General features: G+C 42.1%; 1 protein-coding gene across 4 annotated transcripts; it reads left to right on the forward strand.

Moving 5' to 3' along the window:
• The first annotated feature begins 3513 nt into the window (after positions 1–3513).
• Positions 3514–48152, forward strand: RAD23B (RAD23 nucleotide excision repair protein B). 4 transcript variants are annotated; one of them, XM_086315824.1, is made up of 11 exons: positions 3514–3939; positions 12710–12938; positions 21066–21147; positions 24218–24297; positions 27144–27412; positions 31592–31647; positions 35728–35855; positions 39019–39151; positions 40728–40855; positions 41552–41722; positions 46331–48152. In XM_086315824.1, the coding sequence occupies exons 4-11, from the start codon at positions 24286–24288 to the stop codon at positions 46442–46444; spliced, it is 1011 nt and encodes a 336-aa protein (XP_086171950.1). In that variant the 5' UTR covers positions 3514–3939; positions 12710–12938; positions 21066–21147; positions 24218–24285; the 3' UTR covers positions 46445–48152. The 4 variants fall into 4 exon arrangements, with proteins under 4 accessions (XP_086171950.1, XP_086171949.1, XP_086171948.1 ...); XM_086315823.1 differs by having other exon boundaries at positions 12710–12798; XM_086315822.1 differs by lacking the exon at positions 12710–12938.
• Positions 48153–72089: the final 23937 nt, after the last annotated feature.

A 72089-nucleotide genomic window follows, 5' to 3' on the forward strand; every position in this document is an offset into this window, starting at 1 on the left:
TTTAGGCTTTGAAAGAGCTCAGCTGGAATTCCATCACTTCCACTAGCTTTGTTCATAGTGATGCTTCCTAAGGCCCACTTGACTTCACATTCCAGGATGTCTGGCTCTAGGTCAGTGATCACACCATCGTGATTATCTTGATCGTGAAGATCTTTTTTGTACAGTTCTTCTGTGTATTCTTGCCACCTCCTATTAATATCCTCTGCTTCTATTAGGTCCATAGCATTTCTGTCCTTTCCTGAGCCCATCTTTGCATGAAATGTTCAAGGTCAGGTAAATTTGCAAGGTCAGGTGAGGAGTTTGAATTTTATTCTCAAGTATAATTAGGTATTAAGAATAGATGTGACATGATTTTCATCTGAAAAAGACCACTCTGACTGCTGAGGAGGTTGAAAAAGAGTAGAAGCGGAGAGACCACTTTGGAGGCAGGTGAAAGATGTTGAAAAGACCCTGATGCTGGGAAAGGTTGAGAGCAGGAGGAGAAGAGGATGGCAGAGGATGAGGTGGTTGGATGGCATGAGTTTGAGCAAGCTCCAGGAGTTGGTGCTGGACAGGGAAGCCTGGCACGCTGCAGTCCCTGGGGTCACAAAGAGTAGGTCATGACTCTTGGAAAGATGAGCTGAAATGAAAGATATTGATGGACTAGCCTAGGGTTTTAGAAGTCGAAATGGTGAGAAATGGCTGACTTGGGGATATAACTTAGAGAATAAAGTTGATAGGACTTGATAATGGATTAGATGTGGTGGCTGGTGCGGGGAAGAAGAGAGGGAAGAGACTTATCAGGCATGATGACTAGATTTTTGGTCTGAGCATGTGGGTAGATGGCGGTGCCATGAACTATGATGGGGGGAAACTGGGAGAACAGGATTCAGGGGGAAGGGAGGCCCAGAGGGGGTCAATGGTTCTGTTTGGCCATGTTAAGTATCAGAGGCTAATTATATTTCAAGTCAAGATATTGTGTTGGGACTTCCCTGGTGGTCCAGTGGTTAAGAATCTGCCTTCCAAATGAGGGGGCGAGTTGGATCTCTGATCTGGGAAACTTAGATCCCACATGCTACAGGGCAACTAAGCCTATGCACTGCAACGAAAGATCCCATGTGCCGCAGCTAAGACCCAGCACAGCTAAATACATAAATATTTTTAAAAAAGATACTGTGCAGGCAATCAGCTAACGATAGCTAAGGGGGAAAGTCCAGGAGAGAGGTATTTCAAAACAAAGAGTAAGATGAGATCACCTGGTGACTAACAATAGATATAGGGAAATACAGAGGGTGGAGGGTTAGATGCTGAATTACAATACAGGGAGACATGTGGTCTGAAATGGACAACAGGAGGTTAGTGGAGAGGGAGGTTGGTCAAGCAAAGTTCCATGGAAGAATTAGATCTGAGCTCCTAGAATCCACAGAAAACCAAGCAGTGACATTTTATCAGTGAGGATGCTGGTACAGTGGGGGTAATTTGCAATTAGTCACACAGCTAGTGACCTAACTGTAATTTTGCATTTGAATTACTTTAAGTTAAATGTGCAGCCGAACCCAAGGCTCCCGCATTGCGGGCGGTTTCTTTACCAGCTGAGCCAGAAGGGAAGCCCAAGAATACTGGAGTGGGTAGCCTATCCCTTCTCCAGGGGATCTTCCCGACCCAGGAATCGAACCCTGGCCTCCCGCATTCCGGGCGGATTCTTTACCGCCTGAGCTATCAGCTGCTAAGTCACTTCAGTAGTGTCCGACTCTGTTCAACCCCATGGATGGCAGCTCACCAGGCTCCGCCGTCCCTGGGATTCTCCAGGCAAGAACACTGGAGTGGGTTGCCATTTCCTTCTCCAATGCATGAAAGTGGAAAGTGAAAGTGAAGTCGCTCAGTCAGGTCTGACTCTTCGCGACCCCATGGACTGCAGCCTGCCAGGCTCCTCCATCCATGGGATTTTCCAGGCAAGAGTACTGGAGTGGGGTGCCATTGAGCTATCAGGGAAGCCCCTAAATGTGCAGCAGGATACGTAATTAAGAGAGAGGAATGCCAGGCACCTAGGAGCATGGACTTTGGAGTCATTCTGCTTAGATTCAGATTCTGGACCTGCCACTTAGCAGGTGGGTGACTCCAGGTACCTAACTCATCATTTCTATACTTCAGTTTTCTTATCTGAATTGGGCGTACTACAAACAGCTATGTACTTATGGGCTACTAACTCTGTGCGTTCCTGGTACAAAGATTTTACATACATTATTCAACACTCCCCTCCAATAATCAATGAAGTTGAGTGCTATTATTATCCCCATTTTACTGATGAGAAACCGAGCGCATTCATGAATTCCAAAAATATTTACTGTGCCTGCATTACACGCCAGGCTTGTTTCTTCGTGCTAGGGGTGCATCACGCAACACAACAAAATCTTTGCCTTTGTGCAGCTTGCCTGTGATTTACTGAAGGGAGAAAGATGATAAACCCAATACATATGTATTAATGGGACGACAGAGGATGAGACGGTTGGATGGCATCACCGACCCGATAGACTTTAGTTTGAGTAAGCTCCGGGAGTTGGTGATGGACAGGGAAGCCCGGCGTGCTGCAGTCCATGGGGTCGCAGAGAGTCGGACACGACTGAGCGACTGAACTGAAGTGCTATAGAAGACACAGCAGGGTAACGGAACTCGGGAAGTTGCCGTTTTAAGTCGGGTATCCAGAGTCGATCTCCCTGAGAAGGCGACATCTGAGCAAAGATTGGAAGTGAGAAGTCGAGCCACCCAGGTATCGAGGAAAAGAGGACTCAGAGCGGAAACAGAAAGGGTGAAGGTAGACTCTCAGGTTGAGAGCATTTGCTGAACATCCACCAACAACGTCTAGTGCAAGCCGAGAGAATAAGATGTAAGAGGTAGGGGCTGTGTATCCAGCTCTAGGAACTTTGACTTTTACTCATGAGATGAGGTGCCATTGGACAGATCTGCCTGGGGAAGTGATATAACTTGATCTTATATTTAGGCGCAAGGTCCATTAACGTGGTCTGGCGCTGAAGTCAGTGATCTCAGGGTAAATGAATCCCAGCATAAGGGTTCAGCCACATAGAAAGCGCCCTGCAAGCGCTGGCCCACTACGCTGGTTGCCCGCGACCCTTTCACTTAAACCTCGCCCCGACCTTCCACCCTCTAGTTCCCTAGTTCCAAGGCTCGCCAGCCACTCTGTCGTGTCTCCACGTAGCGCTTCCCAGGCTACGGATTGCGCAACTCAGGCAACCGGGCGGAGTCTGCACGTAGGCGGAGCGACAGCGGGCGGGAGAAGGCCCCAGAAACAGACGAGACGAGGAAGCCCTCAGCGCCCCCACAACAAGACGCCCACTGACTGCGCCTGCGCACGCGCCATCCAGGCGGCCGGCATTCCAGAGCGGCAATCCACCCCGCCCCAATTCCGGGGCGGAGTTCTTGGCTGCGCCTGCGCACAGCCTCGCCGCACCCTACGCCTGCGCGCTCCGCCAGCCCGGCCCCATCCCCCAGGTTTTTAGGGTGGTGGGGGGAGGGTGCGTCTCGGCGAGTCACGATGATGGCGGCCACCAGCCTGTGGTGAGCTAGCGGATTCTCTGCTGCTTTCGCAGAGCCCCTCGCGCTTCCGACAGACCCACTGGCTGGTAACCGGGCGCGTGAGGAAGCACGGTGGCCCGAGCTCGCGAGGAAGGCCGCAGTCGCGGAGGCAGCGGCGCGGCCGGGGGCCAGGGCTGGGGGAGAGGCCGCTCTGCAGGGCGAATGTGACAAGCCCCCACCCCCACCACCTTCCTCCCGAGTGCGCGAGGAGCGCGGGCGACCCCGGGGCCCCGCCAGGCCACAGACCCCGCCCAGCGGCCAGCACCCGGAGCAGGCCCGGCAGCGGAGCTGCGCGACGGCACCATGCTGGTCACCCTGAAGACCCTCCAGCAGCAGACCTTCAAGATCGACATCGACCCCGACGAGACGGTGAGTGCGGCGGGGCGCGCTGGGCCCGGCCCGGAGCGGGGGCGGTCCGCGCGAGGGGCCGGGAAGGCCTGGGCTGGGGATGGCGCGGCGGGACCGCGTGCGGGGCCTCGACCTCAGCTTCGAGCGGAGCTTGAGCAGGTAGAGCCGCGGTGCACCCGAGAGGGCATGGCGAGCGGAGGGTCTAGGGACCCGGGCGCTTATGAGGCCTGCGGGCTCCGGGCGCGGGTAGGGCCAGGGACCTGGCAGCGTGCGGCCCAACGAACCTTCAGAGTGGGCTGTGAGTTTTGTGGCAGGAGTGAGGGGAAGCAGTGGTCGGACACCGAAGCCCGGGTGGCATATGGCGTGAAGCACACGTTAGCGGGGCACCGGAGGCCTCGGCCTGGGCGCTCTCGGTGGAGGGGCCAGAGGGGGAGGGGAGGTCAGGGTGGCCTGGGCGATCGAGCTGGGCTCCCGGGTGTGGGTGCACAGGTTAGGGAGGGAGAGGTAGGCGTCGCCACTATACCTGCGTGGACCTGGTTAGGCGCTGAGGTCTTGGAGGTGGTAACTGGAGATAATGAGCCTTAAATAAAATGGTATCAGGTTCCGTCAGCCGCAGAGTGAGTGTGAGGGGTGGTGAAAATGCATTTTTTGCCCTCTTCGCCGCAGAATTGGTGACCCTTTTATTTGCATAAATGTTGAATCGTTTTTCTGCAGTTCTCCCGCCACCCAGCCCACACCCATACGTAGATTGCACTTCGAGGCCTTTTTGGTGGTGAAGGTTGTTGCATTAGAGCCCTTCCAATAAATCCAGGCGCAAACTTAACTCCAGATTAGCAAGTTCCCTGTGTTAGAAGCCTTGAACTTGTAGGATCGGAAGTCTGCACCCAACCTCCAAATAACAGCCTTTCAGAGGAGAAATAAAATAAAAACTCTGAATCTCTTCTGTAAACTCTTGGACGACTCGAACTTCACGTGTTAAATTCTCATGTCATCTTCTGTATTTGTGACTGCAAAAAGCCACTGTGTTGAAATCAGTACAACTTTATGCCAAGATCTAAAAATTGCCATTCAGTGTAAACTTCTTGTGTTCTGGAAGTGTGAGTCTGTACACCTTTGAGGTTGTCACAGTGTTGTGTTTACAGCAGCAACTTTCTGCCCGTCTGTATTTTTCAAAATAATTGATTCAATTTTGGTGGATGTCGGGGACCTTCAGTTCAGTCGCTTAGTCGTTTCCGACTCTGCGACCCTATGGACCGCAGCATGCCAGGCCTCCCTGCATCACCAACTCCCGGAGCTTACTTACTCATGTCCGTTGAGTCGGTGATGCCATCCAACCATCTCATCCTCTGTCGTCCCCTTCTCCTCCTGCCTTCACTCTTTCCCAGGATCAGGGTCTTTTCCAGTGAGTCATTTTGCATCAGGTGGCCAAGTATTGGAGTTTCAGCTTCAGCATCAGTCCATCCACTGATATTCAGGACTGATTTCCTTTAGGATGGACTGGTTGGATCTCTTTGCAGCCCAAGGGACTCTATGAAGAATCTTCTCCAATACCACACTTTAAAAGCATCGATTCTTCGGCGCTCAGCTTTCTTTATAGTCCAACTCTCACACCCATCCAGGTCTACTTGGTGTTGGTTAATTAAATAAACCTGAGCTCCCATTTGCAGCTCTAACATAATTTGCTATGTACCTGTTTTACAAAGATGTGAAGATTAAATAGTATTTAATTGGTGGTCAGTAAATGGAATTGATTATTAATCAATGGGTACCTTTGAGGGAGGAAGTTTTCTACATCTTGAATTATTTAAAAATGTAGTTCCCAAGCTTTTTGAAATTGTGGCACAAAATGATTTTAGCTCAAGGCACTTAATTATATGTGTAAATATGCTACATGATAAATTCTTAAAAGGTGCAAGAGATACCAAGTTTCAATGAGAAATTCAGTGTCCTCAAAATTGACAACACCTGTGGATCGCTGTTACTAACATCAAATTCTTCCTGAATATTCCTTTACTGCTTATTGTGTACTTATAAGTTAAAGGATGGAGGTGAAAATGCAGCTGTTTAATTAGTTTTCAGCCAAATTTTTCCATAAAATAGCTGTTGACTTTAGTTTTTTGTAATGTTGGTGCTGCAGGAACTTTACCAACTGGTATTCACAATTAGTTCCAGAATTATTGAAACCTAAAGGTTTGGGAGGGCGGCAGTGTTTTATATTTCTGGTTTATTGAAGATATGCAGTGACTTTCTACAGCTCCACTGAAACATTTATGTTCTACTAGATTTGTATTGCTCTTTAGGCATTTTATGCATTCATTATCTTAGAGCCAATATTGTGTTTGTATAGATAATTAGCTAAGTTGCTATTTTCCAGTTTATTTATATGAATTATAAACATATACTTCTGAAGGTAGATTTTCAGAAAGCTTAGTTACAGAGTTGCTTCTTCAGTTTTTTGTTGCTGTTTGTCCAAGTATAATTGTGCTGCTGTTTATATAAATGTAAAACCTAACATTGTTAGTCTGGGACAAGAAATGAAAACATTTAATCGGGATATTCTGGAACATTTACTTTAAAATGACTTGTGGGTTTTTACTTTAATGGACTTAAATTTCAGAAATGGGGAAAACATTAGAGCTATTTTAATTGCATCTTTATAGTGATTTTTAAATTAACATTTATTTTTAATACCGTATTTGAGAGCATTCCAGTAAGAAAAGACGCAATGAAAATTATATAATTATCGGCAGACTGTAAGTATCCTGTTTGTGAAAACTAGATAGCCAAGGATATTAAGAAAATAAATTTAAAATAAAGGGGAAAAAGTAGGATTTTAGTGAGACTTTTAGGGAGATTCACATAAAATGAACAGATTTTGGTGTCTGAAACCTATGTGTTGGCCACTCAGAGGTTTGATTTTTTACCTAGAAGTAACCAAGGAACCTTAAATTACTTAAGTAACTTGAAATGGCTGGTGTAGAAACTCTTGTGAGCTTGAGAGGAGTAGGAGCAAAAATGAGTGAAAGAGGACTGAGAGATAAGAGGAATCATGGGAGTGATTCGTTTGCTGAACAAGTAAATGTTCAGTGAGCTTTGACTGGCAGAACCAGAGGAATGCAAGGACACGGGAGACATGGTCTGGGGCTTTTGGGGAGACATATTTACATAGTCTTAGCTCAGTCGGTGGCTATAGCATAGGAGACGGACACAGTAGAAAAAGCAAGATTTGTTTTTAAGGTGCTCTTATTTGCTTTAGTTTTTGAATGTTGAAAGTCCTCCCCTGCCTTTTTGTTTAAAACCAGTGAAACCTTAACATTGCCATTTTGTGCCATTTATTTGACCGTTACCCTTGCACTGCCCTTAGTGTTAACCATTACAAAAATCTTTTTATTATTAGAATAATAATTCATCTCCTCTTATAAAATAACTGGGGGAAAAACAACAGTGAGTTTGAGGTGAGACATTAAGTGCACAAGCTGAAATACTACATAAGTCACAACAAAGCTATGTGTATACATTGGAAGTTTTTGATAAGACAGTTGCTAAAGTACAGTAGTTTTAATTAGTATAGACAGTGTATTTGATCTGTACAGTAATCTGCAAAGAATTATCTCACTTGGTGATACATTTGTGCTGCAAAATACTGCTTGAGTACTAGTTCTGTATATAGGATTTACTAGCCATCATTTTTTAGCACATTGTTCCCATCGTGACTAATTGTATTATAATAGAGTTGTGCTGGAGATAGTGCCTTATTATGGAAGTTTCCTAGATTATTAAAACCTTTAAGTAGTTAACGTATTAAAATACTGTATCACAGAGGTAAAACTAAGGTTTCTTGGCATTTTGGTAAAACAAAATACTGGAAGTACCTGGGAAATCTGGCATGGCTTGCATCTGTACTTAGCACACAGGAAGCATTTAAGGGAGCTTTCCAGGTGGCTCAGTGGTAGAGAATCCATCTGCCAATGCAGCTGAGCTGGGTTCAGTCTCTGGGTCAGGAAGATCCCCTGGAGAAGGAAATGGCAACCCCTTTCAGTATCCTTGCCTGAGAAGTCCCATGGACAGAGGAGCCTACAGTCCATTGGGTTGCAAAGAGTCGGATATGACTTAGAGACTAAACAACAGCAACAAGAGTTTGGTAAAGATCTTTTGAATGAACTAAATACATTTTTTGGTGAATTGCCAAGTCAGTGATCCCTCAATCTTTGCATGTTAATTTATTTAGTATTGGTTGAATACTTACTAAAAATGTCAGGTTCTGCTCTCATGGTGTGTACGTTATAGTGGGATAAATCAGTTGAAAAACAAGTTTTCAAAACCAGATAATGGTAAGAGTTATGTAGAGAATTGAAATAGGGTGAGGTAATGTGATAGTGCATGACTAGGTGGCTACTTTTAAATGGACTGGTCACAGAAGACCTTTCTAAATAAGGTGACATTTAAACTGAGATCTGAATAATAAGCACTCAGAGATGGGGAGAGTGTTTTCTTTAGGGAAGGACTTTCAAGGGTGTGCATTGGGAATCAAAAAAGGCCTGTTTTGTTGTTCTAGTAGGTGAGGGGAAAGAGAGGTGAGGGATTAGAGTTAGGCAAGAGGCCAGGGCCTGTAGGGCTTTGTAATAAGCTGGAGATTTTCATTGTAAAATAGGAAGCCTTTGGGGGCTTTTAAGCAGAGCAGAAAAAATATTTCTTTTATGATTTGGAAAGGTTACTTTGCTGTCTGGAGAACAGACAGTATGAAGAGCAGTGAGGCTTGCACAACAGTTTCAGGAGTCGAAGTTTTGACTAGGGAAGTAACAGTAGAGATATAAAGAGAATTGGAGGGATTTGAGATATGGTTGGAAGGGAAGAGCTGATGATGGGTTGTAGTGGGGGAAGTTGAGAAATAAAAGATTAAGTAAAGGTTTTAGTTGTATAACTTGTATGAACACCATGTTCTTTGCTAAGACATGGAGGGTTGAGAGAGGAGCAGGTTTAGGGATTGGGGTGGGAACTCAAAGACTTACATTTAAGACGCCTACTAAACATTTAGGTGGAAATGACAAGGAGATTTGCTATGAATTTCAATTCCAGAGGGAAATTTGGGCTGGGGTTAGAGACATGACAAGCCACATGTATGTTTGACCTCAGTCCATGGGAATGGATGAGATCATCTTGCCTCAACCTTTTTCAGTGCCCGTTCTGGACAAAATTGAGCCCAAGAGCCTAAATTACCCGTTAGAGCTACTAGAGTTGAGGAGCCTTGGTGAGAATGGAATGAAATGGGGCTTAGGGCTGAAACCTGGGGTGCTGTTCCATGTGAAGACTGACTAGTGAAAAGGTCAGGCAGTCAAGGTGCGACCTTTGAAGGAGGAAGAATCCAAGAGAAGAAAAAAGTTTAAAAGATGAGGAAAGGGTCAAGTGTATCTGCTACTTGCAAAAATGTAAGATGAAAACAAGGAACATGACTTGGGTTTGGCAACTTGGAGGTCATAAGTGACCCGGGTGAGTAGTCTCCTTGAAGCGGTGGGGCCAGAAGTTAGATTTGAGTGAATTGAGGAATGCATGGGAGACACATGAAAACAATCGCAATAATTCTGAGTGTCACAGCCTGTGGTAGGCATTGTTTAAAAAAAAACAAAACCAGAATTGTGAAAAATATGTAATAATGTGTGTTTTAAAAAGAATTGGAGACCAGCATGATTAGTAACTTATCTGGGGTCACAGTCAATGGCCTTGGTAGTTTCACTGTCTTTGAATGATGGTCTTGTCCACAGTCTGATCTCCATTCATTAATTGCACATCTGGTGACCTTTGCTTCTACTTAACTCATTTATTCAGACCCAGGAGTGGTAACTAGCTCTTATCATGGCAAGTAACTGGAGCTCTTCCTCTTGTCCACAGTAATCTGTTTTTGGTACCTCACTTTAACGTTCCTCTGTTTCCAGTTCTTAGGAGACTTACAATCCATTTTATCCATACTGCTTTTCTCTGGCCCTCTCCTCGTGTTACTGCTTCCACTTTTGCCCAGCTAAAATAGAGCCAGTGGTTATAATCACTCCCTCGCAAGGGTCAGGTGTGGCATGTCTCTTGAGCCAGGCCGCCTAACTTTCAGTCCTGCCTGTAGCACTTGCCACTTGATGTGACCTTTGGCAAGTTACCCAGTTTTGTGCCTGTTTCCTCATCAGTAAAGTTAAGAATACAGCCACAGAAATACTGCCGTCTCAGGATCGTTTTGAAGGTTATGTGAGTTTGAGAAAATACACAGTATGTTTGGTGACAGTGCTTAACAACATGGTCCCACTCTCACTCTACCTGACAGCCTCTCTTGATTGTGGAGATAGCTTTGTATTGTGGATAGTGCTATCTAAGGCCAGTTCCTTCACTTTCCCACGACATCCTAAACTCTCATTTATAAAGGACGTCACTCCATTGGGTCTCCTGTTCTTCATCATTGATTTTTCCATTTCTAGAGTTATCTAAACACTGCCCTTGTTTTAATAAAACCCTCCCTTGTCTCCACATTTGTCTACAGTCCCGTTTCCCCCTCTTCCTTACAGCAGAACTTAAGGGTAGCTCTTTTTTTTTTTTAACATCTTGCTCTTTCAGATACATCATACTGTTCCCAAGCTAGAGGGAGCCTTTCCCCACTTTGTAGTTGCCTTGTGTCTTTGAGTGTGGCATACTTAAATCTGTTTTCTCATGGGTAAAATGGGAGTAATAGTGATTTACCTTCCTCATAGAGTTGGTGTGAAAATCAGATGAGATCATGGATCTGAAAATTTGGGTAAATTGTGAAATCAGAAATCTATGCAATTTTTAGAAAAACAAATCCTGTTTTTTTTTTATCAGTTTTCCATTCATTGTGATCTGTGTTTTCACTGTCCTTTTTGAACATGGTTTGTGTGAGATATCTTTATTTTCTCCGCTTGATGTAGTCAGCAACTTCAGTGTTGAGAGAAGTATTCTGTCATTTTAGTCCTGGAAATTGAGATTATTTGATAGATAGTATATAAAATTTCTTTTGCTTTTGGAAAGAAATGTTACAAATTTAAACTTGGTATAGAACAGTGAATCCTGCTGAAGGACATCACACGTCTGTTCCCTATAAGTTTGGATAAATACATTCCTTGTATTTGGCTCTCTGACAGCTAATTTTATAGGGGGATGAACTTTATAAACCCTTTAACATATATACCTATTCCAGCAGAGGAAGTAGACCAGCTACAAATGACTAATATGTATGCATAGGTCTTCGATGCTTGAGCAGGTGGATAACAGTTGTTGTCTCTCCCTCTGTCCTGTCCTCTGCATGTCTGGTTGTATTAGGTGGGTGGCTTTATTTGTCGTGTATTAGATCCGTTCTCTGCCTGTATAGGGACTTTAAAATTTACAAGTAACTTGGGAATTTCTGCTTTACTGTCTTCAAAGTCTGTGTCCGTTTTGATCTTGATGAGACCATACTGTTAGGAATGTATTTATAATATTGTAGAATAGATTAAACTGGCATAAATAGATAGGCTTTTTTTATTTAAAAAAAAAAGACAAAAAGAAAAGAAATTAGTAGCTGCTGTTGGTTACCAGGGGCTTCCCTGGTGGCTCTGACAGTAAAAAGTCCGCCTGCAACGCTGGAGACGCAGACGGGGAAGATTCCCCTGGAGAAGGGAATGGCTGCCCGCTGCAGGATTCTTGCTGGAGAATTCCACGGACAGAGGAGCCTGGAGGGCTATAATCCAACAGCTCTCGGTTGTAGAGTTGAACACAACTGAGCGACTAACACTTTGAGTACTTTGGCTTTAGGAGCCTAATTATCATAGTTTCTGTTGGGGGAGAATGGATTATGAATTTCAAATTATACTTAAAATAGTAACTTTTAGATCGTAACCCTAATTTGAAAATTATTTTTTCAGTTAAAAAAAAAAAAGATTGTACCACATTTTTTCTTTCCTTTGGTCCAGTGGGAAGAAGTTTCCTGCTGCATTAATGTCAGTTGACATCTTCATAATCAGTTCTGTTTTTAGAATTACCTGAAACCCGCTTTGTGGGAAGGATTCAGGAAATACTCTCGGGTGCCTGCACTAGTCTCCCAAATGGAAGGATACCGCCCAGGGAACCAAAAAGGAAAAGTTTTGCCCATAAACTGTATGGAATCCTTTTGTAAACAGATTTTGCTTTAGGTCTCTGTTTCCTTTTGCTAATGGGGGCTTCACTGGTGGCTCAGATGGTAAAGAATCTGCCTGCAATGTGGGAGACCCAGGTTCGATCCCCAGATTGGGAAGATACCCTGGAGAAGGGAATGGCAACCCATTCCAGTACTCTTTTCTGAGAATTCCATGGACAGAGGAGCCTGGCAGGCTACAGTTCATGGGGTTGCAAAGAGTCAGACTTGACTAAGTGACTAACACATACATAATGGTTAATGGCTAAAACTTACTTGCTGTTACTAATTTTTTAATTTGCTAGGCTATGTAGTGTTTGAACTATCCAGAATTTTCAGCTTTAATGAGATCTCATAAATTGCAGTGTATTCTTGTATAATATTAGTAATGGTTGGAAGAGGGTACCATGAGGTGTTTTTTCTTTTAAACTACTTACATTTCCCCTCATTACTAAAAACAATCGAGACTTGTTATAGTAAGTAAAGTGTATAAAGAGCAAAAGGCTTTAGGCCCCTGGTCTAAGTAACCACTGTTGAATTCTGTATATGCTGCTTGTCTTTTTTTTTTTTTTTTTTCAGAAAAATGTGTGCATATAATACATAAAAACAACAACACTATGTATTTAAAAATCCATTGCTTTTGTCCTTAAGGTGAAGGTGAAGACGCTCAGTCGTGTCTGACTCTCTGCGACCCTGTGGACTGTAGCCTACAAGGCTTCTCCGTCCATGGGATTCTCAAGGCAAGAATACTGGAGTGGTTTACCATTAACTTCTCCAGGGGATCTTCCTTACCCAGGGATCGAACCCGGGTCTCCCGCATTGGAGGCAGATGCTTTAACCTCTGAGCCACCAGAGGAGCCCTTTGTCCTTAAAGATAATTGTAAATATTTCTTCCAGTCATTTTAATGTACATGCATTCTGTTAATTTCTTTATATAGTCACTGTTCTTATTGAATTGTTTAACAATACAGCTGTATGCATGAGCAATAATGTATTTTACCATTTCACTGTTGATGGATATTTAGGGTTGTTTGCAGTATTACAATAAGTAGTGTACTACGCACATTTCATTCATGTATCTTTGAAGTATTTCTGTGAACATCCCTTTAGTATTGATTCTTAGAGGTGGAATTTTTGGGTCAAAGGATGGCAGATTGCCTCAAAAATGCCTGCATCAGTGTTCACAAATCTCAACAGTATTTGTTGTTTTCAAATACTAAGTCTGTCTGAATAACCAGCCAGGATTCAAATAGAGATCTAACACAGAGTAAATGAGTTAAATATTGTGAGGCTCTTTGTACACTGCCTGACACATGGTAAGTACGTAGCACCCATGAACTAAGTGATGTGTAGGAAGACTGACTTGTAAAACATTATACTACTATGGAGATAAGATTTAAAAGACATTACTTTTATATCTGAAACATGCAACTTTAATTCGTGGAAATAACTACTTTTAATGGTGGTTGGCCTGAACTAAGATAGTGTCATGGGATACAATATAGTGTTCACATTTTTCAATGTGATAAGTTAGATGATAAGTTGGAACCACTGGATTTAATGTGAGGAATATTGGAGAAGTGAGAGACAACTACCTCAGAACAGAATGGGATGAAAAGGATAACTGATCTGCTTTTGTGTTGGCCTTTTTCAATAAATTATTATGATTGTCTCCTTTTGGGTAAAAAAAGCAATGTTAGCTATGTCTAGTAGGTGTTGAGTATGTTTTTCTTTTAAAATGCACAATTTCATAAAAGAGAAGTATGTGGCTAGGAAAAAAAACTAGATTTATTGAGTCTTAACCATATTCTGTCTCTAATCAGTGATAAACTAACATCCTTTAGGGGGAAATAAGCAGCAAAATGAATATCCCTGCTTCAGCCAGGAGAAACTTGTTGTTTACTCTGATCGTAGTGCTTAGTATTAGGCCCATCTTTTGAGATGACTTATTGGAAGCATTGACACGGGGCTCAGCACAGTTCAGTTCAGTTGCTCAGTCATGTCTTACTCTTTATGACCCCATGGACTGCAGCATGCCAGGCTTTCCTGTCCTTCACTGACTCCCAGAGCTTGCTCAAACTCGTGTCCATCGAGTTGGTGATGCCATCCAACCATCTCTTCCTCTGTCATCCCCTTCTCCTGCCTTCTCTTTCCCAGCATCAGGGTCTTTCCCAATGAGTCAGTTCTTTGCATCAGGTGGCCAAAGTATTGGAGCTTCAATTTCAGCATCAGCCCTTTCAGTGAATCTTTAGGACTGCTTTCTTTTAGGATGGACTGCTTTGCTTTGCTTTCTTTGCACTCCAAGGGACTTTCAAGAGTCTTTTCCAACACCACAGTTCAAAAGCATCAATTCTTCAGCACTCAGCTTTCTTTATGGTCCAACTTTCACATTCATGCATGACTGTTAGAAAAACCATAGCATTGACTAAATGGACCTTTGTTGGCAAAGTAATGTCTCTGCTTTTTAATATTCTATCTAGGTTGATCATAGCTTTTCTTTCAAGGAGCAAGTGTCTATTAATTTCATGGCTGCAGTCACCATCTGCAGTGATTTTGGAGCCCAAGACAACTACAGTCTCTTCAACTCTTCCCATTGTCTCCCCATCTATTTGCCATGAAGTGATGGGACCGGATGCCATGATCTTAGTTTTTTGAATGTTAGCTTTTAAGCCAGGTTTTTCACTCTTCCTCTTTCACTTTCATCAAGAGGCTCTTTATTTCCTCTTCACTTTCTGCCTTAAGAGTGGTGTCGCCTGCATATCTGATATTATTGATATTTCTCCTGGCAGTCTTGATTCCAGCTTGTACTTCAACCAACCCAACATTTCACACAGTGTACTCTGCATATCAGTTAAATAAGCAGAGTGACAATATACAGCCTTGCCATACTTCTTTTCCTATTTGGAACCAGTCTGTTGTTCCATGTCCAGTTCTAACTGTTGCCTCTTGACCTGCACACAGATTTCTCAGGAGGCAGGTAAGGTGGTCTGGTATTCCCATCTCTTGAAGAATTTTCCACATTTTGTTGTGATCCACACAGTCAAAGGCTTTAGTGTAGTCAGTGAAGCAACAGTAGATGTTTTTCTGGAATTCTCTTGCTTTTTCTATGATCTGATGGATGTTGGATCCATTAATTTGATCTCTGGTTCCTCTGCCTTTTCTAAAACCAGCTTGAACATCTGGAAGTTCACGGTTCCCGTACTGTTGAAGCTTGGCTTGGAGAATTTTGAACATTACTTAACTAGTGTGTGAGATGAGTGCAATTGTGTGGTAGTTTGAGCATTCTTTGGCATTGCCTTTCTTTGGGATTGGAATGAAAACTGACCTTTTCCAGTCCTGTGGCCACTGCTGAGTTTTCCAAATTTGCTGACATATTGAGTGCAGCACTTTCACAGCATCATCTTTTAGGATTTGAAGTAGCTCAGTTGGAATTCTATCACCTCCACTGGCTTTGTTCATAATGATGCTTCCTAAGGCCCACTTGACTTCACATTCCAGGATATCTGGCTCTAGGTGAGTGATCACACCATCATGATTATCTGGGTCATGATGATTTTTTTGTATAGTTCTGTGTATTCTTGCCACCTCTTAATATCTTCTGCTTCTGTTAGGTCCATACCATTTCTGTCCTTTATTGAGCCCATCTTTGCATGAAATGTTCCCTTGGTAGCTCTGATTTTCTTGACGAGTTCTCAAGTCTCTCCCATTCTGTTCTCTATTTCTTTTCATTGATCACTGCGGAAGGTTTTCTTATCTCTCCTTGCTATTCTTTAGAACTCTGCATTCAGATGGATATATCTTTCCTTTTCTCCTTTGCCTTTTGCTTCTCTTCTTTTGTCAGCTATTTGTAAGGCCTCCTCAGACATTTTGCCTTTTTGAATTTCTTTTTCTTGGGGATGGTTTTAATCACAAGCCTCCTGTACAATGTTGTGATTCTCCATCCACAGTTCTTCAGGCACCGTATCAGATCTAATCCCTTGTATCTGTCACTTCCACTGTATAATCATAAGGAAATTGATTTAGGTCATACCTGAACGGTCTAGTGGTTTTCCCTATTGTCTTCAATCTAAGTCTGAATTTTGCAATAAGGAGTTCATGATCTGAGCCACAGTCAGCTCCTGATCTTGTTTTTTGCTGACTGTATAGAGCTTCTCCATCTTCAATTGCAAGGAATATAATCCATCTGGTTTCGACATTGACCATCTGGTGATGTCCATGTGTAGAATCGTCTCTTGTGTTGTTGGAAGAGGGTGTTTGCTATGACCAGTGCATTCCCTGGGCAAAACTCTGTTAGCCTTTGCCCTGCTTCATTTTGTACTCCAAGGCCAAACTTGCCTGTTATTCTGGGTATCTCTTGACTTCCTACTTTGCATTCCAGTCCCCTATGATGAAAAGGACACCTTTTTTTGGTGTTAGTTTTGGAAGGTCTTATAGGTCTTCATAGAACCGTTTCACTTCCTCTTCTTCAGCATTAGGGGTTGGGTCATAGACTTGGATTACTGTGATACTGAATAGTTTGCCTTGGAAATGAACAGAGATCACTCTGTCGTTTTTGAGGTTGCACTCAAGTACTGCATTTTGGACTCTTTTGTTGACTATGTTAGAGAAGTTGTAACTACATTGGCTGCTGGACATAACCTTTCCCAGAGAAGCCATGTGCAAGAGTTGCTACCTTTTCCTCCTTCACGACATCTGAAAAGAAGGCTTTTCTGTATAAGCTGTTTCAAAATGGTGCTCAGCTTGATTGGGTTGTAGAAGACTTAAAGTAGTCTAGAAACCATCCTTCAGCAAATACATTCTGGTTGAAATGCCTATAGTATATCCGGTGAAGGTTTCTAGTAGAGAGAACTGGGCTAGAGATACAGGTGACATCCGATTGGTCCTTAAAACTAGAAGTAGATGAGGTAGATTATCCTGGAAGAGTGTGTAAAAGAAAATTCAGTCAAAAGCATAGCCTTGAGTAACACTTAAAGGTCTGGGCAAGGGAGGGGATTTCAGAATGGAGGGAACCGAGGTAGGAGGAAACCTGGAGGAGTTCAGTGTTACGGAATCCAAGGTAAGACAGTGTGAAAGGGAGAAATGGCTCAGTGCTGTCAGCTGTGACAGAGGTCAAGGAATACTGTAGAGAAGGATTAAGACGTGTTGGCTGCTGCTGCTGCTAAATTCAGGGATACTGGGGAGGGCCACCTTACTGTCATTGTAGGAGTAGCGCTGCTGCAGAAGATAAGCAGCAAAATGAGAACAAAGTCTGTGCTTCAGTTTATCCACATTGTATTGCACTCTTGAGTAAGAAGTATGCAGTTGTGAGTAAGTAAAAGCAATATGTAGTTAACTTTTTTGAAAATTGCTTGAGTCTAAGGGGAGGAGAGTGTAACTAGCAGGGGACAGATTGGGGGAGGGGGTTGTTTTTAAGATGATAGAGAATTAGGTCTGTGTAAATGTGAATGGAAATGAACTGGCCTTGAGGGAGAGGTTGAAAATAAAAGTGGATGAGGGGATAGGAAACAGAATGAATCTAGCAAGGTACTGGAGAATACTGGAGGGACAACAGGAATTAGATTTGAAGAGAGGGATACCTTTCATTTAGTAGAGAAGAAAATGGAGATTAGTGAATGGATGGGAAAAAACCCCATGTGTCAGTTTGGAAACAGCCAGTTGAGAGTGTGAGCTCCTGGGGTGTTGTCTTGAATGTGTCTTGAATGAAGTAGGATTCAAGTGGTCATCTGCGGGGAGGGTGCAAGTGTTGGGAATCAGATTTAGAGGAGAGTACAGATTTGAAACAACAACAGACTGTGAATGTGGATAGGTAGTTGGTTAGGTGTTAAAGGTGAGATTTGTTAGCTAAGTAACGTAGAAGTGTATGACACCACAGAGTGGTTGAAGTCAATTTTGAGTACTGAAAACTTCAGCTGTGTTGGCCCACATGTGGAAATGTGCCCGCCAGGAGCAGTAGGAAGACAAGTGTGTGATGTTAGGAAGTGACAGAAGCAGTGGCATTATTGTCTAAGCTGAGCAGAGCTGGAATGAAAGGAGAGGCTCAAGGGACCAGAGTCGTAATGAAGTGCAAGACCAGGTGTGGTGAGCAGTTACTGAGAGAGTTGATGGGAAGAGATTAGCACTTTTATTATAATTTTGAAGAGCATTTTGGGGATGATGAGATTCAACCTGTGTTCTAAATGGCTGTGAGTAGATTACTTAAATGGAGTGGAAGTGAAGATCATTGGGTTGAGGTAAAGGAATAATGCCAGAAGCTTGGATGGGTCAGTGAACCTGGTTCCAAAGTCTAGCTCTGTTTTCTTTGATGTATGACCCAAAGTGGTATTGCCAGGTTGAATCTACACACGCAATCCCACACACCCTCTGCCAAAATACTGAGACATTTTGGCAGATTGTCCACAAAACACTATATCATTTGATACTCTCATTCTGAAAGTTTATCCCTCTCCACACTTAACACCAAAAATTATTCAAGACAATCTTTTCCAGTGTGACCGTTATTGGATTAATGATAATCTGACATTAAAATTTGTGCTTCTGGTAATTAATGAGGTTCAGCTTTTCTTTTTATTGGGTGTATAGTTGTGAATTGCCTGCCTTGTCATTTGTGCATTTTTCTATTGCTACGGGAACCATTTTCTACTATTTCTTTTAATTTGTTTTATGCGCATTTTCCTTTTGGTATGTGTCTTGTTATTTCTGTTTGAATTACATGCTTCAGTTCAGTTCAGTCGCTCAGCCGTGTCTGACTCTTTGCGACCCCATGAACTGCAGCACACCAGGCCTCCTTGTCCATCACCAACTCCTGGAGTCTACCCAAACCCATGTCCATTGAGTCAGTGATGCCATCCAGCCATCTTATCCTCTGTCATCCCCTTCTCCTCCTGCCCTCAATCTTTCCCAGCATCCGGGTCTTTTCACATGAGTCAGCTCTTCATATCAGGTGGCCAAAGTATTGGAGTTTCACCTTCAACATCAGTCCTTCCAATGAACACCCAGGACTGATCTCCTTTAGGATGGACTGGTTGGATCTCTTTGCAGTCCAAGGGACTCTCAAGAGTCTTCTCCAACACCACAGTTCAAAAGCATCAATTCTTCGGCACTCAGCTTTCTTCACAGTCCAACTCTCACATCCATACATGACCACTGGAAAAACCATAGCCTTGACTAAACGGACCTTTGTTGGCAAAGTAATGTCTCTGCTCTTTGATATGCTGTCTAGGTTGGTCATAAGTTTCCTTCCAAGCAGTAAGCGTCTTTTAATTTCATGGCTGCAGTCACCATCTGCAGTGATTACATGCTTAGTTTGTTAATTTTCATTCAATAATAAATGTTTAGTGCTAGTCTGTGATTACTTTTTAAATCACATCATATAGGTATTAATGTATATAGAGTTCTCATTGTTATTGCTTAATATTCTTAATCACAGTTTTGATTTCTTTGAAGCAGTGTTATTTAGTAATAAAATGATTGGAAGGGTGTTTTGTTGTTGTTTGCCCTACTTTCCCTCTTGTACTCATATATATTTAGTGGTTGAGATTCTTGTGACTGGTTTCCACTTTGGGAAATAACAGAATAGCAGTGATGCTACTGACCCACTTCAGGAAGATAAGTATAGCAAGGGTGATTTATGTGACATTTGCAAAATACTCTGCTCTAAAGCTTGGAGTCAGAAGATCTGGGTCTGGATTTCAGCTGCTGCTGCTGCTAAGTCGCTTCAGTCGTGTCCAACTCTGTGCGACCCCATAGACGGCAGCCCACCAGGCTCCCCCGTCCCTGGGATTCTCTAGGCAAGAACACTGGAGTGGGTTGCCATTTCCTTCTCCGATGCATGAAAGTGAAAAGTGAAAGTGAAGTCTCTCAGTCGTGTCCGACTCTTAGCGACACCATGGACTGCAGCCCACCAGGCTCCTCCGTTCATGGGAGTTTCCAGGCAAGAGTACTGGAGTGGGGTGCCATTTCCTTTTCCAGTGCATGAAAGTGAGAAGTGAAAGTGAAGTCATGTCTGACTCTTCGCGACCCCATGGACTGCAGCCTACCAGGCTCCTCCGTCCACTGCTTATATTACAGTAACAGTGTGATTTGGGGAGGAGCCCTCCCTTTTGTATCCATGACAGTTTTCCACATAAAGCTCAGAACTATCAACTTGTACAATTTTCAGAAGTATTCTGGGAATTGAAAGAAATGAGATTTTCCCCCTTGATTCTTGGGCATTAAGAGAAATTTAGTTTTATGGTGTCTCTCTTTTTTAACTTCTATGCCACCCTACTTAGGAAATAGTTTACATTTGTTTTCTGAGTACTTTATGATGAACCTGTTGTCATGTAATTTTAGAGATAGAAAACCATAAAGATCATCCGTTCCAGTCCCTCTTTATAGATGAGACTGGTGAGCAACTTGTTCAAGATCAGTTAAGTAATATAGTGGCTCTCAACCTTGGCCAAACTTTGAAGTCATATGTGAAGCTTTTACAAAATAATGATGTCCAGACCCACACTCACAAATTATGTTTTAATTGGTCTTTATAGAGTTCCCACAGGTGATTATAATGAAACATTAGCCACTTTTAAGGTAAATAATTTGCTTTTTGACATTCACATTTAACTTATTTTTTATCATTGTAGACAAGACCACCTTATTTCTTAAACCTTTTAGATTAGAGAGCTTTTCTTTACTTTCCTACTCTGTGGGTAATAAACCCATAAACTTTATAATGAGAATCATAGTTTCTGCTTTTGAAACATTTATTTTGAATAGATTTTTAAAGTCAACTAAGAAAGTCTTTTAAGGAAAAAAACCTGTGTAACAGATGGTAAAACAGTTTATACTTAACCATATCTAATAGTATGGGTTATCAATAGAATTTTTTAAAATAGTATTATGAAGACATGATCTTTTAAGTTTTTGGAATCAATAATATGTATAAAATTTTTATGTTGCATCACTTGTTCAGATTCTGGATTTTCCTCTGTTTATATTTTTTTCAAATATTTTAAAATTTTTCCCATAGGTGAGAGCACTGAAAGAGAAGATTGAATCCGAAAAGGGTAAAGATGCCTTTCCTGTAGCAGGTCAAAAGTTAATTTATGCAGGTATGAATTAAGTACTGAAATTAACATGCCATTTTCATGTGTACTGTGATATCTTTTAGTTTTAGAAATTGCCGTCTTAAGAATTGTAGCATATACAAATTGATTCTGTCAGAAACATTGTAGAGATAAAAGCAGAGAATGAACAGTCATTTGAATGTTCTTTTATAATATTCAGTCCTCTTATTTTTCACATTTGCTTTATGTATTTCTCCATCCAGTAATGTTAGTTTTGCTTGTTAGTTTTTTCTTCTGTAAGCATTGTGTAACTGGCTGTATTTGTTTTTCTTTATTTTTTGAATTAAAAAATGTTATTGGATTACTTTGTGTGACATTGTTTAAGTGTAAAGTGTACAAAGTGTTAACTCTGATACATATTGTAATATGATTGCTGTTGTACTGATATTTACCACATTACAGAATTAACAATATTATTGTCTGTATTCATTATACTGTGCATTAGATCTCTATGGCTTATTTAATACTCATTACACATTTGTACTCTTAAACACAATAACTCTTATCTCCCCCATGCCCCAAACGCTTGGTAACTACCAAGGTAAAATAACTTTTTTTTTTTACAGTTCAGAGTTTTAAATTCCACATACATTTCCACATATAAGTGATATCATACTGTGCTTGACTTATCTTGCTTGGCATAATGTTCACAAGGTCCATTCATGTTGTTGCAGATAGGAAGTTACTGTCTTTCTCATGGTTGAATAATATTGTATATACCCAAAGAAGTGAAAAACGGGATTTTGACAAGACATATACACTCCCATGACTATAGCAGCACTATTCGCAATGGCTAAGATACGGAAACAATCCAAAATGGCCATCAAGGGATGAATGAATAAAAAAGACATAACTCATACACACAATGGGTCATACAGTGGATCTGTTTTTAATTTTTTAAGGAACCTCCATATTCTCCATAGTGGTTGGACCAATTTACATTCCCACCAACAGTGTATAAAGATTCTTTTTTCACCATAACCTCACCAGCCCCTCTTGTCTCCTTCATCAAGCTATTCCAACAGATGTAAGGTAGTTTCTTGCTTTGGTTTACATTTCCCTGATGCTTAGTGATGTTGAGCATCTTTTCATCTGTCTCTTGACCATTTCCACATCCTCTTTGGAGAAATGTTGATTTATATTTAATCTGCCAGTTTTTAAACAGATTGCTTTTTTTGTTATTAAGTTCTTTATATATTTTGGATATTAGCCACATAACTGACATGGTTTTTGAAATTTTTCTCCCATTCTGTAGAATTCTTTTCATTTTGTTAATTGTTTATTTTGCTATGCAGAAGCTTTTGAGTTTGATGTAGTCCATTTGTCGAATTTTGTGGGTGTGTGCTTTCTTCGTGATTTCCCAAAAATTGTTGGTAAAGCCACAATTTCTGGCTTTCTTCCCTGTGTTATGGTAACAGTCCTTATGTTTAAGTTTTGATCTATTTCAAGTTAATCATTATGAGTGGCACAAGATAGGGGTCCAGTTTTATTGTTCTGCATGTGTTTTCTTTAGTTTTCCCATCAAACTGAGCACCTTTTGTAATCTGTTGAAATGTCGTTTTATTTTTCGTCTATGGGGTCTTGGTTTTGTGCGTGGGCTTCCTCTGGTTGTCGGGAGCAGGGGCTGCTCCTCAGGGTGTGTGGGCGTCTCGCCACAGTGGCTTCTATCATTGTGGAGCACGGACTTCAGGCTCAGGGGCCTCAGCAGTTGCGGCGCTTGGGCTCAGTAGTCGCGGCTCGCAGGCTTAGGTGCTCCGTGGTATGTCGGGTCATCTGGGACCAGGGATCGACCCAGTGTCCCTTGCACTGAAAAGTGGATTCTTAACCACTGGACCACCAGAGAAGCCATAAGTTTATCTGTTTTTAAATAAAATACCAAAATTGACTGAAGAATATAGAAAACCTATGTCAAAAGACACTACAATAAATGACAGGGGGAAAAAAAGATTATTATTCAGATTATATGAAGAGCTCTTGACAAATCAGTAGGGAAAAGGATGACCCAATTAAAAAGCAACAAAGGATATGAATAGGAAGTTGCAAATTAACTAGCCTCACTGGTAACCAGGAAGATGTATGTTAAAAATAGACTTAATAGGTGAATTTTGTGGAGAAAATTCTTATCTGTGTTCTTTAGAAGAAATACTGAGCACTTTGAGTGAGGATATCAGTAAGATGGATCTTGACTTACCCTGGATTCTTGTCTGTTTTTGGATAGAGATTTTGTAGTACTTTCTTAACTGAGGTAGTTTAGAGGAAAATACCAGCCCTGTGATGAGGACTCAGAAGCCTGAAGAGGCATGGGTAGTTGGTGGCAGATATAAAACTAGAATTTCTGGTTCCTACTCTTGGCTGTTTTTTTCATTCCTATGCAGACAGAGACACTATTCCCTTTTGTCTTAATGCTTGCTGCTTTTAAGTCAATAACTTTAAAAATGAAAAACTAATTTCAAGGAAAAGGAAGCCTGAAGGAATCTTGACCTTACGTCTGTCATTCTGCATGACTGAAGTCATACAGTCCATGTGGCTTACTCAGTTCTGTATCTTGACATTTCTGTGTCCCAAGTCATTATGAGTACTTAATTTTTATGGCAGTGAAACATTTCTGTGTTTCAAGTATCCAGTATTTGTGGGAGTAAGAAGTACTTTTCTCCCTCCATCAAGAAGGTTTATAGGTTATTCCCAGTCCGGGTTGGGGGTAGATCTTTGAGCGTCTCAAAATTGAATTTTATTTGTTTTCATGATCTCCTGTTTCTCAGGACCTAGTTAATATCTCCTTACCTAGCAAGTCTTTTTTTTTGAATTACAAATAATTTTTAAGAAGTGCTTGGGATTCAGATATCTACAGACAATGTATGTGCTTGCTGTCTTTTAGTCAGATGCTCATGTCTTCTTAACTAATCTTGTATCCATTTATGTATATCTTGGCTGATTGGTTAATGTTTCTCTTTGGGGAAAGTTTTAATTGATAAAATTAATGTTTATGATTGTTTTAACCTCAGTGTAAGACAGTTTATGGTGCCTTTAATAATATGTTTTTTTCTTAATGTACTAGGCAAAATCCTCAATGATGATACCGCTCTAAAAGAATATAAAATTGATGAGAAAAACTTCGTGGTAGTTATGGTGACAAAAGTAAGTTTCAGCCTCCTTGTATATATCTTTATCCATGTGAGTTTAAAAAAAAAGATCCCAAGTCTTTCTTTACACTTACTTTTTAAGTGAAAACAGTATATATACATCCATAGTGGCATGCACTTAATAGTTATTAAGTGTGTTAACAGTTTGCTTTGAGTCAACCATAATGTTAATAGTTTTATGTACTTGTAGTTTGAGCATAATTTTAAATATGTTGAAACAGTTGATACATGTGAAATGTCCTGTTAAACATTATTAGGTATTGTTGGATTAGTAAAATCACAAAATATGTAGTTAGAGAATGTGATTCTTCAAATGTTTCGTATTTTATAGTTTTTATTAAGAATGCCTTAAAAGGACTTGGCTAAATGATGTACTAGACCTAACAAATGCCTGAAGGCCAAAAAGGCATATAGACTAAAAATTTCAGTGATATTTTTTAGTCAATGAGATAGATTTTTAGAAACTAGAAAAAGGGAAAGACAGATAAATAAATATGCAGTAGAGTGTTAAGACAGTAGAGGAGTGGTGGTACTTATGACGCTCATTTTTAAGATTGAATTATGATCTAAATTCTGAGCTCCTAATAATCTAGGGATAATGCTACTTGCAAGCACCCAAACTAAATTTAAATAGGTAATTGCAAACCAGTTTGTCAAAGACTTTTTAAGTCTCAAAGGAATATATGCAGTAGAAAATAAAGAGTTGAACAAACGGATTTTAATTACTGCGTACTTTTGTAGTAAGAAACAAAAAACAGCTCAACATTTCATATGTATTGGGGTTAATTTTTTAAATACTTTGTTATATATATTTAAGCACTTAATTATTAAAATATTAAACATTAAATACAGATTAACAGAATCATATGAGGAAACTTTGTCTCAACTAGTTTTTTCAAAAACTGATAAAATGCACAACATAAAATGTACAAATTTAATCATTTTTAAGTGTATGGCTCCTTGGCATTAACTACATTCACATTGTTATGTAGCCATCACCACCATCCATTTCTAAAACTTTTTTCATTTTCCCAAACTGAAACTCTGTACCTGTTAAAGAGTAAATAGCCATGCCGTGCCCCAGCCCAACACCACTGTTACCTTTTCTGTCTGTGTATTTGACTACACCTTATACCTCATATAAGTGGAGTCATACAGTATTTTTCCTTTTGTGATTCCTTTTGTGACTTGTTTATTAATATTTTCCTTCATAAAATGTCTTCAAGGTTTGGCCGTATTATAGCATGTGCCAGAATTTGTCCTTTTTAAGGCTGAATAATATTCCCTTATTTAATTTTATCATACATAGTATGTCTGGTAGCCACAGACATTTGGGTATGTATTTGTTATGGTTTTATTTCCTTTAGTATTATGGTAACCTTGACTGTTAAGAGCATAACTAAGTAAGCAGGCTGGGTCTCAGAATAGGTGCATGCGTTTGAAAAACAGCTACTTGGAGCCAAGCAGATTCTTATTTTACATAGGCCAGCTTTTAGAAGGGGAAGAAGACTGCTACAGTTAAACATTTTGGAAGCAGTGAGAAATTCCCTTATTACAAAGAAGAGAGAAAAAACTATTAATATCAAAAGTTAAGCAGAGGACCTTTGAAAAGCAGATGGGTTTGGTACTATTTAGAGTGAGGTTTGAAAAGCTGTTTGTGGCAACAGAGACCTTGAGGACATGGTACATTATAGTATTATATTAATCACTATACATATATAATATATATATATAACATATATATGTATAATCAGTATTATATTGATCTTAAGGGAAATAGTAAATGGACATAATGCATTTAAATTACATTCTTATCTAGTTGGAGTTACAGAACATTAATAATTTGCAGGAAATTACGTTGGCAATAAAAATTGCAGAGCCAAATTCAAGACTCTTACTATAGGTAAAGGAGGGGGGCTACGTCCCATCCCCCTACCTGCCCAAGACGTTTTTCCCAATACACTCTATACCAGCTCAGTTAGAATAAGACACAAGTCCACTCTTTTACAGTTTGTTGATTTATACCTGGGGCACTTATGTTGAATTTTAATCTCATCTTCCAGCAAATCAGTTACCTTTTTACCTTAGGAAAGTTATGAACTAAGTAGGTCGTGAGCATTGATAGGCCTTCGGAGAAAGATAAAACTCATATAGTGTGATTTTTACACATATGTAACTGCTTTTTGCTTGGTGGGAATGCTTATGGCTCTGATTTTAGTTCAGAAAGTGCTGAGCGTGCAGTTATAACGTTACTTGGCCTCTGTTTAACTATATATACATCTCAGAAGTAATGTTAGTCTCTTTGTACTTAAACCCATTGGCTTCTGGTCAACATTGGGATTTTCTTCCCTCTTCTAAAATACAGCAGATTATTTGGCATGTTCATTAATCATACTTCTGTTTATACTTTAATTTCAAGGGAGTTATTTTCATAATGCTTTCAAATGAGGATAAATACTTGAAAGTTGTAACCAAGAAACTTCAGTTATGAAGTTTGGGGGGTGAATTATGTGTTTCTTTTATTTATTTTTTTGGATACACACATTCTTTATGTTTTAAAATATTTGCTTTTTTGATTCTTTTTCATAATGATGCTAAGACTGAAATCATTGGCTAGAACTAATTGAGATTGATAGTTGATATATATATGCTCTTAGCAGCTTTGAATGTGTAACGTAAATAATGATTCAGATTGCTGCTGTTTATCGCTCGTTATGTCACCTTACAAAATTGCTTTCAATCTAAAAATTTCTATTGTTATGTTTGTTTATAGCATCCAGAGGTCAGGTAATAATGTAGTATTTTATCATAATGCATGATTTTGCTTTGTAATGTGTTTAGCCTAAAGCAGTGACAACACCAGCACCAGCTACAACTCAGCAGTCAAATTCTGCCGCCACCACCACAGTCAGTTCCTCCACAGCGCCAGCTGTGACTCAGGCCCCAGCCCCTGCCCCCGCTTCGGCTCCCACTCCCACACCTGTGTCTGTCACTCCAGCACCGACGACAGCATCTTCTGAGCCTGCGCCTGCTAGTGCAGCGAAGCAGGAGAAGCCTGCGGAGCGGCCAGTGGAAACCCCAGTGGCCACCACCCCAACGTCAACCGACAGGTACGAACGGGGCTCCAGGAAATTGCATAGGAGGGTGTTCATAACAGGTACTTCGTGTGTGTATTTATTTTGATTATTGTGTGGATCAAACAAACTTTCTATCTAAACTTTGAACCCTGACTAAAATAGTATGCTTTTTATGTCTGTTTAAATTTCCATAATCTGGATTTTTTTTTCTTTCTCTCCCAGGGAGAAAGGAAAAAAAACTTTTGTATAGAAAAGTTAGGAAATACAAATGATGCAAAAGAATAAGAATCATAAAATAACCTGACAGTATATTATAGCTTGACATACAAACAACTTGACATTGTCCCCCATCATTATTTGTTGTATATTATTTTACTATGGTCACATCTGTCATCTACATCTTTCCATATCAGTAAGTTTTTCCAGTTGCTACATAGTATTGTGTTCAGGTCTGACATTTGTTTGGTCTTAACCTTAGAAAAGAAATTAACATCTTTGGATTTTTCCTCATCTGTAAAGTGTGGATGGCAGTAAAAACTACATATTACAGTGCAAATTCCACTCCTTAATATCTACTGTAGAGAAACCAAACTTGTGCACAGGGCTGTATTGCTTGTGATTGAGGACAGATTGGAACTAAGTTAAATTCCATTAGTAAGAGCATGACTTGACTTGTTATTTGTTCATATTAGAGAACTGTGCTTATTCATATTGAGCGATAGTTGCTTAGTCATGTCCAACTCTTTGCGACCCCATGGATTATAGCAGCCAGGCTCCTCTCTCCATGGAATTCTCCGTAGTGTGGCAGTAAATAGGCAGCATCAACATTACTGGGAGTTACTTTGAAATTAATTGTTAGGCTCCACCCCAGACCTCTGTAAATCAGAATTCTTGACTTGAGGGTCCTAGAAGTCTGTTTTTTAACAAGCTCTGCTAGTGAATTCTAGTAGAGTCCCCTAGGGAGATAGTGAAAGAGAAGCCTGGCCTGCTGCAGTCCATGGGGTCTCAAAGAGTCAGACACGCCTTGAACGACTAAACAGTAAAACTGGTGAACTCTTAGGCTTCCTAAAGTTTAAGAAACTCTAATATCCAGTACTGTAGCCCAGGTAAAGTATGCAGTATATATGCATATTAAATAAATGTGGTTTCAAGGCTTTGTTAATCGAGTGAAAAGAAGCAGATTGCAGAACCGTAGAGTCAGTAACCATAAACCAAACAAAAACCACATGACAATATTCATATTTTCTGTGGGTTAGCATGTTAATGTGTAGAGAAACAGTAGCAGAGGGACCTCACGCTAACTGATAAGATGGTTTCCTCTGGGGAGGGGGAGGAGTGTGGAGTTAGAATCAAGATTTGAGTGGTGGTTAAACGATATCTCCGTGTTATCTGTAAGGTTTAAAAAGAAAAAAAGTGTGCAAAAATAGCACAAATTGTTCTATAAAAGAACATTAATGAAGGGTCTAATTAATTCTGCCAGGTAATAAAATGTATTATGCACGGTCAGTCAGTCAGTCAATTCAGTCGCTCATTCGTGTCCGACTCTTTGCAACCCCATGAATCGCAGCACGCCAGGCCTCCCTGTCCAACACCAACTCCTGGAGTTCACTCAGACTCATGTCCATCGAGTCAGTGATGCCATCCAGCCATCTCATCCTCTGTCGTTCCCTTCTCCTCTTGCCCCCAATCCCTCCCAGCATCAGAGTCTTTTCCAATGACGCAACTCTTCCCATGAGGTGGCCAAAGTACTGGAGTTTCAGCTTCAGCATCATTCCTTCCAAAGAAATCCCAGGGCTGATCTCCTTCAGAATGGACTGGTTGGATCTCCTTGCAGTCCAAGGGACTCTCAAGAGTCTTCTCCAACACCACAGTTCAAAAGCATCAATTCTACAGTGTCAGACTTTATTTTTGGGGGCTCCAAAATCACTGCAGATGGTGACTTCAGCCATGAAATTAAAAGACGCTTACTCCTTGGAAAAAAAGTTATGACCAACCTAGATAGCATGTTGAAAAGCAGAGATGTTACTTTGCCAACAAAGGTCCATCTAGTCAAGACTATGATTTTTCCAGTGGTCACGTATGGATATGAGAGTTGAACTGTGAAGAAAGCCGAGCGCCAAAGAATTATGCATGGTAGTGATTGCAAATTTAGAATGGCTCTTATTAGAATGGCTACTTGATGAAATAGTAGTCTAGAAACAGACCAATATACATCCAGGGACTTAATATAAGATAAAAATAATTTCAGACCACTCTGGGAAATGCTGTTGGGGTAAATGTCTAGTTACCTGGAGGTCATCTTATAAAAATAAGTTTTATGGACTTCCCTTGTGGTTTAGTTGTTATGGCTCTGCAAGCAGCATGGGTTTGATTAACTGGTAGAGGAATAAGATCTCATATGCTGCACAGTGTGGCCCAAAGAAAAAAGAGTAAATAAATTTTAAACAGAGAAAGATTTAATGTAGAAGTGAAATCGTAAACTAGAGGAAAACATGGGAAAAACAATCTTAACACAAGTCGTGAAAGAAATGATTAATAAATTTGAGTACAGAAAGAATTTAAAGATTGGAAACCAAACAGGTTCTTATTAGTTTGATTTGATCAATTAAATGGAAAGTCATGCCTCTCTGGGAAAAATTGAGGCAGTTGTAGTTCTTCTGACATGCAGTTATTCCAAAACACAACAGTAAGACACAAGTCAGTATATAGAAACTAGTGGTGGTGGTTGTCTCTGGGTAGGGTCCAGGGCAGGAGAGTTTCTTTCCATATATATGTGTGTGTGTATAGTGTTGAACTATAGTTCAAAAACTTCATTTTGAAGTTTTACCTTCTAAACATTAGTTAATGGAGGTACATTAAAAATTATACCAAGTGCTGCTGCTGCTGCTAAGTCGCTTCAGTCGTGTCCGACTCTGTGTGACCCCATAGACGGCAGCCCACCAGGCTCCTCCGTCCCTGGGATTTTCCAGGCAAGAACACTGGAGTGGGTTGCCATTTCCTTCTCCAGTGCATGAAAGTGAAAAGTGAAAGTGAAGTCGCTCAGTCGTGTCCGACTCTAGTGACTCCATGGACTGCAGCCCACCAGGCTCCTCCGTCCATGGGATTTTCCAGGCAAAAGTACTGGAGTGGGGTACCAAATGCTAGTTTTATGCTTACCAGTTATGTTGAGTGTTAGGATGCCAGGCACTTTGGCAGAAGTAACCCTGCCCACAGCACCTGGGGATACAAGGAAACTCTAAGTAATTTATGAATTCAAAGTGGGGTATTTCCGTTGTCTTGCTGTGCTGTAGGGTTTTCTCAGAACTGAAGTCTACTGAGTTTTGTTTGTAAAATTGGGACACAGGTATATGTGTATATTGTCTCTGTGTATGTTGTAATTTAAATTGCTAACTGCTGTCTTGACCAGTTTTGTGAACCTCATTTTTCTTTGGCCTTCTCTTCCTGGTCTTTCATCATCGTATTCGTGTCTACTTTGTTTTCTAGACTCATCTTCTTCACTTGCCTAACAAAAACTTAATTTTTTTGTTTTTTTTAAATATATTTGGGAGATCAGGAGATGCCTCCTCTGCTTTTTTTTTTTTTTTTTTTAAATATTATTTGGCTGCAGCAATTCTTAGTTGTGGCATGTAGGATCTTGTTCCCTAGCAGGTATCAAACCCAGGCCCCTTACATTGGGAGCATGGAGTCTTGGCCACTGGGCCACCAAGGAAGTCCCATGAAAACTTAGTCCTTTTAAACTGGTTTAAAACTTGGTTATAGCTCGGGTCTGTCCTGCCTCTGCATTTTTTTTTATGCTATGTTCCTTGCTTGAATACTTTCTTGCAGTTTCTGTTTTCGGAACTTAACTATAAGATCTAAGTGAAATTCTACTATATAAAGACTTCCCAGGCCTTTCCAGCCAAATACAGTTTCTACATATGCTGTTTATCATGTACAGCTTTTGGTATTTCTTTGACTGTGGTTTGACTTACAGATTATTTGTAAGTTCTTTAAATGATGGATTTTCAGAACAGAATGAGTATTAAAATTCTTCCCAATCCATAAATGTTATGGATAAAGCTTTGGGTTTTAATCTGGAAGCCTTTTTAAACACTGTAGCCAGATTTATACATTTAATTAAAACCAAGAGTCTGTACAAATTGGACAGCTACTAAGCTTTAAGGTAAATTTTACATACTTTCTGATACATGATTTTCTAAAAACATTTTACAGTACATCAGGTGATTCTTCTCGGTCAAACCTTTTTGAAGATGCAACAAGTGCACTTGGTAAGTATCTATATGGTGAATTACTTTATAAGAGGGAAGAGGCTTCATTTCTTTAGATCATTTCCATGGTTGCTTATAATCAGGTGGTTAAATGATTTAGATAATTCGGTGTTACTGAAGACTTTGTAAATTAATGTTCTATATATTGAATCATTTAAATTGTGCTGTTAAGAGTTAAGCATACTTCTTTCCTTAAAGCAGATATATTTTCCACTTTCCAAATATGGGTTTTAAAATGAAGTTTAATCTGTGTATACATTTATTAGGAAGTGTCTTTGAAATGAGTATAAGATGTTACTAAATCTGTCTCACATTTCATCTTTATTCATTCACCTCCAGCCTTTACTCCAGGTTGTAGCCCTGTAGGTCCCCATCTGCATCTTGTTGCTTGTATTGTACTTACAGTGAAAATGCCGTTTTATCCTGACTTTTTACCTGTTGAGTAATGTCTTTCCATCTTCCCTTCACATGTACATCTGTCAGAACCAGTTTGGGTGTTTTGTCCGTTTCCCATTGTAACTGTCCCTGGGTTACAGTTGTAACTGGGTTACGCTGTGACTGCCCCAGGACAGTGCCTGCTGTAGGTGCTTGTTGTCGGTGGTTAGCTGGCAGCCCTGCTCCTGCCCTTTGGTACTCTTCTATACCACGGGAAATGGTGGGGAGGTGGAAGACTGGAGCAGGTGGGGGTGCAGCTTCCATAGAGTACGGGCTTCTGGATGCCCTGTGTAGCTGCTGCAGCAGCAAGGTTCCAGCAGCAGTAGTATCACGCAAGATACGGGTTGGCCCTCTGACCTAATTGAGCTTGAACTCTATGATGCCCTGATTGCCATGTAAAAAGCACAAGGTGCAAAATAGTTGTTTAATCAACCTAAGATCACCTGGGTGTACCAAACCCACATTCATACCTGTGAGGACTTTTTTCTGGGATTACCCTGCTACCATATGAGTATGAGTCAAGTGTCTAGTAAGCAGGAAAACAGAAATCACTCTTATTTCAAACAGTAAAAGCTTAATCTTAGGAAATTGTTACACAGGTTCTGGAACAGCTCAAGATTACCCAGGGATGTGTAAAATGCTCTGTAGCCTCAGAGCTGGAACCAGCCTACACTCCCCTGATGCTGTTGGAGGCTCTGGCTGTCGCTGTTAGGCTTCAGTTGGAATGCATTGATGCTGCCTGGCAGGAGCCCAGGAATGCACAGCTGTAGTTCCTCCTGCTGTGGTCTCTGGTGGTGATGTCTTACCTTTTACATCTGCATCTCTTAGAACTGCTATTATGGTCTCAGGATCCCTTAGCCCTTTAATCTTTAATTTATCCAGTCTTTATGTCGATACCCTGCTTCTTTAAATGTTTCTTCTTTGGCTTCTGTGACGCCTCTCTTTTCTTGAACTGTATCTCTGATTGTTCCTTCCTCAGGCTTCCTGGTTAATTCTTTGTATCTTACCTGGCCCTTAAATGTATGGGTTTTTTCTAGGGTTCTGCTCTAGGTCATTGTTCAAAGTTCAGATCATGGGAATAGTAAATAACCACCCATACACAGTTGACCCGTGAATAACACAGGGGTTAGGGCCATCAACTCTGTGTAGTCAGAAATACATCTATAACTTTACGGTCAGGCCTCTGTCCATGGTTCTGCATCTGCAGATTCAACCAGCCATGGATCATATAGAAGTATGCTAGGAATGCAGTTATCCAATTATTTGTGGACCTACACAGTTAAACCTACATTGTCAACTGTACTTTTAAGGATTCTCAATGTTAAAATTCCAGTACATATATCCCTCTGACTTCTGAGACTCATTCTTTAAGCTGCCAGCTGGAAAACCTAAAACCTCCATAAACTCCTTAGATTCAAAATTGACAAATTTTTTATTCCTCCATCTGATTCTTCTCTTTTGTTCCTTTCTTGCTTCCATCGTCATCCATGCTCTACCAAAGTATTAGCATCAACCTTGACCTCTTCCTCTCTTGACCAGTGAGACTAGGAGTCCTACCGATCTCCTTCCTAAAGTCTCTGGAATCTTTGTTTCTACTACCACTTAATTGCCTCAGCTGACGTCCCTCCCTTCCTGATGCTCTAGTATTACTCTGTTAACTGGTCTATTCCTTGCCACAGTGGAGTTTCTAAAAGGCAGGTCTAATGAGGTCATTGTTCCTTTCACAACACCTCGTATCCTAGATGATAAGTTCAGAATTCATTCTTAATCACATTTTCTTCACTATTTCTTCTGTCTCCTTAGCTCTGTCTGATGCTGTCCATTGTCCCTAATTTTCCTAGGAGTCATTTCCCTTGTACCTTTAGGATCTAAAATGTACCAAGCCTGCATGTAGACACTTCTATTTGAGTTTTTATAACTTGACTAATTAGGAGGCATGGCATTAAGGATTAGGTGTGGGAGCTCTAGGGTCTAGACAGCTTGTGTTTGTGTCTCTGCACCGTGGCTTAATAGCCATTGATCAAATTGTTAATCTTTCTAATAAGCCTCAACCTCATAGAATTCTTGTGAGAATTGAGTGAGAAAAACACTGTTAAAATAGTATAGTTCTGATACTCCACAGCACATAATTTTATTATTGATAATGTTTTCTTTATCTGAGAACTAGATTACAGAAAGTATACTGACACTTGAGTGCTTTGTGCTAGAATTGTATCAGTGGGTAATTAAAAATTTGAAATAGCTTAAGTACTTAATGGAATAGGAAGGGAAAAGTCATTAAACAAGATACCAAATGTTGAATTTGCTCAGTGATACTTAGTTTTTTAAGCTATACTTTCATAGCTGTTAGAACTTGATTGAAAATTTTGCTATCAACAAAGTAAAAAGACAACTTATGGAATGGCAAGAAAATACTTGCAGCCATATATATGTATATGATAGGTTAACATCCTTGATATATAAAGAACTCATACAACTCAATAGTTTAAAAAAAAATGGGCAAAGGAATTGAATAGATACTTCTCCAAAGAAGATATACAAAAGTCCAACAGAAATATAAAAAGATGCTCATCATCACTAGGAAAACTTCTTAGGACAAATTGTTATTAGGAAAACTTGCTTTAAATCAGAGTGTTGTCTGATATTTCCATGAAGAGTGAGTTGGGGTTGGAGAGATCTCTGGGAAATGATTTACAGAGATAATTTACCATTTTATATGGTATGAGACATTCTGACTTTCTCGCTTCCAACTCGTTTTCCCCTCTGCTTTGATAATAAAAGGTGTCAAAGGAAAACAACTTATTACAGCACAATTGATTGCTTGAAATGTCCCCACTTCTTGCTTTCAAAAATCATTTCATCCATCTCCTCTTGCAGGTTGCCAGCCTCGACTTCTAATTCTGTTATACGTTTGTGCTGCCTTTGTGCTTGGTGTTTCTATTCTGTGTTTAACGTACTGTATTACTTTCCCATTGCTGCTCTGTATCACAGCTTAGTGGCATAACACAACATATTTATTATCTTACTGTAGTGCTGGAGGCTAGAAGTCTGACGTGGAGCTCACTGGACTAAAATAAAGGGACTAAATCATTGGGCTAAAATCAGAGCTGCATTCCTTTCTGGAGACTCTAGGGGAGAATTTGTTCGGTGTCCTTTCCAACTTCTAAGAAACTGACCACATACCTTGGCCATAGCGCCTTCCTCTGTCATCAGAGAAGCACATAGCATCTCTGCCCCTGCTTTTTTCTCTAACTTGCCCCCACTTATTTCTCTGACCCTCCATCTGCTTCCCTCCTGCTTTTAAGCACCCTTACCATTACATTGGATTACCCATCCAGGTAATCCAGGATAATTTCCCTATCTTAAAGTCAGCTGATTAGCAACCTCAATTCCCTTTTGCTTTGTAACCTAACTTATAGTTTCTAAGGATGGGAGGAGGTGGATTATTCTACCTACCACGTGTATGTTGTAGTAGTTGTGTATGTGTTTTAGTTACTCATCGTTAGGTATTCCTAACACTGTAGTGCCTGACAGTGTATACATACATACATACACACTGGAATTATGTGGGGAATGTTTGTTTATTAAATTTTCTTTCTCTTTTCCTCTTTGCCTTCCTCCATCCACACACACATCTCTTTTTAGTGACAGGTCAGTCTTACGAGAATATGGTAACTGAGATCATGTCAATGGGCTATGAACGAGAGCAAGTAATTGCAGCCCTGAGAGCCAGTTTCAACAACCCTGACAGAGCAGTGGAGTATCTCTTAATGGTGAGAAACATTTTGCTTTCTTTGTTCTAGTTGTTTAAGGATGAAATCTCAAAGAAACAAATTTTAAAGAAACAATAGTAGTTCATAAGATAATGGTGATATATGCTCATTTGCATAATGCTTTTATTGGGTTGGTTTAATTAATTCTTTTATTGACATTTATTGGGCTTTCTAAAAGTTCTTTTGGGGTTTTCCATTACATCTTACGGAAAAATCAGAGCAAACCTTTTGGTCAGCCCAGTATTTTTCTCAGTGAATTAACATTTTCTGTTAATAAAGTATAAGTGAAAGTGAAGTCGCTCAGTCGTGTCCGACTCTTTGCGACCCCGTGGACTGTAGCTTATCAGGCTCCTCCGTCCATGAGATTTTCCAGGCAAGAGTGCTGGAGTGGATTGCCATTTCCTTCTCCAAGGGATCTTCCCGACCCAGGAATCGAACCTGGGTCTCCCGCATTGCAGGCAGACGCTTTATGGTCTGAGCCACCAGGGAAGCCCCAAAGACCATAATGCATTGGCTGGGAAACGAACCCGGGTCTCCCGTGTGGGAGGCAAGAATTCTACCACTGAACCACCAATGCTGCTAATAAAGTATAACCTCTTCTAAAAGATTTGTGATAAGACTTTGAATCAGAAAATGTGACTAAATGGATTTTAAAATTGGCTATCCACTTGGAGTAGTAGTGTCTAACCTAGTTACATCATCCTCTAAGGATGAGAGCTGTGTGTTAAGAGGGCTAGGGGTGGGGCAGGTTTTAAAACTAATTGAATCCAACATTTTAGTAGCTCTTTTTGCCTGCCATTTGATCCTGAATGTACTATGTAGAGTGAAAGTTTCAAGTTGGAAGTCCAAGTCAAATTTTGTAATATGTAAATTTTTGTAATTAGTTGCTAGCTTTTAAAAATTGGGAGAGAGTGCTGAAAAGTTCAGATAATCTGATTTATCTGGACAACTCAGATCCCAGATTTTCACAAGGGTTTAGGGAAAATTTTAGGTTGTAGACTCCTCTACTAATAAAAGTTTTTGAGAAATAGATTGTTATGGGCATGAACTGAAACCCTTGATATTTTATGACAATGAATGTCTGTTTTACAAATGTGACACAGATCTAAAGCAAATTGTAAAAGTTTGCAGTAATATTGGATTAATTTTTTAGTCCTAAGATTTTATTCTGCAATTGTCGTTGGTGTGTTAGAATATTATCATAAGTCTGAATCACCCTAAACATCATCTCCGATCCTAACTCCTTGGAGAATACCGTCCACAGTTCAGTCCATTACCTTGTTTCTAGTTGCGCTTCTGGTAGAAACTCCTTTTCAGAGAGTAGTTTCTGAAGAGTCCCCGTCATGAGCAGATAATTGCTTCTCCTCCGGTCATTTCCTGCTTACTGGCATGAGGTTCAGAAAATCTTAACATATCATTTTATCTTTTGAATTCTTTTTCCCATTGTCCACTTGAAAGTCTGTAAAATACTGACAGTTCATTTAATTATCAGTTTGAAATTGAGGAATCATACTGGATTGAGAGTTATTGTGGATCGGTTTATGGTTGCCCCTCATTCCTCCCCAAAAAATGTGTATTACATAAAAACATTGCCTTTCCTTTTATAGAAGGGCTTTAATTTATACCTGATTTGGGAATTCTGCGTAATTTTAATGGTGTCATCAAATATTTTGACCCAGTAGATTTAAAATTTTGAGGTTTAAAAAAAATGAATTACTATTTTCACAGTTGCTACTATTTAGCATCAAATGCAAATAAATAGATGAGAGGTTCATGGAAACAGTTTATCCTTTACTTTCAGTTGAAGCAGGCACCTGTTTTGAGGCTTTGAACTGTTGCTAGTTTTTGATGAATCTATGTAAGTGAAAGTGAGTGTGTAGAAAGAAGAAGTAATGATCTAACAAAAAGCTAAGTCCTGTGTGTGAGAATTTGAGGTAGATCTGTTGCAGTGGTGATTAACTTTTACTTTAGCTAACTTGTTTGAGAATTTGATGGAGGCTTTTGGACCCTTGATCTGTATATAGTTTGTCCACACTTGATAGCTCCTCATTTAAGGGTTTGAATTGGGTGGTTCGCAGTGCCTAGAGGGAACATCTAATACAGCAATTATTATCCTGCTGTTTAGTGTCCTTCATTCTCTATATGTTTGTGATTTTGGCCTCTAATTTACTGGGAAGTGGAAGTGATTACTAGTACCATCTCATATTTATATGCAGTTATTTTCTCCTGTATTCCCTTTCCAAAACCTATAAAGATTACATAATTTGATAGCTATATGTGAGAAGTCTTATAAATCATTTTTATCAAAATAGGGTATTCCAAAAATCTTAGTGCAGTTTTAAGTTATAACAATTTCAGAAGATAATGTCACAAACTTAGAAAAATCATCACCCAAAACTTGAAGATTCTTTTATACCCATTTACTTTTTTCTTTCTTTCTTCCTTTGGGCCATACCACACAGCTTGTGGGATTTTAGTTTCCTGACCAGGGATTGAACCCATGCCCTTTGCAGTGAAAGTGTGGAGTCTTAACCACTGAACTAAAAAGTCAGATATGTCCTAATAAGATTTGTGTTGATATTTTGAAATTTTAAATAATTAGCTTTTTAGTGTTAGACAGTATTATATGTAAGTTTAGGATCTTGCCTGATACTTTGGTGTTAGATATTAATATGTGTTGCTGTATAAACATCATTTCATGACTTTTTTTAATTAATAAAATTCCTTTATGTCTTACATCTACACTCTCTAGTTGGGTAGCTTTTGAGTACTAATAAGTATAAGTAAGTTAATACTTAACTCTTTTTTAAGTGTCTTAGTACCATTAGCCACATTTCAAGGTCTCAGTAGCTACTTGTAATGGGTATTTTTATTGGACAACATAAATATAGAGGTGTTCCAAAATGGTGAGTTCTGTTGGGCAGTGCTGCTGTGTATAATAGCAATGTGTATCCATCCATACCACATTGAGGCCATTTCTGATCTTGAATATGTGCAGATTTTGTTTGTCTTTATCCTTTGCTTTGAATGAAGCAGACATCTGTTTGATGCTTTTAGAAATTAGACAAGGATATTGAATAGACTTATAAAGTCTCTTATTCTGTGTAGTATTTAACTAACTTTGAATGATGAGCTATTCTAAAGCTTGGGAATTATGTTACAGGGAATTCCTGGAGATCGAGAAAGTCAGGCTGTGGTTGACCCCCCTCCAGCAGCTAGTACTGGGGCTCCTCAGTCTTCAGTGGCTGCAGCCGCAGCAACTACGACAGCAACAACTACAACAACAAGTTCTGGAGGTAAAGTGGCATCTTTTGATGGGGAAGAAATGGCTATGAGTCTTCAGTGTAAAATAATTTAACCTGAAGTACTTTTGAGGTGAGGTTCATTCTCAGAGCATCATAATTCTTAAAATCTCTTTTAGTGTTAGAGAAAGGCCCAGAAGAAACTATACTACGTGGATATAAAAGATACTCTTATATTAAACTTCATCTCTGCAGTTTTGGTAAAGGACATATTCTGTTTAGCTCATTCTAAGGAAGAGATGCTTCCCAGCTTGCATTTGGTGTTATATTCCGAAGCCATTCGGAATAGTTTGCGCACCTTGTCTCTTTCTCTGCCTATAAATATCATAAAATATAATTCCAAAGCCAGTAGGATCTTAATGGTTATTATAGAACCAAGAAAATGAAACCTAGTATATTTAATATCTTATATCTAGAGGTGAGAGCAAAGCTTGAATTCAAGTATCTTTACTGACTAGCACCCACACTTGGGTTGGCAAAGGTTTGACTAGAAAGCAAAGCCTAGAGCCTGTGAGAGGCCTGGGAATGTTCACTTTCATTCTTTCTTCTGTAAAATTGATAAAGTAATTCAAACTGTTAATTTTGAAGAGATCATTCCTTTATGTATTTCCTAGCTCTAATTATGGCAGTCAGTTCTGGTTCATAAAAATCCCTAAGCACTTTGTGTACAGTCTCCCAGAGGATAAGCTTTCATTTCCTGAGATTCAGCATGGAAATGGAGGAAGCAGAGCTGTGGTTCAGGTTTGGGGTACTGTCCCGTTCAGTGGCACTTATTGGATAACTTAGTTTCTGAGTCTTGTTTTCTTCTGTAAAACTAGTGTTACACAAAGAAGAGTAAATAACCCTGATCTGTGGCCATTTTAATTTGAATGATTGTCTTGAATAATTCAGGAGATAAGAATGTACATCAGAAAATTCTCACTAATCTTCGTAACCTCAAAAGCATAATTCTTTTGTATACAATTAAAGAGGGTAGGTTTTTTTGTGTTTCTTAGTTTTGGTATATATATTTCTTAGGAATTTTTGTGCATCAGAAACAACTTTTAATACTTTTTATAGAGTATATGCAGGGCACAGGTTCTCAGTATTATTTGATAAATCGAGTGCCCAAGGCAGTTGTAGGAAAACTTCCTTCTTTGAGTGTTCTGTTTTCTCTACATTGTGTGCTGTGCTGAGTTGCTTCAGTCGTGTCTGACTCTTTGCAACCCCATGGACCGTAGCACGCCAGGCTCCTCTGTCCATGGGATTCTCCGGGCAGGAATACTAGAGTGAGTTGCCATGCCTTCCTCCAGGGGATCTTCCCCACCCAGGGTTGAACCTGCCTCTCTTATGTCTCTTGCATTGGCAGGCAGGTTCTCTACCACTAGTACCACCTGGCAAACCCACTCTCTACCTGAGCTAGTAGGAATAATTTCTGCAGTGTAAGACTTGCAAGTTGGTACAATTTGAAGATTGTCATTACTTACTTCATTTTATATACATCTTAGAACTCAAATCATTTTTTTTCTTCACAGTGTTTGCTGTCTAAATTATGTTTGTTATTGTTTAAAAATATCCCTGTTTATTTTAGGACACCCTCTTGAATTTTTACGGAATCAGCCTCAGTTTCAACAGATGAGGCAAATTATTCAACAGAATCCTTCCCTGCTTCCAGCATTGCTACAACAGATAGGTCGAGAAAATCCTCAGTTACTTCAGGTGACTGTTTAATCAGTTTCAAAAATGGTTAGGATGTATTACATTTTGTAGAAGTCAATGGGCACTCCTTCCCCTCTACCAGGTGTATAAACTGTTCTTCCAAGCTACCCTCAGGAGAATGTTATAGAGGTACTGATAAAAAGAGAATTGCGGGTGGGGTGGGGTTAATTTAGTCAAATACTAAGTTTGGGAAACACTTTATTAAAGAACATGAGAAACTCTTGCAAAAAGAGATGTTTAATTTTCTAAATCTCTCTTTCTCAAGCTTATTACTAGAGGTGCAGTGCCTCCTAGAAAATACCCCTGTGGGCTTGTCTTAGTGCTCAGGCCATGAAGTATTTGAGTTTTGTGTAGCATTCTAGTGCCTGCTAGTTGTGGAAGATAAAAATAGATAGACATTAATATAATTTTTCTTTTAGCCATCAAGTAGTTTTTTTAATAGTAATGGGGGAATGGAGTGTTTCTGAAAGAGAAATTGAATTCTTTTAATTTTTCACTGTTTACCTCCTTCAGAAATACTGAGTTTCTTTAATGTACAAGAAATTACATCCTTCCAAAGACCAACTAACCCAGAATCATTCTAAAATAATGCAATTGCAGAGTTGTAGCTTTCCTTTTTATTTGTATTAGAGTTCTTATTTTCCTGGAGGTACTTTATATCAACGTGTTGTTCTTTTGTTCTTTAAATCACTGCAGCAAATTAGCCAACATCAGGAGCATTTTATTCAGATGTTAAATGAACCAGTTCAAGAAGCTGGTGGTCAAGGAGGAGGGGGAGGAGGTGGCAGTGGAGGAATCGCAGAAGCTGGAGGTGGTCATATGAACTACATTCAAGTAACGCCTCAGGAAAAAGAAGCTATAGAAAGGGTGAGTTTAAGTAAAACTTAAAAATTCAGTTCTAGTCACACTAGCCATGTTGCAAATGCTCAGTAGTCACTGGGGCTAGTGGCTCCTGCATTGGGTAGCCTAGACTATAGAGTATTTCCATCGTGGAGGATAGCTCCTATTGAGCAGAGTCAAATAGAGCGTTATTCATGTAGGGATTGCAGTGGAGACAGTCTCTTCTCAGCCCTACTCTCCATTGTGTTCTTTGTGAAGCCCAAGGACCAGCATTAAATACCAGTCTAGCATGAAATTGTTATAAATAAATCAAGCTAAAGATTTCATTGATGTTTTAAAATTCAAGAGGAAAAAAGTATATGCTCAATTCAAGATTATCCTTTTTTAAATTTATATTTCAAATTTTATTTCACTGTTGTCTCTAAATGTAAATATATGTGTGTGAATTATATACAATATGTATAGTGAATATCAGAACCTGATACTTTGATTCTCTTTCACCCTTACCAGGTCAGCCTGTACAGGTCGTGCCAGTGCAGTAACCTGGTTTCTATGATACGGTGACTAGTCAGTCGTCTGCTCTGGGCCCCATGTAAACAGAGAATCATAGTGCTTGCCCTGTCTTATCTTACAGAGTGTTTTGAGGTAGAAATCAGAGAAATTGCATATTAAATAACTTAATACTTAGAAAAGCATCTGAGCTTTGTCTTTATGACATAAGCATATAAGTGTTCAAGGTTTATAACTAGTATTTCTTAAAAGATACTTTATATATTGTGCTGTTTTACCCCCTCAAATAATAGAAATGACAGTAGACAATTGCCTCACTTGTTCTATAGCAACTTTTTTTTTTTTTTTTTGAGACTGTCAGTTCTTGATTTCTGTGTTGGAGAAATTTTCTTTTTGTTGCTTCTGCTTTTGGTGTTGTACAAGAGAACATTGCCTTACCCAAGGTCAGAGGACTTGAGCCTGTGTTTTCCCCAAAGAGTTTTTATAGCTCTTATTACATTTACGTAATGAAAAATGTCTGTGCTCCATTTGAGTTAATTTTTTGTTTATAGTGTGAGGTGTAGGAGTCTAGATTGATATGTTTCGCCTATATGATATCCAGTTGCCCAGCACCGTTTATTGAAAATACTTATTTTTATTCTTTGACACTGTTACAAATAGAATTGTGTTCTTTTTATTTATTTATTTATTTTTGGCCACACCAACACATATGGGATCTTAGTTCCCTAACCAGGAATCAAACCCATGACCCCTGCATTGGAAGCACAGAGTCTTAACCACTGGACCATTGGGGAAGTCCCTAGAATTGTTTTCTTAATTTCAGTTTTTGGATTGTTCATTGTTATATGGAGATACAATTTTGTGTATCATGCAGTTTTGTATACCAAAACTCAATTTTGTTTGCCTTCCTGAACTCAGTTGTTAAATCTTAATTTGTTTGTGTTCCTTAAGATTTCTGTATGTAAGATCATTTGAAGGTAGACATAGTTTTACTTCTTTTTCAATTCAGATGTCTTTTGTTTATTATTATTTACATATATACTTACTTGCTTCATTGTCCTGCTAGAACCTCCTCTATTATTGAATAGCAGTGATAAGAGCCAACATGCTTATCTTGTTCTAGATAGTAGAGGAAAATGAAATATTAAGTCTTTCACCATTAAGTTTGATGTTAGCTGTGGGTTTCATTAGATTCCTTTTATCAGGTTGAGGAAGTTCTCTTCTATTTCTATTACATTGGATGTTTTTATCACAAAGGATGTGAGGTTTTGTCAGATTGTGTGTTGAGATGATCATGTGACTGTGCCCCTTTTTCTGTCAATATGCTTTGTTGTGCTGACTGATTTTTCTGTGTTGGCTCAGCCTTGGATTCCTGAGGTGAATCCTCTGGTCGTGGTGTTCAGTGCTCTTTATATGTTGCTGGAGTTGGTCTGCTAGTGATGTGTTGAGGATTTCTGCATCTCCATGCGTAAGGAGTATTGGTCTGTAGTTTTCTTGTGGTGTCTTGGTCTGATTTTGGTGTCAGGCTAGTACTGGTCTTATGGAGTGAGTTCTATTCTCTTCTCTCGTTTGGAAGAGTTAATGAAGAATTGGTGTTAATTTTTCTTTAAATTGCTGGTACAGTTCACCAATGAAGTTATCTGGGCCTGGCTTTTGAGGAAGTTTTGTGATTACTAATTAAGTCTCTTGTCATAGGACTTGTTCAGGTTTTCTGTTTTTTTTTTTCCTTGAGTCAGGGTGGTTTTTGTTTTTCTAGAAATTTGTCTGTTTCATATATGTTGTCTAATTTGTTGGCATACAGGTGTTCTTAGTATTCCCTTATTGTTGCTTTCATTTCTATACAAAGTAATAATAATGTTCCCACATTTATTTCTGATTTTAGTCATTTGAATTCTCAGATTTTTTTTTTCTTGTCAATTCAGTAAAGGGAAAAAAAGCAAGAGTTTTTGGTTTTGTTGAGTCTGTGTTTTTCTAGTCTCTATTTTATCTCCTTCAGTTTGCTTTAGTTTCCCCTTTTTCTTCCCCCTAGTTTCTTAAGGTGAACTTAGATTATTGGTTTACTATCTCTTATTACATAGGCATGCCTTGTTTTATTGTGCCTCTCTCCGTTACATTTTGCAGTTAATTTCTTTTTTACCAATTGAAGGTTTTTGACTGTCAAGATGATGGTTACTTTTGACAATGAGTGTTTTTAAATTAAAGTATATACATTGGTTTTTAGATGTCATGCTGCTGCACACCTAACAGACTACAGTATAGTGTAAACATAACTTATATGCATTGGAGAATCAAAAATTCTTGTGACCTGGTTTATTGCCATATTCGCTTTATAGCAGTATTCTGTGACCGAACCTGCAGTATCTCTGAGTTATACCTGTAGATATTTACAAGTAGAAACTTCTGCAAGAACTGCTACAGCAACATGCCATAAATTTTAGTGTATTGACATTTTATTTTCATTTATCTCAGTATTTTCTGATTTTGTCATTTTTTGATCTGTAGGTTTTTTAGGGTTTTATCAATTTCCACATTTATGAATTTTCCGAATATCCTTCTTTTATTGATTTCTAAGTTCATTCCATTGTGGTCAGAGAACATAATTTGTGTAACTTTAATCCTTATAAATTCGTTGGGGCTTGTTTTGTGGCCTGACATGGTCTTTAGAGACTGTTCTGTGTATCCTTGAGAAGGTGTATAATTTGCCGTTGTTCGGTGTTCTGTAAATGTCTGTTGGGTCTGGTTGGTTTATAGTATTTTTCAGGTTTTATACTTGCTTGTCTTCTGCCTTCTCTTATCTATTATAGAACTTGGGGATATTGACGTCTCCAGCTATTGTTGCATTTTTCCCTTCAAGTCTGTCAGTTTTTGCTTAATGTATTTGGGGGCTTTGTTGTTCTGTTTGTTTATAATGAAGTCTTTTTGATTGTTTTATCATCATAAAATGTCTTTGTTTTAGTAACACTTTTAATCTTAAAGTCTGTTGTGTGATATTAATATAGCACTTGAGCTCTCTCTGTGATGGTTTGCATGGTGCGTGTCCTTTTCCGTCCTTTCACTTTCAGCATACTGTGTCTCCGAATCTAAATGTGTGTCTTACTGTAAAGCATATACAGTTGGATTGTGCCCTGTTTACCTTTTACTTCAGCTAGCCCAGCTTTAATGTGGACAAGACCTAAGTAACAAAATCATTTTTGAGTTTCTTGTCCTTATATGGATGAGTATAATCATGCTGAATTAGGAGTTTTGCCTAGTTTTTAAAGGCCCTTTCTTGATAGAGTCTAATGCAAGGGACAAATGTATGGCACCTGGGGAATTAGATTAATTCACCTGAGTGTATTTAAAGGCTTTTAAAAGCAGTGATTATTGAGTTGCAAGTGATTTTCAATAGACTAGGAAAATAAAATTAAATGGATCATATCACCTTTTAAAATGCTATAAAAATTAAGCAGATAAAAACAATATTGTATGTCTTGATTTCAAAAGTATGTCATGTAATATTACTAATAATTGACCGCTCGTTTTTGTAGTATGAAGTGTTTCATAAAGCAAGGAGGTTAAGATTGACCCTAATTAAGGATATGGCTTTTTTTTTTTTAAACAAATAATTGGATTAGGTAGTTAAACTCACCTCCACCTCCGGTTGCTCTCATCCATAGCTTCACCACTTATGTACTAAAAGCCATCTGATTTACAGATTTCTGTAGGGTCATTTATTTTTAAACTACCACAGCAGCTAACGTTTAGTATTAATGCCAGTGAGTGTTATCAAAGTATCTATTTAGCATCAAAATTTTAACTAGGAGCAAAGAATTTTGTAAGTGGTTACAGGAAAGGGCCCCAAGTTCTATCTGCTGCTGCTACCGCGAAGTCGCTCAGTCGTGTCCAACTCTGTGCGACCCCATGGACGGCAGCCCACCAGGCTCCTCTGTCCATGGGGTTCTCCAGGCAAGAGTACTGGAGTGGGGTGCCATTGCCTTCTCCAAAGTTCTATCTAGATCCTTGAATTGGACAGCAGCTCCATAATCAGGGATGAATTCATGTAAAATTCTCAAGGTTTTTTGCATCCCTTATAGTATGTTTTCAAACAATGATGACCTCATAATATGTTTTCTTTCTTTCTTGCAGTTAAAGGCATTAGGATTTCCTGAAGGACTTGTGATACAAGCATATTTTGCTTGTGAGAAGAATGAGAACTTGGCTGCCAATTTTCTTCTACAGCAAAACTTTGATGAAGATTGAAAGGGACTTTTTTTTTAATCTCACACTTCACACCAGTGCATTACACTAACTTTGTTCACTGGATTGTCTGGGATGACTTGGGCTCATATCCACAATACTTGGTATAAGGTAGTAGATTGTTGGGGGTGGGGAGGGAGGGATCTAGGATATAGGGCAGGGATAAATACAGTGCATGTCTGCTTCAGTTAGCAGATGCCGCAAATCCACACAGTGTGTAAAATATTATACAACCAAAAATCAGCTTTTGCAGGTCTTTATTTCTTCTATAAAACAGTAGGTAACTTTTCCTATGTTTCACTCTTTTTAGTGTACTAGATCCAGAAATTTAGTGTAATGCCCTGCTTTATATTTCTTTGACTTAACATTGGTTTCAGAAAGAATCTTTGCTACCTAGAATCTACAGTCCCTATTTTATGGCAACACTGGATAATGGCTTTGTGAAATTGGGGGAAAAAAATGGGAGTGACTGTAAACAGAAATGCCAAATTATTGATGGTTATTGTTGCTGCTTCAAATAAGTATAAAATTAATGTGTAAGAAAGCCCATTCTTTCATGATAATACTTGGGGTTGAAGGGGGGAGATGGGGGAACATTTTCTTAAGATGAAAATAATTAACTGCTATTTTAAATTTCTTGATCATTGAATGTGAGACCCTTCTAACATGATTTGCGAAGCTGTACAAGTATAGGCAGAGTTATTTTTCTGTTTACATTTTTTTTTGGTTTATTTTGGGGGGTAAATTGGTAGCTGCCTAATTACTGTTTACTTCATTGTTATATTGCAGTAAAAAGTTATAAAAACCACGGTTGCATGTTTGCTTTTAATGTATCCCTTTGTGGAGTTAGCACTTTGGGGCCAATGAAGAAATGCAGCATTCACTCTCCCTGTCTTCCCCTTCCCTCAGCAGAAATGTGTTTGTCAGCAAGTCGTGAATTCCAACTGCTGCCTTTTTTAAAACCCACAAAATGCTGATTCAGTTCAAGATTAATGCAAATGTCTCAAAACTGGGTTTCTGATATTTGTAAATGTTTTTTCCTTATTAGATAAGAATGTATGACCATTAAAGTTGTTAGGATTATTTTGCTTTTGAAAAGAGAAGGTGGACAGAACTACAATCCAGCATCTTTTATTGCATTGGAAAGACTGGCAAAATCTTTTGGAAGGGTTGGGAGATGCAGCTGGAATAGTACTTTGGAAAATATACAATCAAGATATCTCATGGCATATTAAAAGAAAAATCTTAATAGCAATGTTGGCTTTTATTTGGATTTTTTTCATCTCAGCTTTTTTCTTTGGAATCTCCTTTGTTGGCATTGTTATTTGATCATGAAGAGGGGGCAGGTGTGTCTACTTGTTTTATTTTTTTCAGCTCTCTTCCTGAGTATTAAAAAGACTAAAGAAATAATTTTTTTTCTACCATCTTATACTGAGTTAAGAAGATGAATTTGCACAGATTTTATCCTACATAATCTCTTAATCCTTAGCACAGTTTGGTGATGACTTTTAAGCTTTTACATCATGCACTCATAACCTATCTCTTATGAAAATAAACAAAATTATGATTTTTTTTCCCATGTTAATCATGTAGTTTAATCTTCATGTGTTTATTCCATAAACACAACAAGACCTTTGGACTTTGTATTACCTGTATGTTTTATAATGGATTGTGCAAAAATGTCTCAGAATAAAATGAGGATTTGTAAATATGTTCATCTTTCGAGGTAGAGCAATGAGTTGGGAAGAGGGATGGCATTTCTGGTGAGATAATGGAGTATTCGTTTATTTTCACGATATTTTATCTGCTACTTAATTGCTTAGAGCATAGTGAAAACTAGAAAAGGAGAGAAAAAAACAACCAGCAGCCACCTCTTCTTTTCTCTGGAAAGTGACAGCAGGAGGTGTTCGATCACATGGAGCTTTTGTCCTTGGACAGCAAAACTACAAATAGTGGGATTAATAATCAGCAGAAGACAGCTCAGGCCACGTTTGGCCATTCTTTGCAGTGCTCTGTTTATCTGTGGAAAGAATCAGCCATGACACCATGAAAGAAATAGGCTTTATGTGGCCTTTTGCTGTTATCTTTTAATTTACAAACATTTTGGTAAATCTCTTAAGTGGCTACATGACTTCGGAATTTTTGCGTTGGAGGTATTCTGTCATCTGTTTCTTGAAATCTGTTGATTGTTTAGTTGCTCTGTGGAAGACCTGAAGAAGCTTAAGTTTATACTTGTTAAATTCTTACTGCCGTCTAGTCAAATATATTTTTACATTGTTTAAAAATACTGAAGTGTTCCACCATATGATTTTTTTTCTCCTGTACTCGATGGCTAGGATTCTAGAGAATTAATTATAAAATATTTTCAATATATCCAACATGGCATTTCTCATTTTTTAAAATGATTTTACCGTATAGAATCTTAGATTGGAAATGGACAGTGCCCCATCACTGATCCTTCTGCTTTCTTTGTTGGTGGTGAATTAGGGTGTGGAATGCCCAGCACTAGGTCGGTTTTATTGGGTCTCCTGTTTGTGTTCACAGTGAAAACATCAACACAGAGATGGGACACTTCCTAGAATGTATATATCAAAGTTCATGGGGGCTTTAGAGATGTCAGGGAGTTCTCCCTTTTCCAAACCTCTTTTTTTTTTTTTTTAAACATCAGCCAGCCTGAGATAGCTAAGTACTCAAAAGCAAGCAGTTTACAGGAGTCCTTCCTGACCACATCTGTGTTCTGCTGAACTGTCTCCTGTGCGGCTCAGGTACAGTGTGTTCTTCCAGTTGACTTCCCACTGTCCTTTTTGTTCCACTTTGTTCTAAGCCAGGGGCCAGCAAACTGCAGTCTCATGAGCCAAATCTGGCTCACTGCCTGTTGTATGAGCCATGAGCTAAGAATGGCCTTTACAGTTTTCAGTGTTTTGTTTACAAAAAGGCGGAAAGATTCGAATTCCAGCGTCCATAAATAGTTTTGTTGGCACACAGCCATGCTCCTTTATTTACATATTATCTATAAGCAGCTACTTTTGTGCTAAAGAGGTTTGCTGTTGAATAGTTGCCACAAAGACTGTGGCCAGCAAAACCTAAATACCTTCTGGCCCTTTACAGAAAGCTTTCCATCCACGTCTTAGATTGCACCCAGCCCTATCATATGTTAAATTATGACGCTTTTCCCCCTTTTATTTGTCATTCTGGGCCTCTTGAGGTCTTAACTTCAGTTTGCTTTGCTTGTGACCATCATGGGGTCTTTCAGAGGTGTGGTATCACCCCCACATATTCATTATCAAAGGGAGGAGCGCCTGGTGTGCTAGTCCGGCATGTATGTGATGTCTAAAATTATTCTTTGCTATTGCTATACTATTTCTTGTGCTTTAGTAAGATAACTAAATAAAGCACCAAGTGAATAAGAAAGTGCTATTCTCAGTTGTGTCCAACCCTTTGCTACCCCGTGGCCTGTGGCCCACCAGTTTCCTCTGACCATGGAATTCTCCAGGCAGGCATACTGGAGTGGGTAGCCATTCCCCTTCTCCAAGGGAAATCTTCCCGACCCAGGGGGTCAATCCTGAATCTCCTGCATTGCACGCAGAGTCTTTACCATCTGAGTCACCAGAGAAGTCCAAAATTCAGCACTAAGCGGTGTCAGAAGCACCTTGTGTAGTGATGACTCAGAACAGAACAGAACAGTCAAATGAATGCATCTGGGACTCCTTGGGCCCTGGGATCAGACTTGGGTCCGTAAGAGGGAGCATCTTAACCACAGCTGGAAGAGTGGACGGAACCCTGGAGGGAGGGGGAGAGCAGTTGGGAGCAACGGTGACAGGGAGGTAGGGAGCAAAGCTTGGACTTGCTAGGGAAGGGCGCTGTGCACTAGCATTTGGGGAGGCACACCCAGTAGTGATAAATTGGTTATAAAAGATCTTCCCTATCATATATGTTAATATATGTTAATATGATAAACCTGGTCCCTCAAGAAGGGTTTGCACTGTGAAGAGGAGGCTAGGAGGACCAAAGAAGCATCACTGGTGACGAATTTGTTTCACATGTGGTGCTGTGGATTCCACAGGGAATGGGAACGTGATGATCTTTGCCATTGAGCTCAGTTTACTATGACAGAGACTGAACGCTAATGGGTCCTTCAAAGGCACAGCGTAGCTGGAGCACAGACTTCTGCCTCCTGTCTCACGCAGACTTTCTAATTGCACTAGTAGGCTTTCGTCCTCTCCTCACCTGGCTCAGAATGAGTTACAGATGTTTGTAGGTAGTGTTCTCTCCAGACCATGTGGTCTTCAGGTACCTGGCGAGGTTGGCCTCCCAAGGAGCCACGCCAATTTTTTCCAGTGTTTCAACTGTTAGGTTTTCTGTGATGAAAACTGAGCACTTCTACACTTACACCAGCTGTAGATGGCTTCCTGTCAGTGGTCTTTCACACCTAAAGCCTGCGTCTGCCAGGACTGCTTGTTGGGCTGCAACCTTAAGTCTCAAAGGATATTTGAAGTGGATCCTGAGTTGTTATTGACATCTTCCATCTCTATGACAAAGTCCACATTTGTCTCAGAATTCTTAAGAGTGTCTGGCAGTAAATCACAGAAATCAGCTGGGTTTTATCTGCCAACAGATTAGAAGAACATGATAAGTTACCTCAAAATTGGTTAAAAATTGGATGAGAATGAAAGGGGCTGGTGAGGCTATGCCTTAGAACAGCTTAAGGTTAGAATTTGTATGTGGCAGGAGATGCATTTATGAACCCTGAAGTGACTTTTTTGTTTTTCTTTGCAGCTTTTTTGCATTTTAGTCCTATTTGTTGATGGCATTTTGTGGGGTTTCCTTTGGTTTTGTTTTTGTTTTCAAATTTCTTTTTGGTCAATAAGGTTGCTTCTGCTTGTTTGATATTCATTTAAGGTAATATTTATCTCCACTTTAAAATAATTTTGTATCTTAAATTTTGGGGTTATAAATTTTGTATGTTTGCATTTTTGCGAAGAACCTTAATTTTTTCATCCTTAAACAGTTTCAGACTTACAGAAAATTGTGGGAACAGCACAAAAAGCTCCCAGTTAAACCACCCACTACTTCCTCACACCCACTTAAGTTTTGCAGTTGTCCTAGTAATGTCTGCCATAGCAGAAGGCTTCAGTCAAGAATAATACACTGCATTTAGTTGGTTTCCAGGCTATGCTCTTTCACAGTCCTTCCTTGATGTTTGGGAGCTTAACTTTTTTTTTTTTTTGAGATTACAAGGTGCTTGTCTTATGCAGTGTCCCTCAATTTATGTTTGGTGTTTCCTCATGACTAGACTCAAATTATGCATTTTTGGAAAAAGTACTGCTATGCCCTTTCCAAATGACATGGCTTCTTCATCTTTTTTAGCCTTCACTTGTATTCTGGCATTCTCTTTCCCTCATTTGTAATCTGCATTCCTGTATGGACTTTATTCCTGTTTTATTCACTAGTATATAATCCATCATTATATTGATGCTCAAATTATCCTGTTTTTTTCTAAGATTTATTTCTTTGGACGCGGACCATTTTTTAAAGTCTTTAATTTGTTACAGTATTGTTTCTGTTTTATGTGTTGGTGTTTTTGGCCACGAGGCATGTGGGAGCTTAGCTCCCCGACCAGGGATTGAACCCCCACCGCCTGCACTGAAAAGTGAATCTCAGCCACTGGCCTGCAAGGGGAGTCACTGTCCCGTTGGTTTTGTTCTTAAAGCTAGCGTCTGTGTTTGGCATGTCCTTATCACTCTTTTGAGTATTTCCTTATTTTCTCTCACAGTAATATATTTCAGGCTCTTGTACTGGGTTGGCCAGATAGTTTGGGAAAACCGGAGTGAACTTTCTTGACACACACGGTATTCTCTGTGCACCAGCCCTGGAATTTGCCATTTTCTGCAGGAAGCTCTGGTTCCCTTTCATGCAGATTGTATGTAGAAACCAGCTTTGTTCTAGGTGTGCAGAGTTGTTACTAGAGTCTCAGCTGCTCCCAGGCATTTCAGTAGACACATAGAAAATAAATACACATACGCAAACATTGCATCTGTATTCCTATGCCTGCACACAGATACTGAACCTGAGTTCACACTGGTATTGCCTTCCCTTTTTTTGGTAACAAGTTACCATCTTTTATTGAAGTACAGTTGATTTACAGTGTTGTGTTATGTTCTGTTGTACAGCAAAGTGATTCTGGTATATATGTATACACATATATGTAACATGTTTTATATGTACTTTTTGATATTTCCCATTCTACTATTTTCCAAAACGTAGTAGTTGTATCTGTTTAGTTTATCCCTGCCCCCCCACCCACTGCCCCTTCCCTTTTGGTAAGGAAAACTTTGTTTTCTATGTCTGTGAGTCTGTTTCTTTTTTGTGAATACCTTCATTTGTATCATGTTTTAGGTTTCACATATAAATAATATGTCTTTTTCTTCCTGACTTCCTTCACTTACTGTGATAATCTCTTGGTCCGTCCATGTTGCTGCAAATGGCATTATCTTTTCTTGGACACTGAGAGACTTAACTGCCGTTATGCTCAGTATGTTTGCTTACCTGTCACCTCCTCTGTATATAAACAATCTGCTTAGCCACTCAGCTGCCTAAGTGTGTGTTTGCGGTGCTAGTGGTGGTCGGGGAGACAGCAGGAGGAGCAGACGAGTGGAGGGGAGTGCATCCCCAGGCTGGGCTACTCACGGCTCCCCCAGAATGTGCTCTGCTGTGTCTGTCTTGGCACATGCTACTCTCCTCCTCATGCATTCAGCAACTAATGAGCAGTTGCCTAAGGCCCGGCAAACATTCGGTTTGACATTGTTCCCACCTCTGTTACTGATTCCTCAGTGTTCAAAACCATGCAAGACCCCATTTGACCATGACTCCCTTTCCCTCCAACTTGAGCCAGAGACCTGACCTCTCTATTCCCTCGGCCACTTGTATCTACTCTGAAGGTGGAAATCCTGAGTTGAAATCATCTATTTGTGTCACCCATTAAACTATACACTGAATGAGCAAGCATCTGACAGGCTCTTTAAAGTCAACGCCTGTGTCTTTCATTTCTGTATCCTCAGAACGAGTGAAGGTGGAGGTGCTGGCAGCACTGCACGGATCCACAGGCAATGTACAAATAATTGGGACAACCTTTGTCGTTTTTACTAGGGTTCCAGGTTCTCCTTCCCAGGTCTGTCATCCCTTCAGTTCTAAAAGCCAACTTAAGAAGTTTAGGGGCAAAGGACAGAGTCCCAGAGTCTGCTCTGTTTTTCTCTCCTCAGCCCAGGGACCTTGGTGCCAGATTCTGAAGACCTGACACATAATACTGTCAGCTGGCTGGTTGTAGGGGCAGCAGAATTCTGTTGACAGATTCCAGATGGGTCCGCATCTGAGACATAAACAGAGCAGACCGACAGCTGCAGTCCCAAGAATCTCAGGCTGGGGCAGGTCAGAGGGACCTGAAGATCTGGGCTTGGAGTTTGGCCTGGATTTCTGTCTTCACGCCCCATGCCAGCTCTGTGACTTCAGCCTTGTGTCCAGGTTTCCTCCTCTAAAGCAGAGCCCACCTCAGAGCTTGCTAGTAGGGGTCAAGGGAGAGAGTAGATTGGAAAACATCATTCCCAAGGCCAGGATTGTTTGATGTGGTTGCAGACTGCCTGTCCTGGAGGCTGGGAGTTTTTTGCCTTTCTGCAATGTGAGGAGTGGCTGAATGATTATCAATGGTGCTGGGTGCACCTCCTTGATCCCTGGGCGCCTTGGTCCTCTCTCCTTAGCTGTTAGCAGCTCAGCATTCCCAGGGGGTCTGGTGGGCTTCCCATTCAGCTGGTCAGCATGGCACAAACATTGGCAACACCACATAAGCTTTTCATGTCTACACACTTTCTGAGCAACGCTGGCTTTTCTCCTGTCAGTTTCTAGGCCGAGGAATTGGCAGCTATGTCTCTGAATCGAATTTGGCAGAGAACCCAGCACAATTGCCTGACAGAAGACCCGCTGCCCGTTTCATCCATCCCTCGGGACACTCAATGTGCCCTTTAGATTTCCTCTGACAGTCTCCGGTGTGCCAGAGGCACGGGAACTCAGACTGGAACGGGCCTGTGGGTGCCACCCAGTGACCAAGCACCGGGCCGCTTTCATGCCTCATCTCTAGCCTCCACTTGAACACCTCTAGCGATGTGGCCCTCACTACCGCCAGCTCAGACTTCCTACATTTCAGACACTCCAGGATTGTCAAGCTCCCCTCTCCCCTCTTCCTGTCCAGGTAGTAGGCCATACTCAGGGCCTGGTTCACTTCTAGGGGTTACCCTGAGTCAGTGTGCCAACCTCTCAGGTCTTTGAGAAGAGTGATTGTGTCTCCCAGACCACCTCCCACCCTTACCCTTTGGCCAAGTCTCCATGCTGAAAAAAAATCCCTCACTTGGAATGAGTTACACCAGTGTTATAGATTCTGCCTGCAAAGTGGGAGACCTGGATTCAATCCCTGGGTTGAGAAGATCCCCCTGGAGAAGGAAATGGCAACCCACTCCAGTATTCTCCCCTGGAGAATCCCCATGGACAGAGGAGCCTGGTGGGCTACAGTCCAGGGGGCTGCAAAGAATCGGACATGACTGAGCGACTAAGCACAGAACACGTGACAATGTTATGCTGATGAATACAATACTTTAGGGAGGGTGTAAGCGGTGCAAACTGCTAGAGGAGCTCTTACCTCCCTTGTTCTATGCATGATATCTCCATTAATGCTGCCTGAATTTGAGCTTGCTGGTTTGACAGGCCTTGGGTTGAGCAGCTGTGCTAATAATACCAAAGTTTTCAAGATACCCATGTGCTTGGAGTCCACATCTGACCCATGTTACAGAAGCATAAACAGCCTCCCCAGGCGTGTATATATGTGTGTGTGTGTGTGTGTATATCTATATATCTCCTAGCTACTGAACAAAAGCTGTTTTCACAGAGTCCTCTTTGGGCCCAAGAGAAGGTGGCTAACCTCTACAAATCCAAGTGTCTCACTCTGTGCTGCATGCTTTACCTATACTAGTGTTATCGCCAATTTACAGATGAATTAACTGAAGTTTCAGGGATTCCCTGGTGGCTCAAGATGGTAAAGCGTCTGCCCGCAATGCGGGAGACCCAGGTTTGATCCCCTGGTCAGGAAGATCCCCTGGAGAAGGAAATGGCAACCCACTCCAGTACTCTTGCCTGGAAAATTCCATGGATGGAGGAGCCTGATGGGCTACAGTCCACGGGGTCGCAAAGAGTTGGACACAACTGAGTGACTTCACTTTCACTTTAACTGAGGTTTCAATCAGGCCAAAGCTACAGTTACTAAGTGGCAGAGCCAGGAGGCAAACACAGGTCACCCTTGGTGATGTTGCTTTGTTTTCATCCCGACCTCTTCCTATCTCCTGAATTAAGTCTCTTTCCTTCCTGTGATTTTTAAAAAATTCCTCCTTGCTGTTTCGACAGCTATTCGCTCCTTTGATGATTTGCTTAGCAGTTCTTAAAATGTGGCTTGAAGACTGCTTTTGAGGCGTCTATGACATCAGAACCATTTTCATAACAAACAACACTGACTCTGCTTGCTATTGTCACCCCCCTGCCTCCGCCACACACACAGGTACATCGTGGAGTTTCCCAGAGGTTGCACAGAATGTGACATAACAGCAGATGGAATGAGGGAGCAGCTGTGGGAAGCAGCTGCCTTCCACTAAGCCAGATAACAGAGAGGTTTGTGAAAATCAAACACCACCATTCCTGTCACTGATTTCTTCAAAAGTTATTTTTCACGAAGATTAAAAATAACATGTAGTAGGTTTATTTTAAATGAATTAACTTTGGGGGACTTCCCTGGCAGCCCAGTGGTTAAGACTTTGCCTTCCAATGCAAGAGGTGTGGATTTGATCCCTGGTCAGGGAGTTAGGATCCCACACGCCTTGTGGCCAAAAAATCAAAACATAAACAACAGAAGCAATATTGTAACAAATTCAACAAAGACTTTAAAAATGGTCCGCATCAAAAGAAATCTTTTTAAAAAATCAGCTTTTAGAACTTCTCAATTTTAATTTCTAATTAAGTATTGGTAGATCTAACCAACCCAAAGAAAAACTCTTGAGTTTCTCAGTTTTTAAGAGGGAGAAGAGGTCCCAAGACTAGAAAGTTTGAGAACTGTTGTGTTAGATGGTGGTTTTTCCACTTTAGTCTTGTTAAATGACCCCAAATACACGATATGGGATAGTCACTGGTGCGCTGGCGAAAGATTTCCTCCTGTCTGCTGCAGACACGGTGGGGATACTGATACCTGGAACTTGTTGCTGGCTCTCTGCCAAATGCCTTCCACTCCTGCTCTCAGGGTAACAAAGGCTGAACTTCTCTGATTGGCTTTCCGTGCCCTTTACAGGCTTGCTTCAGCAAATGCCTTCAGCCCATCTCCCCGCCTCTCCACCACATGCAACACGACTCCATTACCCAGGCCTTTCCACACCTGTACACACATTTACATGTGCTGGTCACTCTGCCTAGAAATTCTCCATATTCCTCTCTCCTCATCTGAACTCCTTTCCCACCTTTAAAACCCGCTTCAGCATCACAAGCTCTGAGAAGGTGTTCTTGCCCAGGAGCCCGCAGAGGGCTACTCACTTGTTCTACTCTGAACGTGCAGTGCACTCATTGCATATCTGACCATAACTTCATTTGCACATTTGTTTTATGGACATCACGTCAAAGCCAAAACAAAACTTGCCAAGTCAATCACCAGCAGTAGGAGCTCGGCACCCACGACTTACAAGGGAACTGGAAGGAACTGTGCTTTGGAGCCCTACTGCAGGTTTGGAGTGGAAGGGAGGCCGCTCTAGCGTTGCAGGGGGAACTTAACATGGAAAGCCCAAGTTGAGAGATGGGGAGATGCCAGGACAGGCTCTCCACCATGCCCTGACACGCCCCCTTGTGGTGAGGGAGAGCTATGCAGTGTTTCAGGTGGGAGGATGGGGATGAACCCCGCAGGTTAGGGGGAACCAGCATCTCTGTGTCCTGGAAGAGATGAAGGCTCTGTGGGGAACCCAGCTCAAGGGAGGCTGGGGCAGATGCTGGTCTAGAAAAGCCATCCCCTAGTGGCCCTCTGTTGCCCTGAGGAACGCTGTGGTTCTGTTTAGGGGAAAGGACAGAAGGGAACTAAAGCTGCAGGACCATGGGCACTAGGCTTGATCTACATTGACTCATTTAATCCTGCCGTGTAGATGGGAAGCCGAGGCTCAGAGAAGGTGACATAACTAGAATATAGCCCAGGGAGGATGGGGACCTGTCTCCAGGCCACCCTTGTGTCCCCCTTTATGCTGATTTCTGTGTGAGCACTGGGGTTGAGGAGACAGTGCGATTGTTGTCATGTGAGATGCTCTTGTACCTTGCCCTCCTATGGCATGCCTGGAGGGAGGAACCCAGGGAAAGCTCTTAGGATTTGGAGTCAGATGGGTTTTTTGTTTTTATATTTCTCTTTCAGATTTATGTTACAGTCAGTACATGGAGTGAGGTGGGGGTGGAGAAAACCCTCCCTTTAGAAGAACCAGCCTGTTCACCTTCAAAACCCAGCCACACACAGACAGGGTCTTCCAGCCTTCTCCTGGGTGCTGTGATGGAGACATCCCAGGCTGACCTGTGACACCACCTGAAGCCCTCTGCTCCCTGCCGTCTGGCCCTGACCCAGGCGATGTGTCACTTTCCAGCTGAGCTGATGGCCCTCTCTTAACCACGGGGATTCTTCAGCCACACGCCCCTGCAGCCATAAGTATTTACTCAGCACCTACTGTATGCCAGACACAAGGAGAAGGCTGAACAGACCAGTTGCCTCTAAAGCTACACTTTGATGTTTTACGTTTAAGGCACATAATAGAATCCGTATGATTCTATTATGGAAAAAGGTATAGTTATTATCTTTTTATCTTTTAAGTTATTTATCTTTCTAAAAAGAAACACAAAAAGAAAAAACAAGTCTGCGCCCTATTGCTTCATTGGAGAACCACTGTAGGTTTTGGTATTTTTCTTAATGGGGCTGGTGAGGGGGAGGGTCTTTTATTTATTTTGTTTTTAGCAAAGGAGACAGCTGTGGTCAGATCTGTTTTCAAAGAAATGAAGATAATTATATGGCTTCTCAGCCCTTCCTTACAGCCACAGTACAGGAAGCCGGAAGCCCACTGCCCACTAATGTGGAAGCTTTCTCTGGGTCCCAAGCTTGGAACTGGTCCTCTTTGCCCTGCTGGGTCCTCCCAAGGGAAGACAATGGCAGATAAAGTGGCTTCTCTCTGGTTCCAGGAGCCAAAGGAAATGTCAGTTGCTTCTGGGAAGGAACATGACCTTCTCTGAGGTAGGGAGCATAAAATCAATGTAGTCAAAACACCATCCCAACCAACCCCTTCTGCTTCCTAGGAACTCTGAGGACAGCCTTGTGGAGTAAAAAGATCCCAATCTTTGAAATAATGCAAGTGAATAAAAGTCACTCAGTCATGTCTGACTCTTTGTGACCCCATGGGCTATACAGGCCATGGAATTCTCCAGGCCAGAATACTGGAGTGGTGGCTGTTCGCTTCCCCAGGGGATTTTCCCAACCGAGGGGTCGAACCCAGGTCTCCCACATTGCAGCAGTTTCTTTACCAGCTGAGCCACCAGGGAAGTAAACGTGTGTCTGAATCCTGATTTGGCCACTAATTAGTCCTGTGATCTTGGCCAACTCACTCAAATATTCCGAGCCTAAGTGCCCTCATCTGTAATGATCATAATTATTATTTACACCGACCTCACTTAACAGGGATAAGCTGTATTACAAAGCCATAGCCTAAGAAGTAACTCAGGAGAAAGTAGACAAACAGAACAAAGCCAGAAATCCTGCAGCAGACCTAGGAACATAGGAGTGAGAGCTTGACACACGAGGGAAGACACCACAATGAGTGCACAGAGGATGGAGTCTTTAGTGAACGCTGCTGGGAGACTGGCTTCCATCTGGACAAAAATAAAGTCATCTCACACACATGCGTGCCTGTCTTCAGCTGCGTGGGTGCTCAGTTGCTTCAGTCGTGTCGGACTGTTTGTGACCCCGTGGACTGTAGCCCTCAGGCTCCTCTGTCCATGGGATTCTCCAGGCGAGAATACTGGAGGGGGTTGCCATGCCCTCCTCCAGGGGATCTTCTCCACCCAGGGATCAAACCCAGGTCTCTTATGTCTCCTGCATTGGCAGGCAGGTTCTTTACCACTCATGCCACCCGGGAAGCCATCTTCAGCTAAGACCTAAATGTAAAAGAGAAAGCTGAAAATGAATTAAAGGATGTTTTAGGGACCTGTCCGAGCAAGAGACGCCATCATGGGAGTGGACGTTTGCCCAAGGAGAACCAAAAAGCTTGTCCAGCCACACAGTTTCTGCCCCAGAGGAACCAACTCTACCTTCAACCAGCTTGTGCTAGAGGTTGTTCACGAGTGGCAGCAACTCACCACCACTGTCCCGGTTGCAAATAATCCAGAAGACGAGGCTCTCCGGCCAGGAGGACAAACCACTGTAACAGATGCTGTGCATGTGCAGAGGCGCCCACACTGAAGGCTGGCGCCCTCACGGGCGGCAGCCGCACCCCCAGGAAGAGGCTGGTGAGGGGCGCCATCCTCGCCATCACCCGAGGTAACGCCACGTGCCCCTGGATGGCAGCCCCTTCCCACACCCTGGTCCTCCCAAGGGCCCTGGGAACCCACGTGGCCACACCAAACCCAGCAAATGCTCCAAGGGCCAGAAGTTCAGGAACACCGGAGGCCAGTGCACCAGCTAAGGCTCTAGGAACTAACCTCAGATCCGGCCTTGTTGTGAAAAAGATTTTGGATGTTACACGAGAGGGAAAAAAAACCTAGTAAAAGGAATGCGAGCATTGTTTTCATTAGGCAATCCCAGAAGGGTAGAGGTGCAAGTGTTGCCTTGTAGGAAGGAGCCAATGTACTGCCTTGGGTGGAGGGGGTGGGCTGGACCAGGCTTCTGGCTTGGAGGATACCATGGAGTCTGGGGACTTGAAACATTCAGGGCCTCTCTGCAGGTGTCCCTCTCCCAAAGGTCGGGACCCCAGGACTTTACCCTGGCCTAACTGGACTTGCCCTGGTGGAGCAGTGCACTGCCTTTGAATTTCAGCCACTCAGACTATTACGTCTCCCGGATAGAAGATGCACCTCGGCTTGTGTGCAACTGCAGAAGCCCTTCCGTTCCTGCCTTTCCACTGGCTGCCAGGAGGCCTGAGCTATTCATTATCTTTCAGTGGGGGAATCTGTAGTATTGGGTGGGCCCGAAAGTTCGTTCAGGTTTTCCGAAAGACGTTCCGGAAAAACCCAAACCAACCTTTGGGCTAACCTTTACTTAGTGATAGCTGCTTAATACTGTCATCTTTTTTTTTTAATGTATTACTTATTTATTTTTGGCTGCGCTGGGTCTTCCTTGCTGTAGGCAGGCTTTCTCTCGTTGTGGTGAGCAGGCTTCTCATTGCAGTAGCTACTCTTCCTGCAGAGCACGGGCTCTGGGGCACCCGGGCTTCAGTAGTTGCAGCGCGTGGGACTCAGTAATTTTGGCTCCCTGGCTCTAGAGCACAGGCTTAATAGTCACACCACACAGTCTTAGTTGCTCCGTGGCATGTAGGATCTTCCCAGATTAGGGAACGAACCCCTGTCTCCTGCATTGGCAGGCAGATTCTTAACTCCTGGACCACCAGGGAAGCCCTAATACTGTCATCTTTAAAGTTACGATTACTCGCCACCCCACCCCCAGTCTGACATGCCCGTTACATTCATGGCCTGCCCGAACACTTCACCCACAGGTACAGGACCCATTCATCAGTCCATAGCCTCCTTATGTTGGCGCCTGCCCATGCTTCTCCTTCCACCAGTGATGGGCTCTTCCTTGCCAATGGAGTGGGGACTCAGGCAGTCCCGAGCCCCATTTATCTACCTGCTTTCTTGGACCACTCCCAGGACCAGCTGCCGCAGGTAAGGTTCCCAGGAAGCAAGCACTGAAATGGAGTTCAAGGGGCAAGAGATCTGTTGGGGATCAGCAGAGGAGGGAGGCAACTGCGAAGCAGCCTGATGAAGCCTCCACCAGTCCGCAGGGAGACCTGGAGCCAGCCTTGCTGGGCAGAGCTGTCCCACATCTGACAAGTGCCTGGGCCTCTGAGCCACAGTGCCCGGCCGCATCACTCAGTCAGCAGGTGTGGCTGCCCCCGGGAAGGGCTGCTCTCTGCAGCTCGGCAGCAAGTCCTTCCACGAAGGGGAATCTGGGGGCAGTCCTGGAAATGTCGTTTGTGGGTGAAGGCAGACTGTGTGGATTGTTATAACAGCCCATGTTTGCTCCATGTTTATGGGGCCGGATGAGGCTAAGGGCTCTTTATACTCTAGGGCAGGGACCATCATTATGCCCAAGTTTGTGTGCCCACATGAAGAAACCAAGGCACAAAAAGCGGAAATGACTTAGGCTGCAGAGCATGCAATGGGGTTGAGAGTCCCTCTGGAGAAATTTTTTTTTTTTTAATTTGACAAAACTTCTTTGGAATAATTTTAAATTTTCGGAAAGTGGTAACTCAGCTCCTGTCTGTCCTTCTCTCAGTGCTCCCTGATGTTAACCTCGTACACAACCACGGTACATTGTTCACAACGGAGGCATTAGCACATTACGGATGCTTAAATCACTGGCTTTAGGCGGATTTCCACGGATATCCTTTTACGGCTCCAAGGTCAGATCTCAATGCCACCTTGCATTCAGCATCCCTGAGATTTGGACTCTGCCGTGTAAACTTTTGACCCAGCGGCCCTCCTGCCTGCTGTTCCCACAGAGGCTTTGTGGCCACAAGCCCTTCAGGTGCCGCTCGCCGCCCCAGGTGTGTGTGGGCAGGCTCGGAGTGCAGCGCGCTGACTAGTTCACTGTTTTCTTGGTGAGTGTCTCTTCTCTGCTGGTGAATGGAAAAAACTCCCACTAGGCCCAGCTCAGTGAGATGCTTGTTGTGATTTGCCTCTCGGATGGTTCCTGGTGCTCTCCGGTGTGTGTGGGGGTGGGTGCCTTATCGGGGCGCCCAGAGCTGCTTCAGGCTTGGCTCCAGGTGTGCCCGGCAAGCACACCCCTCTCTCTGACCCACCCGGCACCCGGCCTCCCTGGCCCTGAGGTCTGGCGTGAAGCACAAAGGAATTAAGTAGGGGATCCCTGTTCTCCTGCCCACACCACTCAGCCAGCTCACGGACCTCCCAGGCGCCTGCTGGCTGTCTGTTCTGGGTCCGGAGTCCCACAGTGGCTGCCCCCTGAGAACTGGGGTGCTCTGAGCACCCACCTTTGTACTATGGAAGGAAAGAGACTGAGCTTTACTGACTGGGAAGTGGGAAACGTGCAGATAACTTGCACTCGCCTCCAAAGCTTGGCTACTTACTGCTTCTGAGGCCACTGCATTATTTCAGGTCCAGTTTTCTCATGGAATTCACTAAAGCAGCATCTTGCTTGGTGGTTAAAGACGGTAGGCCAAAGCCAGATGATTGGAGTATCTGCTGTTTATCAGCTCTGTGACCATTATCATGTTACTTAACCCCTCCGTGCCTCACTTTCCTCATCTGTGATGTGGGGAGAATAACATCCACTTTAGAGGGTTCTTGTGAAGATGAAGGGAATGAACAAATGCACACCATCTGCTGCTGCTGCTGCTAAGTCGCTTCAGTCGTGTCCGACTCTTCGCGACCCCATGGACTGCAGCCTACCAGGCTCCTCCGTCCATGGGACTCTTCGGGCAAGAGTACTGGAGTGGGGTGCCATTGCCTTATCCGGCACACCATCTAGAACCATGCATCCAGAACAATGCCTGGCATGGATAAACTCTCAACAAAATATTAGGTGTTATCGTCTAATTCACATGGAGGTTTTGTTTGTCATTGTTCAGTCGCTAAGTTGTGTCCAGACTCTTTGTGAACCCATGGACTAAGCGAGCCAGGCTCCCTTGTCCTTCACTATCACCCAGAGTTTGCTCAAATTCATGTCCATTGAGTTGGTTATGCTGTCTAACCATCTCATTCTCTGCCACCCTCTTCTCCTTTTGCCTTCAATCTTTCCCATCATCAGGGTCTTTTCCAGTGAGTTGGCTCTTTGCATCAGGTAGCTAAAGTATTGGAGTTTCAGCTTCAACATCAGTCCTTCCAATGAATATTCAGGGTTGATTTCCTTTAGTGTTGACTGGTTTGATCTCTTTGCAGAGTGACTCTCAAGAGTCCTTCTCCAGCACCACAGTTTGAAAGCATCAGTTCTTCAGTGCTCAGCCTTCTTCGTGGTCCAGCTCTAACATCTATGTATGACTCCTGAAAAAACCATCGCTTTGACGATACAGACCTTTGTTAGCAAAGTGACGTCTTTGCTTTTAAATATGCTGTCTAGGTTTGTCATAGCTTTCCTTCCAAGGATCAAACGTCTTTTAATTTCATGGATGCAGTCACTGTCCACAGTGACTTTGGAGCCCAAGAAAATAGTCTGTCACTGCTTCCACTTTTCCCCCTTCTATTTGCCATGAAGTGATGGGACCAGATGCCATGAGCTAAGTTTTTTGAATATTGAGTTTTAAACCAGCTTTTTCACTCTCCTCTTTCACCTTCATCAGGATCTAAACATGAATGTGTAGAGAGAATCAAATGAGATCATTATTGTGAAGTGAAAGTGAAGTCGCTCAGTCGTGTCCAACTCTTTGCGACCCCATGGACTGTCGCCTACCAGGCTCCTCTGTCCATGGGATTTTCCAGGCAACAGTACTGGAGTGGATTGCCATTTCCTTCTCCAGCGGATCTTCCCAACCCAGGGATGGAACCCATGTCCCCTGCATTGTAGACAGATGCTTTACCATCTGAGCCACCAGGGAAGTCCATTGTAAAGGTGCATTGTAATTGGCAAAGCATGCTAAAAATGACTTGCTATTATTTTTCTTTCAGTTTTATTGACATAAGTGACACATAGCACTTACAAGTTTAAGGTGTATAGCATAATGATGATTTGGCTTATATACATTATAAAATGATTATCACAACAAGTTTAGTGAACACCATCTCATATAGATATAAAATTAAAGACAAAAAATCTTTTTCTTTGTGGTGAGAACTATTAGGATTTACTATCTTAACAACTTTCATATATAACTTACAGCAGTGTTAATTATATTTATCATGCTGCTCATTATATCACAGTACTTATATATCTTATAGCTGGAAGTCTGTACATTTTGACTGCCTCCATCCAATTCCCCCACCCCAACCTCCACCTCTGGTGACAATGAATCTGATCACTTTTTCTATGAGTTTGTTTGTTGCTTTTGAAGTATCATTGACCTACAACAGTATGTTAGTCCCTGGCACACAACACAGTGATCTGATATTTCTGTACATTTCAAAATGGTCATGATAAATCTTTGTCGCCATCTGTCACCATACAAAAATATTAGCACATGATTATTGACTATATTCCCACATTTCATCTCCTGTGACTCACTTATTTAGTAACTGAAAGTGTGTGCCTCTTAATCTCCATCACCTGCTTCTCTCTTCCCCCCAACCCTAGTGCTATTATTTTTTAAAACTATTGTATCAGGAGACACAAGTAGCCTATAGGAAATCATTGTCCATCTGAGTCAGATTACCATGGCCGAAAATGGATGAGTCTATGAAGTCTACACTCTTTTATGGAGCCCCTATGTCTTGTATTTTTAGGCATGTTTGCTTATATTTTCTCATCTAATCATGGCAGTCCAACTTGAATGGCTATTTTTATCCACACAATGGCTGTCCTAGCCTCAAATATGTTCCAGTCCCTCAAGAAACAGGAATCAACCTCAATCCGCTGATATTTACTGAGAGCCTCTCATGTCTAGAGACACTTCTAGGTGACGGGGAGCAAATATGATGGGTCCCCGCCCTAAAGGAACCTGCATTCCAGGGCAGGTTCAGTGAGTTGTGGACCAATATGCCAGTCCTTTGCCTGTCTGCCCTGGATCCTTCCCTGTCCTCTCTTTGCTCCACTCTGGACCACAGAAGGCTTCCCTTGAAAAGTAAATTTCCCTGCCTGTCCAATCCGAGTGAGTCTCAGGGACTCTGGCAGCTGCGCTCAGACTTCCAGCGCTCTAGACTGGGTAATGGTAGGTCTGGAGTTGCCGCGGTGGGGAGCCTTCTTGAGTGACGTCAGCAGTTCCTTGGAGAAAAAGAGTCTTGATGATGCCTTCTTCATCTTGAACCCAGCCATGTCTGAAGCCGGGGCTCCCCCTGGGGCTAACAAAGTCTCATGTTGTCTGAACGGTGGCCTGAAACAGTCCTCACAGATTCATTGCCTCCCAGGGCGGCAGTGAGGATTAAGTGAGAAATTCCACGGAGGGACTCTAGCCCAGTGCCTGCACCTAAGCCCCAGCCGCGGTCAGCTCTTAGGATTAGCTTCATAAAAAGTAACAGTTGTTGTCGCCGTGGCCAGCGTCGCTGTGGTTGTCGGCTGTGTTTGGGTGGAGCGGCCTTGCAGATGCGGCCCAGGCAGAGCTCCATCTGCAGAGATGTGGGGTAGCCGCGGCGGGGCCTCCCCGGGGCCTCCCCGGGGCCGCGTTTGTTTGGAAGCTGCATCTCGGTGTGCGCTCACGGCGGCTTCCCTGTGCGCCTGTAATGCCGTAATTGCAGCCTTCCCAGCTGTCGGCCGTGGAGACAGCCCAGAAAATGAGGTTGGCTCGGTAAATATTGAACCAAATTATGCAAATGAGCTCCACGAGGGACTCAGCTGCCGAGACAGGGTCTGATTGGTGGGTCCTGGCCCAGCTTGCAGGAAAGCCCTTCCTCTCCCTCCTCTCCCACACTGCTTTGTCAGCTGGAGGCGGCCACCTGGGGTCCTCCAGAGAGGCCGGGGTTGGGACAGCAGGGGTCACCCCTGCCCACTCTGGCTGGCCATCAGGGGGTGAGGGCAAGCTCTGTTAGCGATGGGGTGGGGGGTGTCCGCAATAGTGTTTACTTGCTGCCACATCCGCATCTCACTCCCAGAGAGGCTGCCTTGGCAAATGAGTCTGTGAGGGCACACAGCTGGCCTCTCTGCTGGATGTCCCAGCTGCTGCAGGTGGAAAAGGGACAATTGGGTCCCCGTGCCCCTGGGAGTAAAGCTTCACAGTGGTTCTACCCTGCTGGCAGGTCCTGAAAAACTACTGTGGTGGCCCAGTTCAGTGTGGAGGACCTCAGGATTGTAGAAGCAGGAGTTAGGGTGCAGGTGGGGAAATAAAACTGGGACTCTTCTGTGGTCACGGAAGGGGATCTCTGTGGCCTTAGCAGGAATGAATATACACCTGGGTACGTCTGTCGAGAGTGGGCGTGTGTGCGGAAAGTCTGTGTGTAGAGGGAGGGGATTTGGCTGAAGGAACCGGGCAGGTGGCAGCGACAGCCTTGGGAGGGCCATGATGGGACAGATGGCTGAGGTGGGATGCTCTAGATCCTGGCCCTTCCCCGGAGACCACCCCCTGAGAGCCTGGGGCTTCCAGCGAATGCTATCGCAAAGGGACATGGGCTACACTCCGTGAGACCAGATGCCCGGGTGGAAAAGTTGGACTGTGGTAAGGAGGATTCTCTCAGCTCCTTCATGGTCAGCTTGAAGGGGGTTTGAAGGGCTGAGGGCAGCAGGAATAGAGTGTCGCTTTGGAAGTGTAAGCACCTGATGCTGTGTGTGTGCTGCAGGGATCCCTGGCCACGGGCCTGGGTGCTCTCAGCGGACACCTGCAGCGGTGGAGAGCATGGCCCAAAGGTAACAGAGACATCACATGTCACCAAAGGAGCTGGAGTGGAAGAATGTGGGGGCCGTGTTTACGAGTTCTCATGAGTCAGCCAGGGATGCCTGTCCAGAATAAACAGTGAGACTTAGGGTGGGTGGAGAGGGCTCAGCCTCTGGGTCAGCAAGCAAAGGTATTAGATTAGTTTCCCATTTCACCTGCAACAGATCCCCACAAGATTAGCAGCTTAAAACAACACAGATTTATTATCTTACAGTTCTGGAGGTCCAAGGGTCTCACAGATCTCAAATCATGGTGTTGGCAGGGCTGTGTTTCTGTCTGGAGGTGCCAAGGGAGAATCTGTTCCCCTTGCCTTTTCCATCTTCTATAGGCTGCCCACATTCCTTGGCTTGTGGCCACATCACTCAGGGCTCTGCTTCCATCGTCACATCTACTCCTTCAACTGACTCTCATGTCTCCCTCTTATCTGAACCTCCTAATTACACTGGGCCTGCCTGGATTAGCTCCTTATCCTAAAGTGAACTGATTAGCATCCTTAATTCCCCTTTGCCATATGACTAACATTCATAGTATCTGGTGATTAGGATGTGAACATCTGGGTTGGGGGGAAGGGGTGCATTATTTTGCTTATTACTGGCATAAACTTAAAAAATTAAGTTATCACTATTGAGTGTAACCCCAAGACTACCCACAGTTTGGCAAGGCCTGGGGAAACTAGGTTATGCTTAGAAATATGTTCATGTCCGTAAAAATAAAATGAAGATGGCCTGTCAAAGTAAGTGCTGGTGCACATCATAAACATACAATTAGAAATTACGGGTATCATGTTATTCTTTTCTGTGTACCATCTCTTGTTTTGGCCACAGCACGCAGCATGTGGATCTTAATTCCCTGAGAAACTGAAAGTGTTAGTCGCTCAGTCATGTCTGATTCTTTGCGACCCCATGGACTATAGCCTGCCAGGTTCCTCTGTCCATGGAATTCTCCAGGCAAGAATACTGGAGCGGGTAGCTGTTCCCTTCTCCAGGGGATCTTCCTGACTCAGAAATCAAACCTGGCTCTCCTGCCTTGCAGGCAGATTCTTTACCATCTGAGCCACCAGGCAAGCCCTATTAGGGATTAAAACTATGTCCCATGCATTGGGAGCATGGACTCTTATTAACCACTTGGACCATCAGGGAAGTCCCTGTACCACTTCTGGTTCATTATAAACTTTAGAGAATTTCTCTCCCCTGGTTTTAGTAAGAAACTTATTGATCTGTTTTGCTGTGTTGCAGACAGGCCAAGCTAAGAGGCAGCTATCTGTTTTGCTTTTTCTTATTCTAATCTAATCCTTCTTTCATACCAATAATCAAAACCTTTCTGACTTTACAATTGCATGTTCCTAAGTGTTTCTACTTTCAAATTCAGAAAAGATCATCTTCATTTGAAATCACCCTAGCAATGGGAAGGGTAGATGGGTAAATCTAGGGAAAACAGAATTATCCATAAGGAACTTACAATTGGGAAGAGAAACAGATGAGTTCACCCAACAACAAAAATATTGTTCTTGCTGCATATCAGTTGTGGGGTAGCTGGAAACACCCAGAAAGTTCTGGGTTTTTTTCCCATCCTGCTTAAAATAGCCTCAGATGTAGAGGTCTGGTTTGACCCCATCATGGACCCTCCAAGCTGGTTTCATCATCCATTCCTCGCTGCATGGGTCCCTCTTTACCTCTTTAGGCTTGTCTCTCCGTGCATCCCCTCAGGCCACCTGCAAGGTCCAGACACATGGGAAGAGCCATCATTTTTGGAAAACCCAGCATTCTCACACCTACCGGTCTTGGCAACCTCTCCCTTGCTTGTCTGACTAGTCATCCTGCAAGGCCCAGCTCAAAATTTCGACCATTCTGTGCAGAACAGTGCCCCACACTCAAAGACTGGGGAGTCTAGACCTGTTGGCTGAGAGCAAGGGAGGAGAACTGGATCTAATGAGGAAGGGTTTTTTTGTTTGCTTGATTTTTTTTTTTATTTCTGGCCATGATGTGTGGCTTGTGGGATCTTGGTGGGGATTGAACCTGGGCCACCCTGCAGTGGGAGGGTGGAGTCCTAGCCACTGGAGTGTCACAGAACTCCCCAATAAGTGAGTTTTAAAATCATCATCAACAGCCTTTACTCCTTACATCCAGTGCAGTCCTGAGACGAGTGTGCAGTGTGCATGGCCTCATGTTCTTGTTTTGTGCTGTGACCTTTCATGGCCTTAGGAGTGAAATCTTAGCATCTCTACTTTTCAGCTGCGCAGAATTTAAAGCAATGAGGAACATGCCCTAAATGGTAGAGTTGGCAAGTGCAAAGCCAGGCCCCAAGGCCTGTCTGCTGATCCCCATGCCTAAGACCTCTGCATAATCCTGCTTGTGCACTGGAGGCAGAAGCCAAGGGCATGGCCATCCAGGAGGTGGTCTGGTACGGCAGACCAGGTATGAGCACTGGCTGGAGAAAGCCTTAGTTGAAGTCTCAGTGGAGCCATGTGGATGCTGCGGCATCTCGGGCAAGTCACTTGGCTTCTCTGAGCCGCACTCCACTTTCTCGGGCCTGTCTCATGAGCTTGTTGAAAGGACCAGGTGGATGATGCCCAGGAGCACCCAGGTGCTCTTTCTCAACTGAGTATCAGGGGATTTTTATCAAGGGGCAGCAGGAGGAGCTTGCCGGCTGAGATAACAAAACAGACGCAGGAACAGGCAGCCTCTGTCCTGAAGCCCTGGGGGTAGGTTCCCGGGCAGAGAGAGTGAAGGCGCAGAGGCCCGGCTGCATAAGCACGGGCCTTCCCAGGAGCTCCAGCTGCAAGGAAGTAGGCGGACAGTCCTTGGCTCGGCCACATCCCGCTGCTCAGGGAGTCAGCTCTCTGTGTTAAGGGGGAAAAAAGCCTCCAGGTAGAAAAATCCAGGCTTGCTACAGTGATACATTTTGCTCTAGAGAAGGGTTTCTGATCGTCTCCCTTTCCCTGAGCCATGGGGAGAGCTCACTCAACCTGCAGCCAGCCAGCCGAGTAGACCTGGGGTCTGACCCGCAGGGATCCTGGGCTGGGTAGTGTTCTGCCTCTGAATCTTGGCCTTGTCTTCCTCATCTATAACACTGGATGGGGTTTGTCCTACTGCTTTGTGTGGTGGAGGAGTAGATGGAATAAAGAAAATCAAAATTATTTCTAATTTGTTAAGTACCTATAGAAGAAGCCAGCAACTGTGGTCTTTGATGGGGTGAGGAACTGGATGACTAAGAGATAGGAGCTGGAAGGGGGTTTTTCACCGTGTGCCCTGTATATGTTTTGGAACATGAAAGACATTCATTACTGAAAAAATAAGCTTAGAAAAAAACCAATAAAATCAGTAAGAAAGTCAAAATCAATAAATGCAAATGACGGCCATTGCTGTCAGCGGCAACATCAACACTACCATTGTCTAAAAGGCTCTTTGCCATAATCTTCTTCGTCTAGCCTCACCTGGAACCAAGGAAACTAGTCCTCAGGTCCCCACAATTCCTGGGCTCCCCCATACCACGCTGTCTTCCGAATTCCTCTGCCTCTGCAAGGATCCACGTCTTTGGAGAAAGTAGGTGGAGAAATTCCAGCTTTACACAATTTGCCATAGAAGAGTAAGCAGCCATTTACGAGGAGCTGGAGCCCTTCCCAGTGACCCACAGGGATTTCCAAGAGTACTGCTGACAGACAGAAGATGCGAGGAAATGGGTGATCTCATTTTCTAAAACAAAGACCAGTAGAGCACGGCCACAGATAATAAACTGTACAGGGTTGTATGGGTGTGGGGGAGAGGAAGGCCATCTACCAGAAGGGGAACAAGGGTCACCGGTGGGGCGTGGATGCGTTGGGGGATGGCGGTGAAACTGGTTGATAATTTTAAAAATTAATGATACCTTCTCATTTATGAGAATTTACAGGTACCTGTGTGTATATGAATGTGTAAAGAGGTACAAGAAAACTAATCACCAGCATTAATTGTGGTTAGCTTAGAGTATGAGGTTTTAGGTGACTTTTTTTGGTCCAGATATTTATATGAATAGTTCCAATTATTAAAAGTCATCATGTTATTTATGTACTCAGAAAAAAAATCCAATTTCAATGTGAAAGATAAACCAGAACAAATAACTAATAGCTGGATTTACAAATAAAGTCAGAATTCTTTTTAAAATTCAAATTGAATGATTCCAAGGCTGCTTATGAAGAAGTCCCCCACTTCCTGGTTTCCCTTATTCTGATCAACTCAAAATCCCGGAGGTGGGTTTTTGACTCCACTGGGAGCCCAGGCATCCTTGCTGTCACCTGTGGGGAGCAGGCCACTGTTGCTGCCTCTGTGTGTGTGCTTAGGGGAGGGCTGGCCGCTCGCGGTGGCCCCCACTGGACTCTCGGTCCAGCACCATGTCGAAATTCTCAGTAAGAGCTGAGGCATGCAGCGTTAACTGCTGCTGCTGATACTAGATTCCCGGGGCGTTTCGCAGAATGGGAGGCTGTCTCTCTTCAGTGTCACCCCTGGGGGAGGGACACACTACAGAAGCCAGCTTCCAGAGCAGAGTGCTTGAAAGACGGGCTGTTTAATTCACACACACACACACAAACCCCACAGTACTCAGTGCTCCTAGACCAGCCCAACCTACCACCTGGGGATGCTCACTGTTGGATGTATTATTGTTTAAAATATTTGAACTCCTCCCTTAGAGAGCCCCTCCTTATGGAAGGTAGCATTTTTGACCCCACTGATGTTGGATTTGTCCATGTGACCTGCTTTAGCCAATGTAATGCAGGGAGAAAGGCACATGCAACATTCAAGTCAAAGTCTCTCTTGATCCCATTACCTTCCTTTATTGCTTTGCTGCACAAATGGCAACGTCTCTGATGGGGGCTGTTCCGTCAGCTTGGATCCCAGGGC

The sequence above is a fragment of the Bos grunniens genome, chromosome 8 (assembly GCF_055505025.1).
Source record: "Bos grunniens cultivar Pamir isolate PY7600 chromosome 8, Bosgru_T2T1.0, whole genome shotgun sequence".
Classification (NCBI taxonomy): domain Eukaryota; kingdom Metazoa; phylum Chordata; class Mammalia; order Artiodactyla; family Bovidae; genus Bos; species Bos grunniens.

Bases quoted from the DNA above. Each gene is read 5' to 3' on its own strand.
- RAD23B (XM_086315822.1), top strand. From the start codon at position 3,874: ATGCTGGTCACCCTGAAGACCCTCCAGCAGCAGACCTTCAAGATCGAC. The intron at 27,413-31,591 runs GTACGAACGGGG...AACATTTTACAG, and splicing joins ACCCCAACGTCAACCGACAG to TACATCAGGTGATTCTTCTC. The intron at 35,856-39,018 runs GTGAGAAACATT...ATTATGTTACAG, and splicing joins CAGTGGAGTATCTCTTAATG to GGAATTCCTGGAGATCGAGA.